Source organism: Rhamphochromis longiceps, linkage group LG14, assembly GCF_057381845.1.
Source record: "Rhamphochromis longiceps isolate RC_006_pf linkage group LG14, R_longiceps_female_GT1.1, whole genome shotgun sequence".
Lineage (NCBI taxonomy): Eukaryota > Metazoa > Chordata > Actinopteri > Cichliformes > Cichlidae > Rhamphochromis > Rhamphochromis longiceps.
The window spans coordinates 36,426,744-36,483,029 of record NC_140570.1 but is presented as its reverse complement, the minus strand read 5'-3'; the positions used below and the strand labels follow the sequence as shown (position 1 = coordinate 36,483,029).

Below are 56,286 nucleotides of genomic sequence, written 5' to 3'. Positions count from 1 at the left end.
ACTTTATCATCTTAAATCTAAAAATGAGAACTTGTTAAAGCTTGCAGAATACATGATGCCAATTATTTATAATTATGATGCCAAGGAGATAAGCAGACTTAACTCTTAGCTTCTATAGAGAGACCCCTTTACTTGTTTTAAAGAGGAATGTAAATAATGCCTATAACAATACTGAGTTAATGATATATCATTTCTGAAACACAGACAACAGGCTATAAAACAAAAGCTCAAAGGTCACTCTTTTTACTTTGAAAACGCTCCTCCTACTCATCTGCTATCCAACTGCACATTGCTGAGCTTGCAAAATATGCCAGAGTCATTGATCTTCCAATAAGTTATAATGACTTAATATGCAAGAAAAATGGGACTGTTTCCAAAGAAAAGTGTATTGAGTCTGTGTAAGCGCCTGCTGTGTGACATCTGAAAGGTGGATTTTCTTTCCAGCAAGACGCCAACTGTTGGTTGCTTCGGTGTTTCAGCTGAGCCAATATAAACAAGAAAACAGCTCTAATAAAAACTCAGCTCGTCTTTGCTTCCAGTAAGTATCAGGATGAATTTATCAGTGAGTGATGTTTCTCCCTAGAAGCTATTTTTATCCCAAGTGGCTGAAAATAGGAACAGCAGGCCTTGGATCTTGTTTTAGAGAAAGTGTGATGTATTTCAAGGAAGCAGCTGCTGTTGTGAGCTGGATGTTGTGTGTGTATTTATATATGCTTGTCTCTGTGTATTCCTGCCTGAATTTGAGCATTGCCGTGTGTGTATGTCTGTGTATTTGTGTATGTCTCTGTATGCTTCCTTGAATTCACTGATGATTTGCAGTAATCCAGCTGGTTGCAGAATTTATACATGCCAGCTGGCGAGCCAAAGTCCTCTCAACTGTCATCTAGAAACCAAAAGATTACCTGCTGCTAAACTCTCTTTTCCTTTACACCCACTGAGCTGTTTGGGATTCAAGGATCTTCAACACTGTGGATGTTGTCCAAATATTAATGCAGTGGCACTGGGAATGTTTTTCTCCTCTCCTTTCAGAAGCATTAAAACATCTACATCTACACTGACATTTTCTAAATAAATCATTAACAGTATTATATAAAAAAGTTCATATTCACTCCATATTTCCTTCCCTTGACATCCCCACTCATCTGAGAACTTGCATGTTAGTGTATACAAACTCATACTTGGCAGCTGCCACTTACAGAAGAGATCCAAGGTGGCACTCGTGCAAACCAAAACACAACCAACAACTTCACACTCACTGAGGTGAAACGAAGTGGAGAGGCGCTCACTCCAGTGGAAGTAACTCAGCTGCATAAAAGGAATTTGATCCTGGAAAGTAAACAACTTCATCAACCATAGCTGCAGGTTCCACTCCTAAATGCTTAGCGGTATGTAGGATAATTATGCAGATCATCACAGCTAAACTCTCCAGAGAAGGTGCTCCTACCCAAAGCATTCATAGTGAATATATTAAATGGACTGGTTCTGATATGCGCTTTTGCACTCAAAGTGCTTTATGCAGCATGTTCATTAACCTATTCACACACATTCATTTGTAAGCAACTCCGATGAATGCATTGGGAGCAACTCAAGGTTCAACATCCAGTCCCATGAAGACTGGAGCAGCCAGGGATCGAACTGACAACCTTCCAATTAGAATATGACCCGCTTCCTGTGCCAAAGCCACCATATAATATTGTTTAGTCCAAAGACATGGGCTACTGAAAGAATGTGAAAAGGGATCACGTAGTGAATAGATGAAAAGTAAAAAAGTAAAAAGACATGCTCATGGTTTACTCACATGAAAAAGGAATTCATTTTCAGTAACTGCATGGCTAAATAACCCGAGGAGCAGAGAAAGAGGGATACTGTTTTTGGCCGCAGTGAGTCCATACCAAATAATCAGCAATAACAAAGTATGTGAAGAAAACTTTGGATTTAATTTACAACATGTAGAAACAGGCATCTTGCTGTACCACCTCCAAAAACATTTCTTGCCAAGCCTTCTTTTGTCCCAGAAGGTGAATTAGTTTCACTTGTAAACAAAAGGGTCTCACCCTCTAGTGAACTTTGTATAGTAGAATTATTAATTGGAAATGCTAAAGGTGTCTTCAACCAAAGTTTATGTTTTCTCTGCCTATGCTCCTCCTCTTCACCAAGTTTCAAGAAATTTAGTTTAGTGATTTGTACAATTCTCTGCTTACACACAAAGACAAGCAAAAACACTGAGAGCATAATGCTCAGCCTTGGCTCAGGTGGAGCAATTTAAAAACGAAAATGTTTTGGTGAACCGATGAAGTTCATGGATACTTGAATAATATAGTCCCTGCACACCTGCAGGGCAGCTACACACCTCTGCTCTGGACTGTGGATATGACCACACAGCATTGGGCTGACATCTTTTTAATTAGCCAAAAAAACAAAATACAACTGAAAACACCTGCAGACCATTTAAACCTCCACTCAAAGCCCAGAGCTTTATAACCCATCACCTGCACACCACTGCACACCAACCACGTAACCCCCATAGAGCCGACCCAACCAACCAGCCCATAGCCCTGCAGATGAGCAATAGCTATCTGCATTTCCAGTAAGCCAAGCAGAGGTGGGGTTGAGGGGGGGCTTGCTGTCAGCGCAGATCAGACAGCCAACACTGTGTCAGCTAACATGGTCATTGTTGCATTTCAGCTCCAACACAAAGCCAGGATTTAGATACAGAGAAGGCCGGGGATCCTGAATCAAGGGCAGGGCCAGACAATAGCGGGATGAAGGCTGAGAGAGAAAGAAAGTGGAAGGTATCTGTAGGTATTTTACTTTGTAGTAACCCGGTCTGAAGGATTACATAGTCCTATGTCAGAAGTATCACTGAGTAAAACACATATTTCTCCTAATTTCAGCAGAAGCTTTTCATAAAACAGCAACGATCTGCTGATATGATTTTATGTTATTTGGACTGAGGGATCAGATAGAGGAGAGCAAACACGGGAGTGAGGAGCGGTGCTTCTAGAGTGGGATGGGGGTGGAGGAGGCGAGACGGGGCGAGGTGTGGCACTGGGCACGAGGTCCCACCAGACCCACAGTTATGCCCTCGTCAGCGCTTAAATGGGCCAGGAAACTGGAGCAGGCAGTGTGTAGGTATGTGTGTGTGTCAGTGTGTGTCACGGTAAAAACATCGTCTAACAGCCTGTCTGCGTGCATGGGGGTGGGGTGCTGGGTGATATCATAGCTACCACTTCTCAGAGGTTATTACTTTTTAATTTATGCCTGCTGCGGCTGCTGAAAATACCAGTTTCTGATTGGCTGGAAGTCATCCATGCACATTATACATCTTATTGCCTTAAATACAGTTCTGTTTAGCAGTTCAGCTGCCATTAGAGCATAAAAACATGATATGGCTTGAAATTTAAGTAACAGTTTAAAAATACATTAACATATCAATACAAGTGAAAACTATTCTCAACAGACATTTCTGCTTGAGGTTAGATGTTCTTCCAGGTGGACACGATAAACATAACCCAACCTGACCTTCAGAGTGAAGATGCAGTCTGACAACAAGAACATTTATTTTAGATACATTTTGCAGGACTTTCAGACAGATGTAGCTGTATGTGTTAGAAGATTGTTATTGCCTATTTCTATTTATATCTGCCACCGTGTCTCTTTCTTGGTATGTCCCATGGACAGTAGCAGAAAGTCCCCCACACAGAACAAAACAGGCATCAGTGACAACAGATATGACATCGATTAAGTCAGTTACAGCATGAAAAGAGGTGGCTTGCATATACAGAGCAAACGTGTGCTCAATGCGATACCCAACTGGATGAGAAGAAGGGTATCGTCTCAGTCTGCCTGGACTTACGTCATGCTGGATTATATGTCTTGGAAACACACAGAGGAAGCAGATTGTTGCTGTTCTCTCTCTCCTACATGTACACACTTCATCAGCATGAGCAGATAAACTAAACAGCAACTGGAAAATGTTATCAGTGACAAAATGCTCACTTCCTTCCCTCAGCTTCACCTTAACTTGTGACCTGATGACCTTTCACCGCACTGACCTGACCTGAGGGTATTAATAGAGATGGGTGTGAAGGATTCAGCAGCCTTTGAATTGCATTTTGACAAAGATTGATTGTTGGATGTTTTTATGACATTTTATGAATAGGTGGATCTGCAAAAAAAAAAAGAAGAAAGAAAAAGAAAAAAATAGAAATGTGTTTTTGTTGGAATGTTCATCTTCTGTGTTTACAGGTAAAACAAAAACTTGGTTGGGGCTGTTCAATGCACAAAGTATAAGCGGTAGTGGGTACTTCATAGCCCAAAATTAATGTAATCATTTACAACTTTTATCATATGAAAATTGATAAAAGCAAGTAGTGTACAAACAAAATGGCAACTACATTACAAAAGAAAACTTGTCAAGTGACACAAAGATCTCAAACAACTGTTAGACTTCATTCATCAAATGCTTACATTACTGTGATCTTGGCACATATGAATGTATCAGGTTAAAGATATTGTTATTCTATTACTAGTTTCTTCTGCTTATCTTCCCTCTAATTTGTTATTATGTAAAAGAAAAAATACATCTGACTAAAATTTTTATTCTAATTAGGATAATTTTGCAAGTAAAGCAAAATCTGCTGATTGTGAAGATCCAAAAATGTAAAACAGTCTTGCGAGTCTAACTAGAAAGTACGTACGTAATTGTTTGTAACAAGGCTGATTCTAATAATGTGCAGAATACAGTGTGAATGAAACAGAGTTACATGTAACAGGATACATTTTGACTTGCTGCCTGGCAGATCTACTAACAGCCAATGAGTCACTATCAGCTTGTCAAGCTGACATCATTTTTGTTATTTTTACAGCGATTTACAATGGGCAACAACAATTTTGTGACCAAGCTTTGGCCAAAGTATCACCAAATACTGAACAAGAACAAAGACCAAATCACCATGCAGCCCACATCTTATGACTAAAAATCCAGAAAGAGCGATTCCTGTTTCAAACAGCATGCAGCAGAGGCTTATAACTTGAAATCAACCCTCAATATTTTTAAAATTTAAGCCAAAGTACAATATTTTCATTAATCACAAACCAGTTCTGATGAACTTCAAGGTAGGTCCAAGATAAGATGAACTAAATTCATCCCAAAAGTGGTAAAAAATCTTATAAACAAAGACAATAAAAAAGCAGAAAAGTAAAACCACGGAAGAGGATGTTAATCCATGGTAATGAGCCTCAATTTCATTATCATAATTTACTCCAGATATTTCTTTAAACTAAAGTGAATGAAGTGGACAATTCTTTTTCCAAATGTAACTTTTTTATTTTAACCTACTCACAGCCGGAGATGGTCCTAAAGCTTAACAGAAACAGTAGAGAATCATTCCTTTGATGATGAGCAAATGTAATTTAGTATAAAATACATTTTTTGCATCAAATACAAAGTTTGCAAAATATTTCCAGGGAGCTTGTGTTTCTCTGGGCAGTAAAGCAACACATAACTGATTCATCCTGACCTGCATCGGAGGAAGGTGTCCAGGTGACTCTGAATATTCCACGCAGACACTCACACATGGTCCACAGTGGGAATCCGAAGGAGGAAACACACCGGTGGAGCAGCCCAAGCGCAGGCTGCGGGATTGGAAGAGCTGGGAGGCAGAGCTGGGGGAGGCAGGTGAATGTTGGAGTTTATCCAGGGGTCCTTTTGACTGTTTGGGCCCGAGGGAGACTGAGCTACACGCTCGGCATCGACCACAAACAGAAAGAGAGCAATTGAGAGAGGGTGGAGAGGTCTGAGGGCTGGGAGATGGATGGATGGGTGGAGAGATGGATGGATGAATCTATGGATGGATGGTAAATGGATAGATAGTGAATGGTGAATGGAGCTACAGGAGTATAGAGGGGCCATCTTAGTGTATGGACTTATAAATGTAACGATGGCTAAAATCCCTTTTTCTTCTGCAAACCACTGCAAAGATGGGAAATAGATGTTGAATATGCACATATGTGTAAGTGTGTGTGCATGTGTTTGTGAAGGAAGAGTGACACCACTGAGATAAGACAGAATAGGGGCGTATTAGCACTAGTGGACAGTCAGCAGTTTGCTTCGACCCATCATAAAGCCCTGCTCCATTGTTTGTGGTGCTGGAGGCTTTAGTTGTGGCCCAGCAGGGCCTTGTTACTGGGCTTAGAGGGGCTGGACACTGGATACCAGTCAGACACAACGACACACAGTCAGTTGGACAACATGACCTCTGCTTATAGCAGTTCATTACGGAGTGGTCAGGAAACTCACTTAAAAGCTAAAGGTAGTTATTGCATACTGCAGATATATACAAGATATATGGTAAGCGGGTGATGGGTTTATTTCTTAACTTATCATTAATAGCACTCTTTTGTATATTTATATACCAATACTAGCTTTATTTTTCTTAAGAGGACAGATACATAGAAGCTAATTGGGAAGATGTCCTCAGAGCGTCTTGTAATGACAAATGATACACAGGACACAGGAGACAATAATAAAATCCAAATCTTAAATAAAAAAGTTCATGGTGGTCGGGTGGCAAACTAACCAGCTGATGGACAGAGAAAAAAGACAGGCAGAAGGTTATTTGTGCAGAGAACATAATGAAGCAAAATAAACAAAAAAAGTATGGCCCAAAAAACATTGAAACTCAAGAAACTGCTGAAATACCTCAACATCTGGTTGTAACAACCCAATCTGGTCAGTGACAGGGAAACACCGAGGGGAGAATGTTTACTGGGGAGAGGGATTAACTGATTGGGAGCAGGTGGTGCAGAAGGTGGGAAAACTACCATAGCAAGGAAGGGAAATTGAAAGCAGTATGAAATAAAACAGGAACACTATTACCTTCAAAACAATTACATATATGTGTAACTACTCATAATGGTGCTTAAGGTGACACAAAGAGAATTACAGAGCAGTGAATGTGTTTGGATCAGAGGTAAAAACTCTCAAAGAAAATGAGTAAGATTGACTTATAGATAATTATAAACTACTTTTGATCCTAACATAATATGTTCAAGCTCGTTCTTTAGTAAACTGTTATTATCAGAAATCAATATTTCCGAGTACTACCAGCTACAGACAAGAGTTAGTGGGATTTGGGAGGTGGGAAAAGCTACATAGGCGGAGTTTACATGTGCCATTAAAGCTGAAAAGTGGATGATAAACTTATATTCAAAATGATAAAGTCTCTTTACATGTCAGCTATATCGAAACACATCCAATGGCTTATAGTTACAGTTATTTTGAAGCATTATCTTTCACTTCAAAGTTCAACTACACATAAAAATGCCATGCACAGGATATTCAGTCAAATCTGATACAGATTGCTAAAAAGTTTGCTGACTTTGCAAGGTTTTAAAAGCTTCCCCTCTGATAGTTCCCCCACTTACTTTCTATCCAAAATTTTCTCATAAATGTTAATTCAGAACTGAGTGCCCAGTCTCTCTCTCTTATAATGTCCCTGGTGCTTCCCAGGGCCAAAGATACCAAAGCGGGCCCTGCACCTGTCCAACATAGTCTCACACTGTAATCTGGAACACAACACTGCAAACTATCCAGTTTAACCTGCACTTAGTGTCTAGTCTGAATAACATGGAATTATCATTATTTAATTTCCTTAAAAAATAGATTAAGAAACATCCAGATGACTTCAGCAACACATCATGTACAGCTCTAACACCTTATTAGTGAATCTAAAATGAACTATAACATTAACTTACAGTGCCAGAATGCCATTCCGCCCACTTTAACCTCTGGCTATGGATTGCAAGTTATTAGGAAACCACTAATGAACAACGATTAAGCTGTTAAGCTGCTCCTGATTCCTTCCTCACTCACTCTTTATTAATATTAATCAATTTTGTGTTCCTACTAAGAAAGTGCAAGCATTCTTTTTTCTTTTCTGACTGAAAATGAGAGCGTCTCCTTCCACAGAGACCATCTCTCACTGAAGCAGTTGTTGATTCAACCTGTGAGACTCGTGATGAAATTCTTGCAAAGAACAAGAAGCTATGTTTTTGTCTGTAGTGGCTCCTCATCTGTGGAGCCTGTTAGTCCAAACATTGTTTCTAGGCCGAGTCATTACCTCTCTCCACTGTCTCTCCTGTCTCCTGCTTATTGTACAGTCCTGCCCGCCCTCTGACTAATCAGGGGAAGATCATTACTCAGTCTGAGCCTTCTCCAGCTCCCTGGCTGCAGCACTGCAAGCTCCTGCTGCTTGAGGGTATTTCATATTGATGATGTATCGTGAGCTCAAGAAGAGAAGTTTCTTCGTCATCTCAGCTTCAGACTTTATGTTAAAGTGATCTACAATCTATCCATATGTGTGATTTTAAAGTTTGGTCAAAGTCAGGTTTTCTTGCATATACTGTGCTGGCTGAACAACACACTTTAATGCTTTTTATGCTGTACCACTGGCACAAGTGTGTGCTGCACAACTGTCAAGTACAACGAAAAATACTGTTTGAACTTATCTAGTACGAGCTCCCCCCAACCCAATTTGAAAATCACTCCTTCAACAAGAAACCAGCCCCTAGTCTCCTGCTGTGGATTGATTGAGCACTTGAGAACATTTCTTGAATCTAAACCAGAACTCTTTTGTAGAATCTTCTGAAATGATTGAAGCTCTGTTTTTTTTCTCAGGTTTTTTTTTACCAGTATTGATCCCATAATTATTATGCATACTTTTGGCGGAGGTCATCACAGCTTTCGACCATCTGAGTGTTCTGTGTCTCATCCCAGCTTCACTTACATGCAAGGTGAATGTGTCAACCACTACACCAAGGAGATACTCGAAATACTAAGGACAACGGTGGCAGATATAAAAGGACAAATATACCAAATTTGATCCCCATCCCAGTTTGGACAAAGAGAAAGACACCTGAGCTACTCTATGTATTTTATAATAAATTTTTCAAATGCACCCCCCTCAGTCACTTTTTCGTACAAAGTCTGATTTTATTCACTACTTCAAACAATTTTTTGGTTGAGTGCTTCTTTTTGAAAGGTGGTCGACTGCAATTTAAGAAAATTGTGATTTCTGCCTCACAGAGAGTATGCAATGCTTGTCAGCTTTCAGGGTGATAAATGCAGTTTCCGTACTCATTAGAAACAACATGTTTAAGCCGTGAGACCAGTTTTCCCGTGATTCACTCGCGTACGTCAGTTTGAAGAGGAAAAAGAACTCCACGGGACTCCGATGTGAAAAGATGTAACAAAAAATTTATTCCACAGTTTTTGCATCTTACAGGAGTGGTCAGGTTTAACTTGTCCTCAACAAAATAACCTACTACGGTAGGAAAACCGTGTGGCTCTGTTCTACCCTGCTGCCCCGTATAGCTTATGCCGTGTTAACTCCTTTTCTCTCTCTCTCCCCCCTCCCGCACCGCATGCACTAATTTGCATACATCCGTGATGCCCGGATTTTACTATAAACACGAGTCTTTAAGGCACATGTATTCATGGTACTACGTAACCTAGTTCCACCATAAACATGCATCTATTTCCTAAAATTATTAATTACACAAACAAGCTTAACAACAGCGAAATATAAATACTAAAACATATGAACTATCTTAACTTGGCTCCCACATACCGGCCCCTAATTGTGACCCTATTACACAATTACCAAATTACACTTGTGGAGCCAAGGTACACAAACTTCAGTCTCTGCAGTTGATTACTTCAGTCCGATTCCTGCAGAAGGCAAATCTTCGTAATGGGCCTGTCCAGTACACTCGTCTTGGTTTTGATCCTAACCTGCCGCACCATTCCTGCCTTGTCTGAGATAGCATGGATTACTTTCCCTGTAATCCAAGAGTTGCGTGGGGCTGTATCGTCAACAATAAGCACAATGTCTCCAACCAAAAAGTTGCGAGATGGACTGGTCCACCTTTGCCTCTCTTGAAGTTGTGGTAAATATTCCCTTGCCCATCGTTTCCAGAATATTTCCGACATGTATTGCACTTGCCTCCATCTTCTTCTTGCGTAGAGATCTTGCCTGTCGAACAGTCCGGGAGGAAGAGATGGTTTGTTCCTGAGCAGCAACAGGTGATTGGGAGTGAGTACTTCCAGATCATTTGGATCACTGGACGCTTTGGTTATTGGCCGACTGTTAATAATGGCCTCCGCCTCACACAGAAGTGTATGCAGGCTCTCTTCATCCAGTGTCTGCAGCCTCAAGGTAACGTTTAGGATTTTCTTCACTGACTTGATCAATCTCTCCCAGACCCCTCCATGATGGGGTCCTGAGGGAGGGTTGAACATCCACTGAATGCCTTGTTGTTTTAGGTGGTCTTCAATTTTGGACACATTCCATTCAGCAATGGCTCTTTTAAGTTCACGCTCTGCACCAATGAAGTTAGTTCCATTGTCAGAACGAAGGGTCTTTATCTGGCCTCGTCTGGCTATGAAGCGACGGAGAGCATGGATGAAGGAATCTGTGTCCAGCGAGGCTGCCATCTCCAAGTGTATTGCATGAGTGGTTAGGCAGGTGAAAATGACTCCATACCTCTTCACCGTACTTCGACCACGTTTGATCTCGAACGGACCAAAGTAGTCCACTCCGCAGTTAGTAAATGGAGGGTCATCTGGCAGAACTCTGTCTCGGGGTAGGTCGGCCATTTGCTGCTGTCCTGCAACTCCATGCTCACGCCGACAGGCAATACACCTAGCGAGTATTTTTCGTACTGCAGAGTTGGCACCGGGTACCCAAAACTTTGTTCTCAACTTGGAGATAACATGATTGCGACCACTATGAGCCAAGTTCTCATGTATTTCTCTGAGGATAAGCTTCGTGACGTGAAGATCCTTGCTCAGGATTGCTGGCCGCTTAGCCTCCTCGGGTAGTGCTGCTCTGCTGAGTCGCCCTCCGACCCTAAGGATGCCTTGTTCAAGTACTGGACTCAGTTTGAAAAGACTACTAGTCCTCTTCACCCCCTGACCTTTAGAAAGTGCGCTGATCTCCTTAGGAAATGTCTTTCTTTGACAGTAGCGAATGATTGCTTCTTCAGCCTTCGCAAGGTTCTCTACCGTTAGCTTGTTGGTGTCCCCTTGAAACAGGCTGTCCTTGAAACCTTCCATATCCCTCTCGACTTCAGGTTGTGTTTTAACAGCACACAACTCCTTCCTTTTGCGACACAATTGCAGCAGAATGCTCTTGACTTTAAGCATCCATGCCACTGCCCTTTTAAGTTTAAACCAGGATGAGAAGTAGTGCAGGAACTCCAGCACTACATCTTCACATTCCTTGATTGTACTAGCACACACCAGGTTACCCTTTACCTCTGGGTCATCTGTAGTCAGGCCTTCAACTGGGTGCACCTCTTCTGGCCACTCTTCCATGGGTTTGGTGAGAAAATCCGGCCCCTGTAACCATGTGTGGGATTGCATGAAGCTCTCTGCTCGGAGCCCCCTTGATGCAAAGTCGGCAGGATTCAGTGAGGTGTTGATATACCTCCATTGCTCTGGACTGGAGCATTTCAAGATTGCATCCACACGGTTAGCAACAAAGGTACGGAATCTACTTGTTTGATTGCTGATATACTTGAGTACCGTGGTACTATCTGACCAAAATACAGATGGTTGGAGCGGAAGCTGCAATTCAGATGTCAGAACCCTGTCTATGCGTGCTGCCATGGTTGCTGCGGTAAGTTCCATACGGGGAACTGTAATGGGCTTAAGTGGGGCCACTCTTGCCTTTCCCAACATGAATGCGCAGTGGACTTCGCTACGGCTGTTCCTCTGTAGCAAGTAGCTTACTGTACCGTAGCCCTCTTCACTGGCATCAGCAAAGTGTTGCAGCTGATTGTATACTGACTCTCCAAAGCCCACAGGTTTAAAACATCTTGGAACGCTTATGTTCCCTAGCTGGCGGAGCTGGGTCTTCCACACACATGCTTCTCCAACACCTCCAAAAGACTGGCCACAAAGCATCAGCAAAGAAAATGCAGTACTGTCAGACTTCTGTTCAATATTTGGGATTCACACTGTCTCACGGAAAACGTTCCATGACTGCAGACAGGGTCAAAGCTGTGACCTCCGTCCCTCGGCCCACTACACAGAAGGAAATGTTGTCCTTCCTGGGCATGGTGAACTATTGCAGACAGTGGATACCAGACTGTTCTTTTCATGACCACATTCTGCGTGACTGTTGTAAAAAAGAGAAGCCTCCTCGAATACTGTGATCCACAGAAATGACTGCCTCTTTCAATGCATTAAAGGGAGTGCTGACCTCCGCCACTCAAAGGTGCTGCCTGAATTGTTCAGGAATGCCGGCCTGCCTGAGGGCAGTAGCAGCTTGCTCTATCATGATAAGGGACTGCGAGAAGCTTACACTCTCACATGACACTATTCTACACACCAATCACCAGGTCACGACCATTCTAGCAAACATAACTACACAACACATGACCGCACAACGTCGCTCAGGTTATGAAGCTACACTGACCTCCACAGCAAACCTCACCATAAAAGCGAGCAGCACACCCAATTCGCCAGCACATTTATTGATCCTATGCTGTGTTCTTCTGACCGACAGGATGGCTTTGACGATCATGACTGCATGACACGTATACAGGAATCCACAGCACCACGTCCAGATTTAGAGCAAACACCTATCCCAGACTCAGCCACGGTTTATGTGGACGGGTCCTGTTCAAGGCCGAGTGACAACTCATTTCTTTCACAATCCAGTCCAAAGAAGGAAAAACAAACAAGGAGCTGTTTCCTTTAAAATGATGACGTCATCTTGCTGGTGATGGAGCCTCGAATAGGCTGCGCGTGAGACTCCATTATCAGCAACTTCTGGTACGAATGTGTGTGAATGTATGCATGTGACTGGACTGTGACGGACTGACGACTAAAAGTTTTAACTGACTTGATATTGAGACAAAAACGGTGCCGACTTTAGGATTATTGAATGTCCACAGACAATTCACCCAGCCTGTAAAAGAAGGGTGGATGTTTTGTTTTTGCAAGAACAGAAGAATGACAGAGACTAAAGAGCTGTAGCTTCACAGGAGTGTGAACTGCAGGCTTAACCCTTAGGTTGCTAATTTTGAGTTACTGATGTTTGCATTAAGAAAATTGTGTTTTAGTAGCTGTGTTTTAATTAATGTATCACATTATATTGTTGGGAATGTTAAATGCTAAAGTGAAGAAAAGGTTTGATGACTGAGCATGTTATTATTAATCATAGTGGGTCAATGTAGAGAGTGTAGAGAGTGAATTAATTTTAGAGAAATAAAGAAAAAACAAACAAAAAACCCTCCACCGAGGTCTATGAATAACAGGGGAATGATAGACAGCCACACTCAAAATGGAGATATGTAATGATAAACACTGGTCCCCGTCTTTTGGGCGCTTTCTTGAAGTAGTCAACATTTTAAAAGTAAGATAAAATAACAGGGGCATGTGCTGAGGGGTGGTGCTGCACAAGAACAAGAGTAAAATAAAGAAAATATTGTTTTTAGTTTTGAGAAGTGCAAATTAAAATGTACCATTACACTCAGAGGATCAATATGAAGCTTGATATTTGTTAATTTTGAATGAAGTACATGACTGGTGACTGCTCTGTCCTGAGCTTTTGTTTTTACAGCACCCGCTTGATCACACCAATGGTTTCTCGCCACCGAGGAGGGGTACTTGCAAAAAATAGAGAATGGGGAGGAATATCATCAAAACTGGAAAAAGGTAATCCCCAAAGGGGGTGATAACGCCATAACTTTCACTTAGGGTCAAATTCTCGAAATTTGACCCTCAAAAATTCTTCAAACATTTAGACACAAAGTGGAGATTTAGATAAATATAATGTCGTAAACCACATAAGCATGAAGTATTTGATTCAATAAGATGGTGAAATAACAAGCAGCAAAAGGTTGATCATGTTAATGATGTTTATTCAAGGGTGCAGAGGAGATTATTATTATTAAAGACAACAAATGAAATAACGAAAACTAGAAGTGGAAAAATTTTTTTTGCGTTAACGGTAATAAAATCAAAACAAAAAGAAATACTAACTAAAACTGTACTGAATGTTCACAAAACTAACTAAAATTAACTAGATTTATAGCAAAATGTGTTTGGTTGCATTGAGGTGTGCGTGCCCTGCTATAGTGAAATTAAGGTAGTACGTTAGTCGAGTCGTCTGTGTTGCTGCTCTGTCCACGCGCAGAATCAGGTCAGGAAAAGTCGGGAGACAGCGCCAGAATAGAATTGAGGATGATTTTAATATGACTGTTTTGTAGACATAACAAGAGTCTTGTAGTGGAGAGGGACGTAATGTCCTCCTGAGACCCAGAGAATAAGAAAAAACAGGGAGAAAATATTTTCGTTTTTTCGTTTTTTCTTTTTTTCCTTTTTTCTTTTAAATAAATCGTTATTAAAATAACAATCTCATAAGATGAAGATCAGGGGCCAACCCAGAAGTCACTGACACTTCACTAGCTGTAAACTATTGGTTCAGGAATAAGTGATGGCACTGGACTTTCTATTTCACAAAAGTCAATTTATTTAGGATATCTGAGGAAGTACTGATTTTATTTGGAGACACAAAGGAACATTTGGCACTTCCCTCATCTCACATCTGTTTCATTGTTGCACCCAATCATTCTACAACTGAAATGCCTTGGACTGCTAACCATTTCAGGCAAGTGGAGTGAACCATATTTTGCTAGACTCTCATCGGATGGGGGCTTCCTTTTATTGATCTTTGGAGAGAAGTCTTCATTACTGGTATTATTCAGGTCTTGTTCACATGTTTGTCCCAGGTTTCTCAGCTAAGAGGAGCTTAAACTCCAGATACTGTGAGTTCTTTTCACACATTGAGATCACTGATAACTTTTAGCAACGACGTGATCTCGTAGAAACAATTAGGTGTTATGGATTTAACTATAATTGCGACACTTATTTTTTTTTACTTTACTGGAAAAGATTTCTGCATTTTACCCATATTTTATTTTTAACTCAAAATCAAAATTCCAGATTCTACTACATGTTGGTTTTGCACCAGATAGGACGACAGATTTCAGGTGGCCCTGTGTCTTTCTCTATTACATCTGCCACTGCATCTCGATAATCTTTGTGTGGCTTTTAGTGGGTCCTGACCCTCTCATATTTTGAAAAATCTATGTTTGAATCTCCCTTAATAATTGTGTTAAGAATTCTCTCCGCCTTTGTCAAAAGTTGTGTATTAGGAAAAAGTGAAATAAATATAAATATAAAGTCCCAATGTGTAGAGCACACATTAATAAATTAGTCATGTTCCCTGTGAAACCAAATGAGCCTAATTCTTAAAGACCCCTGAAATTATTTACTAGATGTTTATTTTTTGAATAAAATAAAAATCTGAGTTTAACAAAACATTTTAAATGTAAATATCAAGCTTACCTTTCTTTCTTCCATAAAATGTGCTTGTGGGCACGCCAGCCATTTTGAAAAGGTGGGAAAAACAGTTGGCAAGGCCACACCCCCACACATGTGATATAATTTTAAAGGTACTGTTGCCCTCTCTAAGAAACATCAGGACTTAGAGGAGTGGCAAGTAGAGTATGCGAACTACAAGCAAAAACTAAATGTGTACTACAGTGTGTAAAAATGAAATACTGGGCCATCAGGGGGTTATGAGGGACATTTATGACACGAAAAATCCCACAAACCTTAAAGTGCACTTGAAAAGCTCACACAAGAAGGTTAACCTAGCTTACCTAGAAGACCTCATCAGGGGGAGCACACTCCCCCTCTTTGAAGAGCTCACCCACTTAACTCGCATCCCAAGAAAATAGCTAACCCCAGATAAGGCAGCGTGATGCATCCCGAGATAACAGGACTGGGACATCTAAATAAAGGTGTGAAACAATCGCATGGAAAAGGTTATCAATTGACTTCAACCAAAATTAGGACCACACGGTGCGGCAAGAGTTAATAGTTATTAGTCTCAACACCCAAGGATAAGCAGAAGAGCATGATTGATATGATGGAACTGAGATTTTGTTACACTTAACTTTTGCAAAACACAAATAAAACTAAATTGAAACTAAGGATTTTCAGAAAATAAAAACTAGACTAAACTAGCAAAGAATTGGTAAAAACTGATTCCAACTGGCAAAAAATTGAAAATCTGGAGTCGAAACTAAATAAAAAATAAAACCTAATGAAAATGGCGAAACGTTTAAAACCCTGGTGCAGAAATTGGCAAATCTGACCAGGAACGTTATAAAATGGATTGTCAGAACAGTCAGCGTTAAAGCCACATTTGACAGTCCATACTAGGATGGCATTGGACATCTTCGGGGAGGAGGAGGGTTGGTGTGACCAAGGTGTGGTTTGGCTTGTTGTATGTATATTTGAGATCATATGGCTCTGGATGGACCAGTTACCAGGGCATGGAAGGAGGACAGACTCATTAAAGGAGGAGAAGGCATTTCCTGGGATTGGAGATCCTCTGGGTGAGTGGTTGATTAAAAGCATGTATAAAATAGAAGTTATCTGTTGTTATTGATTGGTAATAGATTGATAATTGGCCACATTTACAGCTGTATTGACTTGTTGTGGACGTAGTCGACTTCAGGTTTAAACACTCTAATTAACAGGTTGAAAATAGTGACATTAAAGGAAGAGTATGCAGCACCACCCTGTCAGACGCCAGTGATGGTGGAGCTCACTGATGAATCAGGTGAGCTGGATTCATGGCTGATTCAAAACTAAGATCCCCCTGCTGTGGTCAGTAAGGGGAGAAAAGGGGAAATAAAATTAAAAATAAAAGAGGCATTTATAAACGTTTAGGTGTCAAGTGAAACGGGACAAAAGGGGGTGTTTTACTGTTATTTTCAATGTCAGCATTATTATTGTATGAGAATCATGCAACAAACATTGCATCGATGATCATTTATTGAAGCTTTTGACCTTATACTAACATCTGTGTTCCTGTGATGGTTATAACCTCTGATGAATCTTCTATTTACAGGTGTTAGGATAATGATATAATTTTTCATTGCAGGTGTAACCATGATCATTTTCATACATATTGCAACTTGTTGCTCATTGTAGAGTTGTGCTCAAGTTAATAAGGGTTAAAAGCTACAGTCAGCGCGAATGTCTGACTGATCTATTGAGGGGAAAGGCTTCGAGCATAGAAGGCCACACGCGCTTACATAACATTGATATCATGTTATTCTTTGTGATCTTTGCTTCAATTATGTCTTTAAGGTTAGTTTAAATAGTGGCAGTTAATTAAACGACATTTATTAAAATATTAAATACCTGAGTCAGAACGTTACACACGGATCACCTTAAGAGTCTGGGAAACTTTGTAGCTGCCTAACCTTTTCTTTTAATGTTCTAGCTCCGTTGATTTGACACATTGGAATGTGTCAAAAAAAAAGGGGGGGAAGGTTGAGCTTTAACATCAAACAAGGATTATTTGAACATTTTATAACTTCATTTGTGTCTTTAATACCTTAGGAATGGTAAAACTTAAGCTAATAGCGGCCCGAGAAGTTTCCGGTCTTTTGTAGAGAATCAGTAAGAAGCATAGATCATTATTTCCATGTGTCAGCATCAATCATTGAAATGAACTGAATAGCGTTTAGAAGATTTGTTAATTTCTTTGTCTTTTGTTAAAAAGAGGGGTTTCAATAATTTTCAGACACACCTTGCAAATGTGCTTATAACGAGTTGGCACTTGGTCTTTTGAAGGTCATAAGCTTCGTTCGGCGTGACTGTCCGGACTGATAAAGTGTAGGAAACGCCTTGAGTGCAGAGGGCTAAATGCAAACACGCTTACACACACATAAGATATGATTAGAATAAGTCCCTGGGACATTCTGAATGTTTTAGACCAATTTTGAATCACTAGAAGGTCAGTAGATAACAACATTAGATTATTAGGGTTAGGAAGAGAGGTGTTTTGGTTTTCTGTCTCTTACAGAGAAAGGAACAGACACCAGACGAGGTCACAGATATACGAGGATCCTCCGCAGCAGAGACAGACACAGTGACTGCCGAGACATCAACTGGGTCCAAGGGTCATGGCGTTTGGGCTCCAGCTAGTCACCACAAAAGGATGGATCCCATAAACACAGCAATAACCATGAAGGGGTTGGCGGAAATCCGGGAACACCAGACCAACGAAGTTCGAGAGGCTTTTGGGCAAAAAGGGGACACCTTCCTGTTCCTTTTCTGGAGAATACACAGATCGTTGTTTGAAATCGGGGCAGAATAATCCCCTGATCTGTGTCACGACTGAAGGGTTGTCTAACCCCTGAGGTTGAAGAATGAAGAGCAGAGGATCACCCAACTGGAAGACACTGGTAGCTGCAGCAATAGAATAAAGGCTGAAAGCAGTGGGAGACAAGGAGAGAGTGTCATCTGGACCTGCTACTGTTGGAATCATAGTTTTTCTTGCATCTGAATTGCGCAAACACAGAGGTCATCCCACATATGGTTCGCCCCTCAGGGGGACAAATGACCTCAGGAGTGAGAAGAGATGAACCCGGCCACACTGAATTGAAGGGTGTTTGTGAGGTCATTATTCTAATGACCTCATCAGGGGGAATTGTTAGATTCTAATATTATTTTATGCCATGTTATACCCCGAATTAAAGATGGTGAATTATTATGTAGTTTTAGTTGGCATTATTCTCCTGAATTAGAAGAAGCTGATAACTATTGCATTAGTTAAACTGATTTGCATTACATTAAACTGCTGACTTGTTGTGAATGAATGATATTGTTTTATGATGCATTATACTGCTGAGTTATAAGAAATCTAATTTGTCTGAGTAGAAGAGAACAGAGTGTGCTGGAGTTTTCTGCCCCATTTCAGCAGGAGCAGATAAACAGGGAGCCAAGGTCGTAGCTTAGGCGCTGTGTGAGAGAAAGCATGTGAATGTTTAGGCTTTGTATGATAAGGTGGAGGCACCAGAGGCTATAAAAGTTTGAGCAATGCTCCACCATTTTGAGATTTTGAGGCTGTCTGCATCAGTGTCCATCTCCCACGCGTGTGTTCATTAAAATCATCGTTTGACTCAACCCGGCCGGACCAGTGTTGTTATTGTGGTTTTTCTCTTGTTTCCATCCCCAATATTTTGAACCGTAACACTCTGTTCTACCCTGCTGCCCCGTATAGCTTATGCCGTGTTAACTCCTTTTCTCTCTCTCTCCCCCCTCCCGCACCGCATGCACTAATTTGCATACATCCGTGATGCCCGGATTTTACTATAAACACGAGTCTTTAAGGCACATGTATTCATGGTACTACGTAACCTAGTTCCACCATAAACATGCATCTATTTCCTAAAATTATTAATTACACAAACAAGCTTAACAACAGCGAAATATAAATACTAAAACATATGAACTATCTTAACTTGGCTCCCACACAACATTTGTCTGCCACATGCCTCGGTTAATCCCTACAAAGTGCAGAGCAGTTGAGAGCTGAGTCATCGAGGGTGGAGTGGTGCACGCACACACTTTGACTTCACACAAAGCTGAGAATCCTGTGGGTTTAACCGAAAGCAACTCAGAAGGATCACACAGGTTTTCTCTTCCCCATTCCTACTCACAGCTCAGCTCTTTAATCTTAAGAATTCCACTGACAGCACTCCTTTGCTTTCCCACCATTCAGACAGAGGAATCATTTGTTTTGAGCCATGAATCCTTATTGTCTGCTGCTGTCAGAAGAGGAATAACAACACAAAGAAACCAGAGCACTGTTATTTAGTTCAGTCCAATTCCGTTGTATGTGCATAGTGTCTATTCACAACGAAATTGCTTCAAGGTTGTTGATATTGTAAGGACACAAAGAGAAAAGTCCAACAATTTATGAACCAAATTGGGTGTTTGTGGTTGTTTTTCTGACAGATCTTATAGAATGTGCTCCAATAATAATGCTACCATACTATTTAGCATGCCAGAATGCATAAAAATGCAGATTATGTATTCTGTCACATGCCAGAAATACAATTACTGCATCCAGTTGCATTTTGCAGGTATATAACTCTGCATGATTCTCTGGCATTTATGAGTCCAAATGCTCCTGTATCAGCCACAAACACAGCCAGAAGGTCAAAGTGCAGTATTTCCTGTTATTGCCCTCTGCAGCGCCTGCAGTGGTGCTGCAAGAGTCTTTAAGTGTTTACTTAACTGATTGCTGTTAACACTTGATAAGGTATGGAAAAAAGCAAGCTTGTGTTAGCCTGGGAAGGCTGACACTTTTTGCCACTCATAATGCTCTCCCGGCTCTTTTTTTTCCTTATACAAGTCCTCTTGGTTTTAACTTAAGATAGCTAGAAATTGAAATTAAGTTTCTTCTCTTGAATCCACCTGATAGCTGGGTTGCATGTCCTACCTGAACCTGTATGGTTCTCTCCATGTACTCCAGCTTCCATCCACATACCAAAGGCTAATTTGGGATTCTAAATTGGGTATGTGAATGTGTATTATTGTCCCCTCTGTGTTGGCTCTTGAATAGACTTGAAACCTGTCCAGGATGTACCTGCCTGGCATAGGCTCCAGCATCCCGTGACACTAAATTATATAAAGTAGAAGAAAATGATGAAAGGATGGAATGTTGGCTGAATGAATGGCTAAGAAAATGCAGAGGAGCACTGAAAGGAATGTGTATATGAATGTGTAAAAAAATCAAAGACTGTATCTCACCGTAACCGGTCACAGCAGATGGCCCCGCCCCTCCCTGAGCCTGGTTCTGCCAGAGGTTTCTTCCTGTTTAAAGGGAGTTTTTCCTTCCCCCTGTCGCCAAAGTGCTTGCTCATAGGGGGTCATATAATTGTTGGGTTTTCTCTGTATGTATTATTGTAGGGTCTACCTTACAATATAAAGTGCCTTGAGGTGACTGTTGTTGTGATTTGGTGCTATATAAATAAAATTGAATTGAAAATTCAATTGAACATAGAATAGATGGAGGAGTAAAACATGGACAGGATGCCAGTCTCTCACAGGGCTAACACAGTGACAGAACATCCCCTCCCACACTCATGACCAACTTATAATTATCAGTTATTCTCACATGTAAGTCTTTAGACTGTGTAAGAAAGATGGGGAACTGGAGGAAACACACAGGTGCATAAAGAAGATATAAGTTCAAGCTGTGAGGTGACCACAAGAAACTTACTTGCTGGAAAAACTGACACAGGCTGAACCAGAACTACATGTACATGCAGGTTAATGCTAAAAATGACCAAAAGGTGCCTTCCTATCATTTCAATGTCTTTAAACAGGTTTGTTTTTGATCTAAACAACATTATCCTAACACTTACGATGTAAGACGACAGCATTATTCTCAAAGCAAAATCCTGTACATACAGTTTCATAGAACTGCTAGTAGACGACCGCTATTCCCCTTCATCTGTCCTTTCCCCCCCTCATCCTCGCTTTTTTCCTCATTGCTGTCCATCTATCCTTTACATTTGTTCTGTTACAGTGGAAAAAGATTTAAAATTCAAAGTTGCTGGGTAATTTTGGAGGTAATTGATTCTAAATTATTTAAAATTTGGCATTGAAATCCATCTGGTTGTCATCTTTAATTTTTATTTCAGTAAAAAAAGATTTTATTTTACATTGAGCTATTGCCAGCATCACCATGTGGGAACTGTGACAGATTTTCTGAAGAGGCGTTCTTCATGAAGCCCATCTTGCAAAACATGTTTTGGCAATCCATTTCAGCGCTTCAGGAAAGTATCCTGTACGAGTTAAAGACCTTTAATGAATCACACAAGAGACGCACTGAAACGGCTTGGCGTCAGCTTTCCAGACCCATTAATGACCAACTGAATTAGTCCAATCACACTGAAGAGATTTGAGAAATGATCTAAATCGCTTGATTACATTCAAAGGCACACAGGGATGAGGAGAAGGGACTATATAGATACTCAGAAGGATAGTTTTCCTCGTCTATGCTCCCAGTCCTGCTGTGAAACCTGACCGGCTGAAAATGAAACACCGAGATAGTAAAAGTACTTAGAACTGGATTCATTTCTGCAATGATTCAGTAATGTTAGAAATGTGCAGCTGATACGCTACTGGATGAAAATTCGTTGGTCGTTGCTCCACTTCCACTGTATAGTCAGTGGTTATCGTTTAAGGTTATGCGTTTTCGGGGGGCCAACATGTTGACTGTTATTAGTGCATCACTTGTTGGTTTGAACATACTGAAACCTCAAAATAGCACGTTTAAGTACAAGTGTACAAGATTTTAGATATGGTATGAGACTTAATGGTGTTCACCTGCCAGTGTGAGTCTGGGCTTAGCCTTTAATCATAATGATAGCTCCAGAGTTGTGTCTGCACTCCTGGCACGCAGCGTTCAGACAAAAGAAGATCCACTCAGGCAGAGTGCAATTTCCACATCCCATGGGAGGATTTCTATACATTTACTTGTGTTAGCAAATACTAGTGGTGATTTTTCCAGTCTGTTTTATCAATAAACATGAGGATTAATAAAGACACAAAGTTTATGTCATATAACTGAACATAAATTGGGCTGCTATGTTGTGATTTTGAAACTAATGCGATATAAGAGACTATATGAGATATAGGAGAAAATATTATTTTGAACCACAGACTTTGGCTGATGTTATCTTTCTGTTGCTCATACTCAATTCTTTTTGTTATCTTGGAGCCTGAAAAAATACGACTTTCCCAGTTGGACGTTGACATGACTGCTAATTGGAAGTAGAAAACAAGTAATTAGTCACTCTGACATGACATGCATGCAGCATATCCTCCAAGACGGGCGAATGAAGGCTAGAACAAAGAAAGGAGTCAGACTCTTTCAAACGTCTGACTCCTCTTCTTCTAAGTGAGTGACATGTGAGCCTCTGACCCTTCAGCCTACTCTTTCAGACCATTTCCAGGTGGTGGCAGAAATTTCTCCCTGCACTTTCTTGCTCTAGTTAAGGTATCGACAACACCAGAGAACACAGCCACGCCTGTTGCTGACACTTCCACATGCTGGTATTGCTGTTTCCTCTACCCATTTGTGTGTTGCCTTATTTGAAGGCGATTCAATCAGAGGCGCACATCCTATAAAATAAACCTGTACTGTCACTGATCATCTTCTATAATCCCTTCTCCAGTTTAGACACGCCTGCTTACACTTTTCACTGCAGCAGTACCCCACTGCCATCATTTTCCCTCTATAACCCAAGGTAGGGGGACCTGCAGACCTCTGCAGTTAATTCAGAAAGCTGCTACGTGCCTGGTATCCAGCCATCTCAAGAGTTCCCACACTACTCCTCCTCTCCGATGCTCAGTATAGGCAGAAGGCATTTACTCACAAATGCACGCCATTTATTCTTCTCTCACACTGTATTTGCTTCTGTGGTTAGTTCACAATGCCTATAAATTACACACATTTAGTTTTAATGATTTAATCACACCTATCTCCACAGGAATTAGCAATGACTTCAGCACTCAAACATCACAATAAAGCTTTTTGAGGAAGTAATTAAAAATCTCTACCCCTATCTCACCCTGCCCTGCACCCTCCTCAGTGACAACAGCCATCTGCATGTCTTCTTCACTACATCAGTGAGTCTCTTCTGTAATCTTCCTCTTTTCCTCTCACCTCAAAGCTCCACCTTCACCATCCTTTGCCCAGTATAGCCACTATTCTTCATGTTCTTTAACTTTGTCTCCCGGTACTCAGTCCGAGTTGTCCCTCTAATGCACAGGTGTCAAACTCCAGGCCTCAAGGACCAGCGTCCTGTAGGTTTTAGATGTGTCCTTGTTCCAACACGGCTGATTTAAATGGCTAAAAGACCGCCTCAACATGTCTTAAAGTTCTCCAGAGGCCTGTTAATGAACTAATCATTTGACTCAGGTGTGTTGACCCAGGGTGAAATCTAAAACCTGCAGGACGCCGGCCCTCGAGGCCTGGAGTTCCGCCACCCCTGCTCTAATGTATTCATTTCTAATCTTGTCCATTCTGGTAACTCCAAATGATAATCTGAGCATCTCCAACTCTACTTTGCCCCGAGACTCATCTCCACCCACTCTACCCCGTCCACCCACTCTTCTTCACCTCTCTTGTACTACATCTGTCTCTTTGGATGGTTCACCCCAGGTATTTAAAACAATCCATCCTCACTACTCTTTCTTGCACCTTCACCTTCCCTCTTGCCTCCCCTGCAATAACAGTTATTCTGTCTTGCTTCTGCTTTTATGCCTCTTCTCTCCAGTGCATACCTCCACCTCTCCAGGCTGTCTTCCCCTTCTCCCCACCCTCCCTACAGATCACAACATCATCTGCAAACATCATAGCCCACAGAGACTGACCTCATCTATCAACCTCCAAACAAGAGCTGATCTCTGATGATCCCAATCCCTCTTTGAACTCATCTGTCAGTCCTACCGCACAGCTCACCACTATCTTGCTGTCCTCATACATATCCTGCACCAGCCTCACATACTTCTCTGGCCGTATAGTTGTTCCCTTTATAAAAACCGTGGTTACAGTTTCTCTCTCCATCTCCTTTTATCTTCCATTTATTCATTTTTTAAAATAAAATACTGAAGTACAAACCTGGATCACCAAACCTCTAACACCAAACCTTTTCCTCAGTTTTTAATTTCCCAAAGCAGCTTAGTATCTTCACAGAAAACACTTAGAGCAAGATCAACGTCACCTCAAACAATCTGGGGCATAAATATTTCACATACAGATGCCGTCTTCCCACTCAGGAGCAAATACTGTTGTTTAATTGTCATTCTCAAGATAAAAGCAAAATGTCACACACACACAATACTTATTATGTTAGTGTTCCCTGCGCGTCTAAGCACCTTGGCACTGAAACATCTGCACAAAGAGTAGCAAAAAGAGAAAAATATATCAATCTGTCACAGTGCAGCTAGTAAAAGAGTAATTTGGGTGGTCCTGAGGTTGGCACAAACAAACTGAAGTGGCCCCCTGGCAGCAGAGACTTTTTCCGTAACAGCATTTAGTGGGCGGTGCAGCTTGATGCTGCAGTGATAAGTGCTCCACAGATAAAGATATAAATTTTGTAAGCCTTTGTACCTTGAAAAAGTTTCAAGGTACAAATCTAATTTTACAACCTCACAAAGCGAAGATTACGGACCCAAACATTAAATTAGAGCACATCTTTTTAAATCCCATCCCATCACAGGTGCACCTGAACTCAATATTTTTGAGCAGCTCCATCAAGTGTCCACAGAAGACCTAAACCCAAGCTGCCTCTCCCACCACAGACACACTTCATGGGTCACTGAATGGGTGGAGACTGTGCGTTTTTGGATAGTTAGCCGAGGGACGGAAATAACCTCCTGGGTTGGGCTCTGCTGCGTTCCATGACCACGGACGACTGCATAGTTTACACACCGGGAAGCAACATGTTGCAGATACCTAAGAGGATATGTTTCGGGTTAAGATATATTTATAAGGAACACTACTTTGCAACCCACTATTCTTGTGGGTTTGAGCAGAGACAGGTATCAGCGTGAGGTATCAGGGATACAGTTTATTGTTGGGTATTCAGACCACGGCAAGAGGAGGGGGAACATGCTGTTTCAGGTGCTGGTGACACCATCAAATGATTCCTGAAGAAGAGCAAATGTACTGATCAGAGTTTTGAAGGCTCATCAGATACTTATCTGCTGTGTAGTTTTATAAGGCATTTGTATTTTAATGCACAGAGAGCAGCAGGACTCCTTTTGTATTGGATATCCGGTAGAACAAGGACAGTTAAATCAATTCAGGATGGTTTAAGCAGAGCTCATTGGATCCTGTGACTTACAGGCGTGTTGTTCAAGTGCAAAATAACATTGAAATCAGTCAGCAGATGTTGAGCTCAGCTGTGGGAGAAAACTGTGTGAGTTTAGTGTTTTGGTGCTATGAATAATCTTCAGAAAAAGAAATTTGGCATAGCTGTTTTGAAACAATTTTTGAAAGGACTGCAAATTGAGGGGCTAATATTATATAATAATATAATAATGTAAATTTTACTTCATTACAATTTCAGTTTTTCCAGTATATTGAAAACCCTCCAATTTAAAAATGACTGTTTTGTGGAGTTCATAAAAGGTTGTTCTTCAAGGACATGTAGTATTCACATGCCTGTATATTGTATATGTATATTAAGTTAAAAACATTGTAATTAATTTGAAAGTACAGGGATCATCTTACTGCACACAGCACTTTCACTGCTGGTGTTTGTAGTGTATTTGAGTTAACAACCACAAACCTACTCAGTAGGTATGTATTTATCAAACAGCACGTATCAGCCTGGTCTGCAGTCAGCAGAGACTGGGTGTGTTCGAGTCTCACATTTGAACCCACCCATAATCAGATCTGGACTCTGATTCACTTCAAAACATGAAAACAAAAACAACTACAACAACATAGCATTAAATACACAGGCTGTAAAAAGCACCGATACTAGGATTTCCTTTTATTTCATAGTAAAGTTCAGTATTTCCATCATATAGGAGCAGCACTAGGTTATCCCCCTTTGGTAAACTTTGATTTCATTGGTCATGAGACTTTTTAGTTTAGACGTTTTATCAGAAACAAATTTTAAAACAGAATCCTGAAATTGAATCTCACAGATCGGACAAGGCTCAAAACTGCACCAACACTGCCCCCCAGTGTTAGACATCTGATACTGCAGCATCACAAATGTGAACCTTCAGGTAGAGCAGCTCAAGCTTAACTCCCAGCATGGTTTTTATGCTTTTAAATAGCAGGTAGTGAGGCTTTGCTATGTGCTTTAGCATTTCATTTGTACGTAGACATGTCTAGCAAGTTCCTCTTACTAAGTTTAGATTACTTAGGAACACTTGGGCTGTTTGAGCAAGCAATAAAATGTTGTGCTTCTCTTTTTTATTGCTTGCCTAAGCTAATTCATTTGGCCCCGAATCTATATGTGTTTTTACAAACTAGGGGTTTTCCAACATATTTGATGAGTTTACAATCCACGCAATTAATTCAGTTTGATATTTCTAGCACTGTAAACAATGTCTCCAATCATAATTAACACATTATAGGGGGATTAAATTTATTTCAAATGGTCAAATTGTGATCAGTGTGTGAAAAAAATATTTTGCACTGGAGTGGTATGAAAGAAGTTTTTATTTCCCTTAGATGCACTGCAGACTTTAGCTTTTATTTGCTTATTTCAACGCAGTCCAGAGAGGATTTTTAAATGATTTTAAATTCCAGAAAATTACAAAAGCACTCAAACTCCCTGAGATGAACTGGGATGAAAACTCCCACCGAGGCTGAAGCTGTGATTCACTGAATTGATCCCTTTACACGAGTCACTGCAGGAGACAGCAGAAAACATGACGTTCGCCACTGACCTGACGCCAATGCTGAAACAGCGCCCCCTACAGCTATTGGGAGTACATGATAGAAACCACATGATGAAAGTTAAACATTCATGTCTGACTCCTTTGCTCCGACACTGCGGTAAAACCTTTAACAGTAGATATGGTGTGCATTTGTGTGCATGTTTTTATCCCATCATAACGTTTCCTGGTATATACAATATATGACAGTACAAAAAGCTGCTGATCATACAAACCTTTGCAGCTATGGATGTGAGGGATTCGCTGACTAAACAAACTTTACTCCTCTCACTTCAAGAAATACTAATATGCTGAATGAATTATTTATGTTATCAATCTATAACACAGACTCACTGCAGCTACCCCTCATTACTCAAGGCTGCAGTCTTTGAGGCACTGAAGAAAAGAAAAACACTTCTGTATGCAGGCTGTGTCAGAACAAAAAGACACAACCACTGGACCGATCACTGCATGACCAGTGTCTGCACAGACACGTGGACTGTAACCTAGAAGGAAACAAGACTGCAAACCTTCACCACACCCTGAGTGTTTACTGATCTAAATATATATTTACATTTAATCTATCAGGAAATCAGCAGCTGAGAAGATCAGGGACACCACTACCTTCACCCACAGATTGTTGCAGGAGGTCCTGCTCACACTGACAAATATAATGCGAGACGTGTTAACGTCTTCATCTGCAAATATCTACAAACTAATCCTGCATACACCTTTGCCCATGCTGTGCATGTAAATGAACTCTAAAAATTCCTAAATACTTCCTGCAGTTGGCATATTTCACAGCTCACTGAGCTCAGCTGAATATTCCCAACTTCTGCTGGCATATTTCTGTAGTGCACAAAAAAATGGCCTCAAATTGGCATCTCTGTACCAGTTTAAGAATAAAGAAAAGCAACTGTTTTTGGTGCTATTTTTGGCAATCAAACTTTTGGGGTTTGTAAGTACATCAGTATATTATAACACTGTGATACCAGCCAAATGTAGTTGAAAGTTGAGCTTAACATATCCAGCCAGTATTAGCCCGTTTCATGTTTTTTGTATCCATGTGAATGCTGGTGTGAAAACTTACAGACCATAAGGCAGACAAAAATGCTTGGATAAAATCGAACTAACAGATCAGCTTCAACGTTACTTAAAACCGGCCTAAAATACAGAGCATATGTTGGACTCTCTTTAAAAAACTGTCTGTATTCTCTCTTTTTTCTGATGAAATAAGAGTGTGGCATTAAACCTCAGCAGTCTAGCAAACACTCTGCTAATAGGTTGCCTGTTGCTGATTTTAAGCTCAGGGGTTTCCACATTACAGCTGATCAATTTTCATACGTTTCGCACTTCACTACTAAAATCAAAGTGCGCTGTGTCGAAGTCAGAAACAATGACTTTGTGTGTCTGTAATGCTGTTAAAAGTAACAGAAGTCTTTGAGGTTTGAGTGCTGGGTGAGAGGAGTGCTGTAGCCCGAGTTCCAGTCCCTCTCAAAGACAGCCTTCAACTGTGATTGGACAGTTGACTCAACAGACTGTGACGCCGTCTGGTTGACAACTAATGCTGAGCCAGCCGTGTTCACAAAGTAGTCTCCTGACCAGTTGGATGTACCTGAAAACAGAAAGCCACAGATTATATTTAAGCACATTATCTTTTTTTTCCTGAAAGACTGATTGGACAGATGATAATAAAGTATGTGTGACTAATGACATGCTTAGAAAAGCAGCCATCAGCTTGGCTTTTAACACCACCAACAAGTATTCAATTTCAGTATCATGATGTATTTTCTCATCTTGATGAAAATCACATTTTTCTGTTTTTTGGGGGATTAATTGAAACTGTAAGATAGGTCATTGAAACTGATTGAAAAAGTTCTCTATGTGTACTCTTTAAGTCATCTTAATGATTTCAAGAAACAAATTTATTAGTAAACAAAGAAAGTGTGCCTCACCTATGTATGCTATCTTGTCCGTCACCATGTACTTATTGTGGTTAACTCTTGCAAAGGGAATCTCCTTCTGCTTGGGGGTGGCAGGCACCACGAAGAGCCTCTAAATAAAGAAAACACAAAGTCACAACATAATGTTTTTACTTTAGGATAAGTGCCATAAGACGTACAACCTCCTTTCCCAGCGGGAGATGATGCTTGACCATAAGAGCCACTCACCACCTGGATGTCGAGGTTATTCTTGGGGTTATAAACCGAGGCCAGAGACTTCAGGAAAGAAAACATGACTGGCTGTGTGCTGTTCCAGCAGCTGATCAGCAGCCGCACTTTAATCCGCTTCTCATATGCAACTCGTCTCAGCTGCGTGTCGATGTCCGCCCAGTACCTGCAGAGGGCGCCACACGCACAGTACAAGCACAATGTTAAAACTTAATGTTTCTCACTTCCTTTCGGGATGATTTGATCAGGATATCCTGGTGTTTTATTGTGCAAACACGTTCATATTAATTTTATTACTGTTGATTTGACTAGAGTTGATGTAGGACCATAAAAGAAAAACAAAAACAAAACAACGATCAACTGTTTTCCTGTAGTTACATTTCACAACTATTAACAAAACTGCACCTTTTAGGATGTGAAAACTCCATGGTGGGCAGGTAGTTCATGACAGCGATGTAGACAAAGCTCTCAGCATCCTCCATCACACTGAGGATGGACTGAAGGTCTGGAGTCCTGCCGGCCGCACATAAGGACGGAGGGGAACTCTGATCGAGCAGAAAAAAGGATTCAGTTAATTTTAGCAGCATTTTTTAAAATGCAGAAAACTACAATACGCTAAACTACAAATGCACAGTAATGACTGGACGAATGCGCGGCTATGTGGGACTGTGGGTTGATTTAGTAGCCTCAGTGGGACTGTATTAAAAAAAACATTACATTTTAAAAAGGTTTTGAATGTTGAATCCTGGAAACGTGAGCGCTGTAACAGAAACCAAAACTCTGTGCTGCAGATTGTTTTCGAACAGCTTTGGAATCCCCCGGCCCTGCATCGCCCTGAAAGAGGTGTCGATATCTGCCCACTTCTGTGACTGTAACAGAAACCAAGCATTCACATCTTCTTTCAGTACTGATGGCCAACTGTAGAGGAGTCAGAAAGTCACAAATTGTGACAAGTGACAAATTGTGGTTGCACGTTGCATGTATACAAGCGCAACGCTGAAAATGTCCCTCTCTCTGCATGATGTGACCATCTAGAAACACCAGTTATTTCCCATTTGGTCAGAAAGCAAACCTTAAAACTGCTTAGAGGTGATTAACTGGCTCTTATGACTCAACATCAAAAGAAAATCCCGCTCACCGACAGATAGACGTTGGATGGCGTGTTGTTAAGAGGCAGCTGGAGGGGTGTATCCTTGTTGTACATGGTGGAGAACCTCTCTGGCCAAGGTGATGGGATTGACTTGCTCTCCCCCAGAAACCAGTAGGCTTCAAAGATCTTACTGAGGTCTGCTGCCAGGCAGCTGCAGTTGTAGACCACCACACCCAGCTCCTTCACCTGGAGACCAACACTAGAACATTACTTACGTTTGTTTTTTGCTGGTTTTGCATTTTTGAAACTGCAGAAAACAAAGAGGAAATAAGAAAAGTTGTTCCTTCTCTTCTGTCCCAGTTTAGATTTCTTTGTCCTACTGTTAAGCCGGTATCTTTTCTGATTAATTTATCAGAAATATGTTTCTGGGACTTTAGCGCAAGCTTGTAAAAAAAGGATGCGAATGACAGCTCAACAAAAAGTCTGATTGAGAAATGTAAAAGGGAGATGTGGTTTACCACACTGATGGTCCCACATTAAACAAGTGTAGACTAAACAGTTCAGCATGTGACTGAAACTTTATACCAACATAAAAACTTCCTCTTGAAAGCAGAAGAAATGGGACAGAGTCAGTGTCAGTATTCGGGCGGGACTACCGACACTGACGCTGTTTATAGATTTACAGGCCTGTTAGAGAAGCTTCAGATGATTCTTACTGGTGGAGCCCCGTTATTCCTGTGTGAAATAAACTGCTTTCTACTTTAAGACCCCCTCCCCACTGTTCCAGTTAAGCCGTTAGTTCACAAATTGTTGTGCACAGACCCAGTGCCGGTGAAGAAAGTGAAGCTAATGTAAATATGTAATAAAATAATAGATTTTTGAGCATATATAGACCATGCTGATTTAAATAAATATATATATATATATATATATATATATATATATATATTTTTTTTTTTTTTTTAGGGAAAATTATTAAACGTGCTGAACTTTTGATTCTTTCTTATTGTTAACGGTTGCTGGGAGTGGGTGTGTGGACTTTTTTTTAGCTTTTGAAGAGAGAATCCCACATAAGGTCTGGGCCACCTTTCTTCTGATTGGATGCCCCCGCCCTGATGGGCAGGTGGGCAGTGCTGCTGTTCTCATATTCAGAGGTAGGTGCTTAAGCAGAGGGACATCCACTCCCTTTAACGCCACACCAAGTCAAGAGTAGAAAGAACTGTTTAATAATAAATATACTGATAAGTTTGCTCTGTTTACCTTTAAACACACCGACTGTACTGAGCATCCACCTCTAACAGCATTTACATGACAGTGAGAGAGAGTCTGAGTGTTTGTGTACCTGTGTGAGGGACCTCCAGTCCATGTTGGCACTGCCAATGTAAATATGCTGCTTGTCCACAACCCAGAACTTGGTGTGAAGAACGCCTGTGGTGAGCTCCTTCATGTTTACAGTCCTAATATGGGCTCCTAAAAGTCACACAAAACAAACACTTATTTCCTAAAAACTAACAATTCTGAGGGCTGGAAGCATTTTGGAAGCAATACTGGACAATGATAAATGAACATAACATATTCATTTTAGATGATTTTAGACAGAAGGAAGTGATACTCAGTATCTCAGAATAATCCATTTTGTAAATCAGAATGTTTATCAGTCTTATGCACCAAAAAACAAAAACAAAGAAATAAAAACAAAAAATGGTGCTTATGCATAGTTGTATGTTGCAATACCAGAGTTACTGTTAATGTCGCAGCTAAATAACTCCCATCACAACCAACCAACTTAACACAAGTGTCGATAAGAGGCTCACAGACGTCATATGATGTCCCACACACAGTGAGACATCACAATATGTGTATTAAACTAATTTCATAATAACTCAGACAGCTCAGATCAGTCTGACCCCTGCAGGTGTGACGTTCAAAAGAAGCCAAGAGTCACCTGAGTCGTTGAGCAGCCTGAGGTCGTGCCGTGGCTGTTTCTCCTGCGGTGTGTTAACAGCAATACGAACTGATAAATTCCCCGATAGTTCAGCGAGCCTGTTCAGAACAGCCTCACCCTGTGAGCACGGCGAGAAAATCAGGGATCAGTTATCTGGTTGTTTCACAATAACTGCTTTAGATCAAGGTCAGTCGGCACAATTAAAAGCACTTTGCATCAATTAATAATCAATCATTCTTCAGCATAATTTAATATTAGAGGAAAAGAGAAAAAGAAAACCGCAGACAACTCCAGCTGACCTGATTGGCTGTCGGCTCACGAGTGTGTGTGTCTTTGTTGGTGAGGGTCCAATAGAAGGAGGCGATGTCGACACTGCTGCGAGCCTCGTTCATCAGATTCATCCACGCCTGGAAGATGGATGGATGAGTGGTGCTGGAGTTAAACTCCAGGCCTTCGGGAATGCTCTCCACCAACACGATCCTGGAGACAGAGAAGAGTGGGAGAGTTTTTTCCTCAACGTCCAACGTCAAGAAAAATGAAATTACATGAATTCATGTCAAGCAGATAGTTTAACTAAGCTTTAAACTTTAGCTATGTTATAGAAGAGGCTGGGTAGAGTATGGATAGTAATGAAGATGCTGTTTCATGTATAGTCAAGAATCTGCACTTTAAGTAATTTTCTATTACTGGTATGAAGCTGGATAGAATCATCAGTCAAATTTGATAAAAAGTAAGAAAGTTTGCTGGCTTTGTCATCAAATAAGGTTTTAAAAAGCTTTTTGTTTTCCTGGATATTGAACTCTTCTGCATATGCAGATTAAGCTGGAAGCAGGTGTTGGTTTCTAAAGTAAACTTACCTGCAGGGATCTGTGCAGGACTCCATGTTAGGCAGAGGGAGGCTGATGTCGGGAACAGGGTGGGAAGAGGAAGAGGAGGCCCTCGGTATCAGGAGGTTACAGAGCGCCATGATGACCAGCAGCACACTAGCCACAGTGGCCAGAGCTATCAAACACCTGTAATACTGAGGAGGGAGGAGGAGACGTCCTTAGAATCTGCAGCTCTTGATCAGTGTTTATTTCTTTGTCTTTATTTTTGACATAAACTGAAAAAATCATTGCGATTTATTTATATTGACGAGTAAAAATTCAGGTGTATTTGTGTGTTAGTGCTCTAACTCACCACCTGTGTTCTCCTGTTGGATTCTTGTCCCCGGGACTCATCCTCCAGCTAACACACAAACACAACCACCACACAAGGACACTGTGAGAACATTCGATCCAGACTGAACCATAAACCTCTATCATACCAGACATCCACGGTCTCAAAATCGCCACCTCAAAAACTGCTAGCACCTGCTAAAGTCATGGAAAAACCATCATTCTCTGAACACACAAAGGAAAAGAGTTCTACGTCTGCCAGCTTCCTAAACTGGCACTCATTCACCAAATGCTGTCATTAAAAAAACAAGTAACATCATTTAATTTAAGCAGTTACAGTCAATATAAACCTAAAGCAAGAGCACTTCCTGAAACACAATCCTTCACTTCCTCACATGATTTAAAAATTCCCTTGACTTCCAGCATTCGGCACGTCTGCAACATTACAGGAAAAACAACGACGTGGCCAAACCCCAGCAACATGCTTGGGATATTTTTCACAACAAAACAGAACATTGACTATACTGTGGCGCCTCGTTTATCGCAGGAGTTACGTTCTAAAAATAACCCGCGACAGGTGAAATCCGCAAAGTAGCGAATGTTATTTTTTTACAGTTATTATAGACGCTTCAAGGCTGTAAAACCCGTCACTACACACTTTATACACTTTTCTCAGACAGGCATGAACATTTTCACACTTTTCTCTCTTGTTTAAATTCTCTCAAAGTTCAAACCTTCGTAGAAAAATAAGTCCAGTATTAGAGAATGAAACCAAAGGCACCTGCGGTTGCCTTCGACAGTGATTGTTGAGTTTATTGGGGTGAAATCTTACAAACATGCAGTAATGCACTTCAGAGTCACACTGCTAGCGACCAAAGATTTATGTAAATTTGACAAGCTGAATGCATTCTGTACTGTACAGGAGACACGGCACCAGATTGATTGACAACGGTCTACAGCCAATCAGGACGCAGAACACAATGCGCTGTTAAAAAAAACAGCGAGGACGCGAAAGGTGAACCGCGTCATAGCGAGAGACCACTGTACACAGCTTTATAACTGACCACTTAATTTTCTATGCACAGTGACCAGTGATTGCAAAATCATTAATCACTTTGTCTCACATCAAAGGGGCGACATTTGATTTAAAAAATATAAAGGAAAAGAATACAGTGAAGGTAAGTAATAAATAATTAAGCAATAAGTAACTTAAATAAATATTAAAACCGCATCAGGAAATGATTAAAAACTAGGATGTTTGTACACTGATGAAGCCCACATATTAAAGGAACTTTACCTGGTGGTACGGGATGCCGGTCTTCATGTTCACGGAAGAAATGAGCTCCGTCCTGTCAGCTCACATTCACTGTGTTGCTCTGCAGCTCTGAGACCAAACAAGAGGAACAAAACACAAACGTTACTTCAAGTCATCATGTTTCAGGGGTAAATACAAGATGACTCAACCAATCCCGAAGCTGCACCCAAGGAAACTTTGCTACACGGCTTAAAAACATTTCATTCCAAGTTTTGGCTGTAATGATATCTGTAAACAGAACCAGCAGCAGTGGATATTCATTTAATGCTATTTAATGATACATGGCTTTGAGAAAGGACGGACCTGCACAGTTTCTATCGTTCTTAAGAGGTTGTCATTAACTTAAAGTAGCAGTGTAGTTTTCAACAACACAGCAGCCTCAAACACAACCAAACGTGGGACACACACCTCAGCTTGTCCTTTACACACTCAACAAAGAGAAGGTTCTAGGTGTTTTCACCACCACATACACAGAATGAACTGCACCATCTCCAGCACAAAGACAGCTCCAGCTGCTGAAAAGCTGCCTGCAGGGTGACAGGGCCTCTGAGCTTACAGCTAGCAGTTAGAAAAAAGGACCCCCACAAACTTACAAGTACAGAGATTAAGGATTAGTGTATTTTGTACTGAAATCAAATCTGATTAAACACAAAAATGTGATAAAGACAGAATGTGATGCTTCTTTAGATCTGACTACATCAAAGACAGGAAGTGCTGTGACTTGGTAAAATTGCGATATCGCTGAGCTGGAAGTCACAAGAGTCAAAGAAGCATGTGATACTGCATTGTGAAGCAAAAGCATTTTAGCTCTGAGTCATGCACAAATATTTGGAAATCTTTCAAGTCACACTTATGAAAGTTTTTATGAAAGCAGAGCCTATTGTGGTCTATCACAGACATACTGCTATACAGGCTGTCCGACCTGCACCAAGATATTTCTCTACTACTCCCACTATAAGTGCTATTACATTACAGCACAGTGCGATGGCTGATAGCTAGTTTGTAATACACATTGCTCCAAAGTCAATTAAAACGACCGCATCATTTTGAACTTTTAATATAACACACTGAACACATTTATACACTTCAGGCCACTGGAAGTTTTCGCTCCTTATAAAGCTCAGTCACAAACAAGCTCTTTAACATACAGGACATATTTCAGGTAACCGACTCTTCCTGAAAAATGATTTCAAAGACGGGAAACACATTTCCTGCTAGAGACATATTTCTGGTCAGAGAGGAACACGTGACTAATATTTTAGTTTCACACGCTGTTGTTGTTGTTGTTTTAAGCATATGAAGAAATTTCTTAAATTAAGAAAAAGCAGATGAATGAATGTAAATGCTGAATTATTGCTAACACGCTAAAAGCAAAATGGCCCTGACTTCAGAGTCTTTGAGTGTTTTGTTTGTATCAAATTGTAAATTTTACTAGCTTTGACATGTTAAAATCTAATAACAGAACATGTTTAAGGGCCAAATGCATCTAAGAAACACGAGAAGAACACTACGAGTTTTGCTGGTGACCTGGTGGATGTTCAGAAGTTTTTAAAATTTTACTTAAACAAACCACAGAAAGAGAAACTGCTTTGCACGTTCAAGTAAATTTCATACATCTGCTGTCTGATAAATCAAATACACCTAAACAGTGTATTTGATTTATCAGACAGCAGATGTATGAAATTTACTTTTCAAGTTGCTGGTTTAGAAGAAGCATAATAGTATTGAACTGGCCAAAATACCTAAAACGTACAAAAAAACCTGTAGTTTACAAACAAAATTTTGTTAGTTCCATACAATGAAACTCACTAAGACCATGATAGAAAAAACAACAAAAAAACAACAACTTTTCAACCTCTTTTTTTTTTGCTTTATAAAATTACCAAAAATAAGATGAAAATGCATCGACTTCTTTTAAGGTCACACAGATGCTTTGTTTTGATAATGACCAATTGCTGTTATTTGTATATAGTCTCCTACAAAGTCCTCTTCTGAAGCAGGGAAACCTCTGACCTACTACAGTTTCCCAGTTTGAAGTAAGCAGAGTACAAAGTGGACACAAAGTGGAACAAAATATTGTGTTTTCATGTTCCTGCTATGTACACTGGCATGGTGGCAGGACAAAGACAGTGCTCTTCTGTTTCTGAGGTGAAATTTTGGAGCTGAATCACAGAGAGAATAAACTTGAGTTGCTTTGAGCAGACTCACTCTGTGATCTCAGTGGACTTATGTCAAACTCCTGTGCCTTCTGTGGGACATGACACACTGAACAATGCTGGAACATCATTATAAGAAACTCGAGTCTGGAACATGTTGAAACTACAGGTCAGCTCTAAGTGTCATACTGTTATAGCACCATATTTAATTTTGTTATTTTAACTGTACTTAATAAAGCAAACCCAAAAGCCCCTCGGCTCGAACTGCATCTGTTAGCAGTGGACAAAGAAGAGTTTGTGCATCTGCGCAGAGGAACAAATGAATTAGAATTAGAGAAAATAACTCGGTGAGGAAGAAGTGACTCGAGATTTTTAGCTCAAGTTGTAGCGAGTGTGTCAGTGAGTGCAAGGATTGCTAAATCACTAAATTACCTCACATGAATAAGACGACTGTAACCATTTTCTGACGTTTGACTTAGACAACACAAATGTGGTTAGCCAGCAGGAGGCTAAAACATGAATGTAGGTAAATGTGGGTCACTCTGGAGTTCGGCAAAGATCAAATAAATTAAAAACTACACATTAAGTAAAGCACGAATTAATTTACGATGAGGGAAAAGTCTTTGTTTAAACTCCATAACTGCTAACAAACACTGTAGCCTGGATCTGTGTTAGTGAGCCGACGGAGAGTCGCTGACGATGCAAAACAAAAACAGTTCGCTATAAGCTCTAAAGAACATTTAACCCACCTGCTACTATGCGTCCAGGTTACTTACAGTCCCTCACACAGCAACGACGACGTGTGCAGTTTACGTACAGTGGCATTTACGGTTAATATTCATTGTTAGATGCACGGAAATACATAAAGAGAAACACTTTTACAGCACTTGTTTTGTTTCACTGCCGTTTTGGCTACATGAGTGAGCAGGTCATGTGATCCGTGCAATTCAACCAATTAGAGTGGCGTTTTCACGTGACGTACTATATCGGCCTTACTGTAATGTAATTCTCCCCTTTCACCACGAGATGGCGCAAATAACACAGAGAAAGCGCTTACCCGAGTGACGGATTGACGTTTGAAGAAAATGAATTTATAAGGACATTAAAGGCTTGTCCACTGGGTGAAGTGTTACAGGGTTTGCAGCTCCACCAGGTGGTAAGAAGAATAAACACAAACGCTAACCCCCTTAAAAACGTACTGAAATACTGGGATGGATTCAGAGCATGTTACCTTAAAGCTTTTGACCTTCTACAGCAGAAGCCGAAGAAAGAAGCAGGAACGATTTTGTGAGCTGAGGTCTAACAACTTATCTCCTCATGTCCATCCGCCAGTTGCACTGCGGTTCTTTTTGTCTTCTGACACAGGTGATTTTTGCAGACTTTAGTTTTAACTGAAGGATCAGGTCACATGCTGTATTGCATACTTCTAGCTGAGATAAGCTATCAGTGTTTGACTTAAGCTTGTGACCCCTCAGTTTTATGCAGGAGAGAACAGATAATTGCACTTTCCACATTTTCATTTAGTTTGAGCCCTATATCTTCTGGGGGTTCTTGATCCTTTTTTACTGTCTTATGCATAGTTTCCGTGTTTCACAATGACTGGTGCGGCACTAGTCACATGTTGTGTTACAGTTTGTGTGGGGCTATATTTAGGGCTGGCATCTCAGGGCAGAGTGTTCTGGGCCTGGATCTTCTGTTCTGTTCTCCATGTGCTTGTATGAGCCTCCTGCAGGTGCTCAGGCTCTGAAGACATGCATGTTAGATTATTTGGCGATTCTAATCTGGCCTTAAGGATATGGAATAAAGTGCACTGCAGTGCATATGTGTTTAAAAGTAAGCATGAAAACCTCTTTATTCATCACCAAAAGAGGTAAATAGCAACATAAATGAAATTAACAAAAATATACCCACATCAGCTGACGTAAATCCAACTAGCCAAATCTCTTGTTACTTTACATGTATGGTTTCAGTTGTAATAGTAATACTAATACATTTCTTCTTGTTTACTAGCTTTGTCAGCATATCTAATAGTGTAAAACGTGTGCATGCCTGTCTTTGTTTCTTCTTAGCTCCTATGCAGCTGTGCACAGTTTTAAGCAGGACTGACGATAAACTCCAGACAAAGCCCTGAAGGTGTTTGCACAGCCACAAAATAAAGAGGCTGGTTAACAGTTTTACATGGCAGTGTTCCCATGTCTCTCTCTGCTGTGGGCCTGATGGATCACCTGACAGAATAAAACAATGATGTGAACCCAAATACATATTTTGTATCTTTTAATTTGAAGTGCATTGATTTCACATGCCAAATGTTTTACACCACTTGGTGGCCATCTTGAAATGCCTCTGGGTACCTATTTTGGCAGGTATTTTGATGTATTATTTAATACTCAGGTTTAGCATATGAATGGTAAATTTCTTTGAGTGCCATGTTTCCAGTATATTTCTCTGCCGTGTTCCCACAATAACAAATAAATGAACACATTTGTTTGACTGTGGCTTCTGCTGCGGTTTGAGTTTTAGTGTTAACTCGTCTTCCGTCACTCACTCAAACTGCACGTGAACCCTTCGTTCCAGGGTTCTCAAACTGTGAACCACTGGCCAGTTGTTGCCCGTGGTAACATTTCCTGCAACCCACAGGCATCACAAAGACGGATATTTGAATTCATTCACCATCATTGTGGGCATTGCTCTTAGATTCCAGCTCTTTTGGCCTGAAAGCAAAGTAAACCTCTTCCGCATGACATCTGGTGTTGAGACAGAAGGCCTCATTCATAGTCATAAAAATGAGATAAACCCACACAAAAATGAAAATTAACAGCATAAACCATCTGAGGAGAACGTGGTGTGTTTATTTTTCCTGTGTGTTTCCTGTCCTCAGTCATGCTGGCTTCCTAACTTGGCACTTGGCAAAGTTCTTCTAGAAGCAAGCCTCAGCCATCTTGAAACACCTCCGTGCTCTTAATCGAGCAGCTATTTTGCAATATTATTAAAATTACTTTAATAACTTTGTAAAAATTGCATGCATAGAATCACAGAATCATCATTGCCTTGTCTCTCTCTTTTATAATCCTACAGGGGGCATTGTAGTGTAGGTACAGACTTTGGCCTTTCCTTTTGCTCCTCACACATGAGCGCTGGTTGCAGGTGGAGGCAACAGGTTGGATAACAGTAGAGAGAAGAGGGACAGAGTGCAATTTATTTACACCAGCAGCTCACAATACAGTGACTATTAGGATCCATTAAAAACAGGGGATTGTGTTCATAAAAAAGGGGAGTGGTGAATGGTCATATTTCCTTTTGTTAGCGGTGAAACCTGCTGTTTGATAAGAAAGAGGCCAGAGCTAAAAAATTCCATGATTATCACTCACACCTTTCCTCTCCTCGCTGCAGCGTTCCTACATAATTGTAGCAACGGGAATGTTTGCACTACAGAACAGCTTTACTATTGATTAGCATTTAAGTGTTCTTATTGCTGCCTTGAGGTGTGTTATGTATAAATGTGCTTTAGTGTAACCATGGAGATGGGCTCAGAAAAATCCCAGACAGTTTTATTTTTTTACAACAACAAAGGGAGAGTTATGGCGAGGTTATAAAAAACTGGCCGGCTTCACTTCCGCTGTGAAGGGCTTTCCTCTTCTGGAGAACAACTTCATCTCTTTAGATCCTTGTCTTGTTACATTTATTTGTCCCACTAGTTTCTCATTTTATCTGTTTAATCCAACCGAAGCTGGTTTATCGGATTAATCTAAATTACATTTCTTGTTATTTTAATATTCATTAACAAAGAGAATGAATTGTGCTGCTATTGCTTTGTTTTGGTGATAGTAGTCATGCTCAGTCATCACTCAGTTGTATATAGCATTCGTATTCTATTTTTATCTTATTGTATATTTTTATTCTATTTTATTCTACTGTATATAGTATATTATTTTATTCTATTCTGTACAGCTGTGTACTGTATTTATTCTTATTGTATTCTAATTTTTGCGTCATAACTTTTGCACTGTCCACTTCCTGCTGTGACAAAACAAATTTCCCACGTGTGGGACTAATAAAGGTTATCTTATCTTATCTTATCTCAACATAGAATCATTCATAGAATTCTTGGTTAGTGCTTCATATATTCTCTTCAGGTGATGGCTACACAGCACCACATTTTCTTTTCTAACTTCCTGATTCTCTAGAAGCGAGGCTGGCAGGACGTTGACATCACTGCTGAGGTTTTTTCCTCTTGGAGTATCAGTGGTGGTGTAATACTACGCCAGGACTGATTGCAGTGAGTCACTAAGCAGCTCTCCATAAGAGTTGTGGCTCTGAGCTTTATTACTGACAACACATCAGATATTTTATCATTGTAGCTCTGCTGCTTTTTCCTTAAATCACTTTCATTTCCTCTAAAAAAGCTAATATTCTCTTGGGGGATCCAAAAGTAGGTCGTTGGTTTAATGCACTGCATATTCTCCCAGACAATGCAAATCTTTTTTATGTTGTATATGTCTGTATCTTGTCCGGGCCCATTCACGCTTCTGCATGTGAGGCATGACGATGCAAAACAGGTGATGCAAAAATAAATAAATCAAAATAAGAATTTCGGTGTCTTCTCGCTAACTTCACTTAGTTACACAAATAAAACTTGTGATTCTGTTTCTAATGTTTTCACACCTTTGTGGGACTCGTGTGAGATTATTCAAATAACCCTCCTGTTTTCCCGAGCAGTCTGCCCCAGGTCTGCTATTACTGGCTGTGGGGGCCATAAAACCACTGACATCACCACAGCAGGTTGATAACGGCTGGTGTTAATCAGAATCAGAATCAGAATCAGAATCAGAATGGGTTTATTGCCAGATGTTGAGGTTTACAACATTAGGAAATTGCTGCGGTGCTTCAGTGCAGACAATAAGAATTAAAGTGCTATGTAGAAAGAAAGATATGTGCATGAGATATACATGAGATATATACATGAGAATAAGAATTATGAGTGCTACGTAGAAAGATATATACATGAGTGCAGGTGGTGATCAGTGCCAAACATGAAATGATGCAGTGACACAGCGTAGGGTCATGTGTTAGTGGCGGGGACAATCATGTGGTTATTGTTCATGTGTCCAACAGCAGAGGGGAAGAAACTGTTCTTATGGCGAGAGGTTCTGGTGCGAATGGACCGGAGCCTCCTGCCTGAGGGGAGCAGGTCAAACAGACTGTGTCCAGGGTGAGAAGGGTCAGCTGTGATCCGGGCTGCACGCCGCAATGTCCTGGAGGTGTACAGGTCCTGCAGAGATGGGAGTCTGCAGCCAATCACCTTCTCAGCAGAGCGCACAACACGCTGCAGTCTCTGTTTGTCCCTGATAGTGGCTCCAGCGTACCACACGGTGATGGAGGAGGTGAGGATGGACTCGATGATTGCAGTGTAGAATTGCATCATCGTCCGTGTTGGCAGGTTGAATTTCTTCAGCTGCCTCAGGAAGTACATCCTCTGCTGGGCTTTCTTGATGACGGAGGTGATGGTGGGCTCCCACTTCAGGTCCTGGGTGATGGTGGTACCCAGGAAGCGGAATGAATCCACAGAGGTGATGGGGGTGTCAGTCAGGATGATGGGGGGGAGTGGAGCTGTGTGCTTCCTGAAGTCCACAATAATCTCCACTGTCTTCTGGGCATTCAGCACCAGGTTGTTGTGGCTGCACCAAGACACCAGACGTTAGTTAATGTTAGTGGCGTCACCACTTTTTCAGATGGAAAAACTTGAACGCAGATTTTTCCATTCAGCAAATGTCAGAATTATGTTTCTTCAGTTTGTTACATTTCTTTTTCTTTTTAAACCCCCATTTTTATTACTGCTGATAATAATCAACAAATAAGATACTTGTATCTGCATTTAATCACAAAAAAATCTAAACTTTAGAGTTTAGATTTAGGTTTTTAAAGCTGTCCTACACCACACTATGAAAACAATCTGCAATCACTTATCCTTACACCAAAACTTGTTCTTTGTCTTCTAAAAACAACATTAATGACTGAATAATTTGAGTCACTTACACTATGAGCAAGCACTTTGGCAAAAGTGGGAAGGAACAATTCCCTTTCAACACGAAGAAAACTTTGGCAGAGCCAGGGAGGGTTACTCATCAGCTGCGACCGTTTGAGGGTGACGGGAGGAAGACAGGACAAAGACAGAGATTAATTATAACTTTTTAAATAGATAAACTGAGAAGTCACACTTAAAAATATTCGTCTTTATGTAAACTTTACACCTCCCCCAGTTTCTAGTTTAGGCACAAGCCCAGTTAAATTGAATTACCTGTAATTTTTCATACTGAAAACAAAATAAAGACAAACATTAGCAGGGGATTTGTGGAGTAACAAACAACAAACAAACCAGTTAATTTGGCTTCTTTTGGGGAAATACATTACTCCAGTTTGAGGTCTTGCACAACAATGGCCCTTCTTTTCCTCTGAATATGAGGTCTGAGAAGGTGTGGTTGTTTTATATTCACTGAGAATTACTGACATGTAACCATGTCAACAGATACGACAGAGAGCATTAAGCGTTGTTTGTGACCTTAATATTGCTACTGGCGAGCCATCAAAAATGATCCCTCCCATCGTTCTCACATCCTGTTCACTCTGCTGCAGTCAGGGAGAACAGGAGCGTTCAGTCCAGGACAACAAGGCTGTGAATATCTGCCAAACCAAGAAAACCAGAACCTGTGACTTCTAGATGTAAACTTGCTTTTTATGACGGCTTTTATTACGCTCAAGGTTTTTATTCTGCTTCTAATGTGAGCATTTTATTTGCCACTACTTTTTAATTATGCTTTCTTTATAACCCAACTTCATTTAGGACCCGTGCTTATTCTATTTATTACTGTTTATTATATGTTGCACCAAATATTTACTCGGCCTGGCATATGTGGAAATATTATTTTGTATTCATGCTTAAAATCACAAATAAAGTAAATGAGTGTTTTCAGGTTGTTTGTAGCCAGTCTTTCAAAGTTGCCTGCAAGTGTTTCTAAATGCTTTGCATACAGTTACAGTTAGATTGTAACACAGCTGTGTGTGTGCATGTGCTTAGGTGTGTGTGTGTGTGTGTGTGTGTGTGTGTGTGTGTGTGTGTGTGTGTGTGTGTGTGTGTGTGTGTGTGTGTGTGTGTGTGTTGGAGACTGTATCAGAGCAAAAGATGAGATCAGTGATAAGAAGCAGGATAAAGACGGTAATCGGGAACAATGCCAAAATTTAACAGGTTCATTCTCTGCCCATATTCCACCTGTCCAAAACGTTTCATGAAAGCTGGCCTGGTAGTTTCTGATGAAGGAAACACTTGCATAATATCACTGTGTCACTTAACTTCTTACTTTGTTATTGTCACCTGCTGCTCTCGGTGTTCAGGTGTGTTCAACTGTCAGTTTAGAGTTTACAGGTTACGTTAGCGGTCTAGAGAACTATTTCTTAATGCTAGCACTGGTGTTGTTTGGAAGACGTGTGTCACTTTAAACATTTTTCAGCTTCTGCCAAAAGCAGAAAATTTGAAGCTACACTCAATGAACCATGCACATAAAGTGAAATTGATTAAAAATCTAAAACTCTGTTATTAATTGAAGTATTTAAACTTGATCTTCTTCTGCAGGTTCATAAAGATCATGTTTTTGTCCCACATAGATCATTGTGGGGGCAGGTTTATATGATAAAGGTCTTATTAAGGTAACGCTAGCGCACACCCACAGGTTAGTACCTCATGTACACTGACTCATGACTTCCCGCTATGCACTCTGCTTCATTAGTCATCTACCATTGATCTGTTGTTCTCTTGCGTGCTTTCTCTCTCTCTCTCTTGCACACGCACACACACACGGACATTCAGCTTCCAGGATACGAGGAAAGCCAGTCATCTGTGCAGTTAAAGGATGTGCAGAAGGAAGCGGAATGACAGCTCATGCCGCTATAAACCAGTCGCCACCCAACCGTCTTTTAGAAAAGCTTCTCAGGTATCTGACCCCTACACATCTCCTGTACCCACTCTACCCAGATCACTTGAATTCAGTTAGCAATATAAAGCTTTTAAGCCTCCTTTAGAACAACAATACATATCCTTACTTCTCATGCTGGTGTTCTAAAAGTTAAAACTAGTCCTAAGAAACATAGAGTTACAACAGCGTGCACTCTACCTGGACCACACCTAGCTCTCCCAGTGCAATGTGACACATTAAAAAAAAACACTCCTTGGAGTTGCTCAATTCCTGAAACATGATAACATTTTATGAACAGACTAAAAACTATACATACTTGTGCATTATTCTCAGAAACGGCTGTTGCAATGTCAGCAAATCCTACTTCATCTGCAGATAAAGTCACGCACAGACGCAGGTTCAGCCATGAAAAAAAAAGAAATATTTCTTGATTTTTTTAAAAACCCTCTAATCTTTTTATTCTACATTATTTTACCTTGTATGAGCACGTTTTTCTGCCTAAGACTCAACACTTTGGTGGCTGAATTAAAAAGTACACGAGGTAACAAGAAAATTGATTTTGACAGAAAGCCAGTTCATTCTGTTCATCCTCCACCCACGTCTGTCTGAGCTGGACCTGATGACCAGGGGTGGGGGAATGTGGGGGAGATATAGGTGACAATGGTCAGAGAGTGGTGGTGGTGGTGGGGGTGAGTGGGGCAAGAGAACAGCCTGTTCAGTCACAGGTGAAGGCTGATAGATAACCCACATAGTGAGCTAAGGGGGGTGGCAGTAATACTCTCAGAAATGATAAAAACATTGTCAGTACCTAGTTTGGGGCTTTTCATTCGTTAATGTTCTAGATTTCAACATGACTAAAGGTGGAGATATGTGGAGGTGTTAAGGAGCTTTAGGACACACCAATCAGCCTTAAAAGTCATACATCTTCCCACATTTGTGTGGGCCTCTGCTGCATGCCTGAACAACTCTGACCCACTGAGACAAGGACTTGACGAGATCTCTGAAGGCGCACTGTGGAATCAGGTTGAAAGATGTGATCCTCTAGTGATTGGGTTTTTCCAGGGCATTCCATAGGTGCTCAATCAGATTGGGATTTGGGGGAATTTTTAGCATAAATTACTTTTAACTCTTTCAGGTGTTTTTCATTCCTGAGTTTGGCAGGATGAATTATCCTGATAAAAAGGGCAGTCCTATCAATAAATACTGCTACTGTACTATTAAGAGGTGTATATGAGACACAGCTGGTTGTAACTTAGCCCTTTGGGCTGAAATATCTTCCAGTGAAGCCATTCCCATCACAATCCCACTGCTCCTGGTTTCTTCTTCCTCCACATTCTCCTCCATACACAGTAACAGCCACTGCTTTATTGAAATAGCAGTTTCTCTCAGCTGCTTCTGCAGCACACCGCCTTATAAAATGAAACCGTAAACACTGAGCGGCCACCACGTTTACTTCCCTGAGCTCCTAGGCTTGCAGTGTGAATGCAGCCTTTCATTTCAGAGATCAGCTACAATATGTTTAGTTTTGCTTCTGATATTTGGAGGTGAGCCATTCCTTTGTTTGTTCATAAATGCAGAGAGCAGTTTGCAGCAGTGGAAGCAGCGTTTGTACCATTTTTATTTTAAATAAAAAGATGTTGAGATATGATCTTATCTTTGTTGCTAAAGATATCAGGCCTCTCAATCGCTAAATCATGCAAGTTGTCGATTTGAATCGCGCACACTTAGTGGAAACATTCGTATTAGCTGCAATAATTCATGATTTGTTGTTATAAATGACGAAAGCTGCACGCAGTGGGTATGAGCCTTTTGTCTGCAAATGAGAAGTGGTAAAATCTTAGAAAGGACTGAGATAATATGAAGGAGTAGCCGGAGTAATTTGCTGTGGATTTCAAAGGTTTGATGCTTCAAAGACAGATTTTGTTATGGAATATTTTTAACACAATAAATGACCTTTATACACATTACTGTGAATGCCAACTGAACTTTTTAAGTGGACTTGTGGGGCTGTTGCATGTGTTTGTGCATGCTCATACTAGAAACAGCCCCGTTGGTTGTAACTGATTACCCAGTCCAATCGAATGAGGTCTGTGTGTGGGAAGAGGAAAGGAGAAGAAGAAGAGGGAGGTGGTACATCCAGAAGTATATCTTTATGTCCTCATTAGCTTAACTCCTAAAGCTTCCGACCCTAAACTTTACACCCTTACCGTGAATGTGAAGGATTTCCTCTGCATTGTTGTGTTTAACGTGCTTTTGTTCAGTTAAGACACAAGAAAAACACACTCTGCGAGTCGAACCCTTTAAGCAGGTGAAGGTTCTGCAGTTTGGACAAACAGGATTTGACCGCTGAGGGTTTCAAATGACAACATTCAGCAAAGGTTTGAAATGAGGGGACGATTTGCTTTAAAGAAAATCTATTCAAAAGTGAAAAGTAACAAGAAAACTTAAATCAGACGGTTAAAAGAAGGCGAAACTTTAACCTAAGAAGCTCTTTCTTTATGGGTGCACCATTACATGCAGGCGTAATAATCCAGGGTCACTGTGAACAATGCTGGTCTGTCCTTTTTTTGTAACCAGTGCATCTCTGTTAATAATTTGCCTCACATATATCATATTTTCAGCTGCAGAGTTGATCTTTTGGCGCTAAACTGCTTGAATAAATTCCTGATGTTAATCTCACTTCGGTCTCCCTCCTGTCTCGCTGTCCAGAACAAGGAAGTAAAACTGAAGTGCTGAGGTTAAAGGTGATATGTGGTTGTCATGGCAGCCTCTTTTAGGCCAGTATCAGGGGTCTTATCTAAACGTCTCTGTCTGACAGCAATCAATGTTAATCAACTTCACATTCCAGCTCACTCAATTAAAAGCATTCTGATAATCAATGAGCACATCATGCCTTAATTAAACTGAAGACAGAGCATTGTTGTTGTTTGTATATGACCACCACGACCAGGGCTGGACTGGGACAAAAAAATCAGGCCTGGCATTTTTGTTACAGGTGTATATTGTGCATGCACATATGTTTTTGGGTTCATTCTTAGTTGGACTGCAGCACGTGACAATAAATAAAAGCTACACTTTATTAGCAGTGGCTCATGGTCAAAGTAAATGGGCTGCTGTCAGTACTTTTAGTGCTGATGCGCAGTGACCCTTCAAACCGGCCCATTGGCGCTAAAGCGCGTCGGCCCACCGGGAAAATGCTCGCGATACCACATTACTAAGACTGTGTAGATTCAACTGGCATCCACTTCCACTGCAGCAGAGGGTCAGCGCGCTCATGTGTCTCTGTTACGTCACTTACGGTATTTTAGAAGCAACAGGAATTTCCCAACTGTTAGATCAATAACCTACAGTCATAGTACAACTGCCTCTGCTACTGATACTTCTAAGGTAATCTAATGGTACTATGACTGGTACTAACATTACTACTACTCAGTGGTAAAGCTGCTGTATGCTCTGAGTAAAAGGTAGTCGTCACTTCTGTGTCTCAAGAGGGAATCGAGTGCAGAAGTAGCCAGCATGAGGACTCTAGGAGACTTCTAGAAGTTTGATTGTACAGAAGTCTGAGAATATAAACCTGCTTCTCACTCGATTTGGTGATTTGAGTTTATGGTCTCGCTCTCTTTCATCATGAACTCTGCTTTAGGGTTGAGCACCCATGTGACTGAAAAGTTGCCACTCTATCAGTGGTGACATTGATTTTCACTCCTCACATGTCACAACTGCTCTAAAAACCAAGACAGTGGCCTCAGAATCTTTAAATGGAGAACTTCAAAGAAAGACATCATTTATATATATGTGTATATACCTATGTGTGTGTGTGTGTGTGTGTGTGTGTGTGTGTGTGTGTGTGTGTGTGTGTGTGTGTGTGTGTGTGTGTGTGTGTGTGTGTGTGGCTAAAACAGGTATAAGAAAACTACACTGTGAAGTATTTACATGGTTTAAAGTGTAGTTATACTTCCATACTTCACACTTTAATACTTAAAGGTTTTCAGTATTAAAAAATTCTTATTGTAGATTTGGATGGTTCTCTTTGGTTATAAAATGAAAAGCATCATCATACAACCAAGATGTAAAACATACATATATTATAGAAGTATCCAAAAATAGTTTTTAATGACATCCCGTGACATTATTTTTATGCAGCAGGAGCACCACCAACAAAGGTTGTATACCTGCTGCTTCCGTGACTCATCGAGTAACGCCACTGGCTAGCCAATCGGTGGCATGCAGTCTGCAGTTTTTGGACAGCCTTGGATCACTTGGAACCTCGGTCCAGTAGGTACTAAAAAGTACCTGGTTCCAGGTACTATGACCTAATGGAAAACCTGTCAGGGTCTGCGGAGGCAGACCGTGCGGAAACGTGTGTGGTGGACCCAGGTGCGAACACAGGCGAGGATGCAGGAGTGGATTTAAACAAAAGCGAGCCGTTTATTATGGCTGATGAAAAGGAACAAAACAGAGTGAAGGCAGCATAAGAGTAACCGTTCAAACGAAAACCTAAACTGGAAATAAACTAAGGAAAAGCTATGGCTTGGAATACGGAACACAGAGGTGGTAACACAGACGACGCGACACAGACTGTATGAAACACAGAGACTAAATACACATGAGGGATGATCAGGGGAAGTGGATGCACACGGGGAACACAGGTGACACTGATAATCATAACAAGACACGGCAGGAGTGAACATAACACTGATGGGAGATGGGCAAAGTAAAACAGGAAGTACACAGAGGTTCAAACAGGAGGGGAGAGAGCACGGGGAGAACGCAGACATAACGGGCTGGGGAAAACATAGAATAAAACACAAAGAGAGACGAGGGCTCATAAATACACAGAGGGGCACACAGGGGGTGAGAGTCACGAAGGGAAAACACATAAGGAACAACGTAACAGATCAACCCAGGAAGCATGGCCTAAATAAAGAACAAAATACAAAAATACATGAAAACTAAGAATACTGGGCCCACATGGCCCAGGACCATGACAAAACCCTAAAAACTGGCCGAGCCGACCTGAGTAGGCACCAGTGAAAAAGAGGTGAACCTTTTGTATTTTTGTGATGTTTTAAATGATTAACCAACATCTTGCAGTAAGACTATAATTAAGAATGAAGGCTGTACTATTCTAACATTTTAAAATAGTGTATTTTATTGGGGGGAGTATTGGTCGTGTATTCTTACTGTACAAATGATGTGTTATTTCAGGCATGTGCGCTTCTCACCTGATAGTTACGACTATTAGAGTTACAACCTCGGTTTCTTTTCCCTCATGACGTGAACATCCTTACCTGAATTAACTGACACAAACATCAGAAAGAACAATAGTTGTGCCATTAACGTAAAGACAACAAAGCTCCAGTCTCTCTCTCCTGCTCTAATTCACTGCCCCCACCCACTAAAACTCACCCTGCCTTATCAGTGTGCGTCCTAGCCAACCCCCACCCACCCCACCTGTAGCGCCAGGCCACATCGCCACCATTGTTACTCATTAACCAGGACTTCCTTTTATCCAGGCCAGACAACCCCTAGGTCACTGCCCGACCTACGGCACTCAGGTTTCAGGTGCTGCTCGACCACAAAAATGTAAAATCAGCAGCAAAATGTTAGCAAATTGTAACTTTTAAGTTGTCACTTTGATTTCCTGTCCTTCTTCTTTTTAAATACTGATTTTCAGTTTTAATTCTTGCTTTTACTGCACCGTCATAGCCAGCAGCACAGATCTGACAGAGCAGTGATGACTCATTCATCTCAATCTGGTGTTTGATATCAATGATATCAAAGAAGAGCAAGGGGTATTAGTTAAGGGCATGACAGTGTGGGAGGTGTGCATGATAAGGGCCAGAGAGAGAGAGAAGGTAGACAAATTAACCAAAACACAACACTGTTATATCACAGTGTCTGATAAATGTCTCTATAGGTTCTTCTGTTTTATCCTCACTGTAGGTAATGTTTACACACAGTTTAGGCACAAAATGAGGACACCAAACGTCCCAAAGTCAGGAACAGTTGCTGTTGTTAGATAATTTTTCGTTTTGTGGCTCATTATGAAGGTCACAATCAATCACCTGGTTGACTCACAGTAGGTTTGAATCTTAACAGAAGAAGAATAATACACCTTGGCCATGAGCCCACAGGTATCTGCTGGCACATGCTTCATCAGCACAGATTCATCTACCATCTATATGCACTCCAAAACATACTGGCTGAAAACACATCAAATATAAGTTTGGAAAATAACATGTTTTGGACAGAGGTTGCGCATCTTCCAAGCCTGTAATATTTGTCATTAATGAGGTGTAACTGAAATAATTGGTTGTGGAATCTCGGCAAATCCTGTGCTTTTCATTCCACTGCTTTTGAGAAGGGAAAGCAATCAATGTCAGTGGCGGGCTATTCCACTGAGGCAACATCATGGTGCTACAGCCTAGTCTGTAAGTTGCTGCTGCAGGTTTTTTAAAAAGCACAAACTTTTTGTTATGTACATTTAAAAAAAAAGTTTTTCTGCACTCAACGTGAGAAGAAAATCCCATTTCTACATTGCCTGGTTTCATCCCGGGGTGTCAAATGCAGCTGTTTTCTCAGAAGATGCTCCAATCCCCATTGTTTTTTTATGCTGTGATACACAGGATATTATAGACAATGTCCTATCACATATAGTACACTGTATGGAGTATGAGTCTAAAATCCACAGCATTGCACGCTGGCAGGAAGATGCTCAAGTCTGACCATGCTGTGATCATGCTGTATCCTGCACCAAAACACAGCCTGCAGTCCTAAACCCCCGCTGTCTAAGAACTGAGGACCAAGCTGACACAGCATGCACTGTGAAAGCCCACGACCACACACACTCTTGCAGGTAGTTAGCTGTGCAATGATGTGCAACGTGCTGTGAACAGCTGCCATTATGTATGAAGACATTGCCTCCATTACAGCCTGTCAGTGTGACTGTCGACTGAACTCTGTTTGATGTCAATGAGGATTCGCTTGATTCAACTTGGTAGCCTACTACTGTATATTCAAAGCTCCCTGCGTGGACAATTCTCCCTCAAATTGCTTCCCTTTATTTGGAGAAGTTGCACACTGATGTACGTGCAGGTTGACACTTTACATTTCCTTATAAAGAGAGGACAAGATATGTTTGATGTGCTCCTTTGGCATATTTTATTGCAATAGCAAGAGTGGAAACTGCTGGCAAGCACAGATTTCGGCCTCTTACTTGATAAGATTTAGTTTCAGCTCAATGCCCGAATGATAAAGAATTATGTTAAAATAAAGGAGCTGGGTGAGGGCAGAAGGCAGGGCTAACCAATCATTAATGCAGCAGGTATGCCCCTTGTTGTTATCAGCTGGCAAAAAGCCAAGCCCCAAGCTGAAAAACAACAAAATGGCTTATCAGTCGAGGTCGGCCCAGCTCTCCACTGCACAGGCCTTGAGACCTGAGAGTGAACTCTGACATGGGTCTGAACAGCTGAAATTAAAGGACACATTGTGAAATAGGCCTTTATGCAATGGCCTGATCAGCTTTTAAGATACAGTCCAGGTTTGAAATATTTGGACAGTTACTGCAGGCTCTAAGCTTTAGCACACAGATTTCAAAATAAAGTTGTGGACTCACCATTTACATGTAAATCCTCTGATTTAATTTGACTAGATCAACAATAGAGAAAAACTGAACAGGATACATAAATATGGCGTTATTTTTGTGCCACTATTCTGAGCGCACGTAAAAAAAATTGCAGGTGCAAGTGTTGCGTTTTGAGGAGAAATTTATTTTGAGCGAAGAAAAACTAAATTTGAGTGAACAAAATTCATTGCTGCGTGCAAAAAATGTATTTCAGTGTTTGCTATTATCCACACACACACACACACACACACAATAGCAGCCCCTCTCGCACCCGCGCTCTCAACATTTCTGCCCGTGCGCGCTCTACTCTTTCTCTACGCCGTTATATTTGTGCTACAAAACCAGAAAAAAGCCACAAAAATCTGATTGGCTGTTTTGGTCTCCAATCAGCTCGAAATGACGAAATGCAATATCCCAGAATCCATTTCGTCCAAAACTCAAACGAGGCATTGGCGGAGGAACACGGAGTGGCGGAGTTTGAAATATTACTCTTTCTGGGTCACAAAATAAACTTTTAAGATATTTTCATGCGAGAATGGTGCTGTGTAAACTTCAAATATCACCTGTTACCCACCAGCTGACCGCATAGCTGGACTGGCCGTTGGGCATACCGGATATTTGCCCGGTGGGCCGATGGTGATTTTTCATTTTTATGCTTGTTTGTCTTTGTAACGGTATAAACAATGTGGATTAGCCAGTTGGTCATGATCAACTCTGGGCTGAACCAATTACAATACATCCATATTGAAGGGAAAAGGAAAGCGATTCGTCCCGGACTTCAGCTAGAATGAAAAAAAGACACAGGCTGGAGTTATTCAGTCTTTACGTTGCACAGCTGCCTCTTCTCCCCTCATTCTCTCTCCCCCCTCTCCTGTTGCTACTTCAATCATGAAACTGATCAATGATCAGCTGATCGTCTCTCTTGTTTGTTTATCTCCCACTTTGCACCAGAAACAGGAAACCAGCGGATGTTGCGCTAAACAACAACAGCAGCACGTTCAAGCTTGATCAGCTGTTGTTATAATTTATTTAAAATGAATTTCTAGTATCAGCTGATGTTTGCTGGAGCCACAGCTGTAAAAGCTGCTGGTCATGATATCGGTTTGGAAACATGAAGGTGATACAAATCATACATATATACCAACAAGACAGTGTACATCACTGTCACAACAGCGTTTGTTTTAGTTCAAAGGAAAATATCTTAAAAGTTTATTTTGTGACCCAGACAGAGTAATATTTCAAACTCCGCCACTCTGTGTTCCTCCACCACTGCCTCGTTTTGGACGAAATGGATTCTGGGATATTGCATTTCGTCATTTCGAGCTGATTGGAGACCAAAACAGCCAATCAGATTTTTTTTGGATCCAAGTCTGCAAAATGCAACACTTGCACTTTTATTTATGTGCGCTCAATTTTTTTTTACGTGCGCTCAGAATAGTGGCACAAAAATAATGCCATACATAAACAGTATAGTTTCACTGCACTTATACTATTTTTATCGTATTAAATAAGTCAGCTGATCACTCAGTAGGATAGCGGCAAGGTTGTGGCCAAGTTAAAATCACTTGTAAACCTGTTTTTACTGTGAGAGGAAGCTGGGCTACCTGGAGAACCCCACACAGCCACAGGGAGAACATGCAAACTCCACACAGAAAGGCCTCAGCCAGGACCCAAATCAGGAACCTTCTTGATGGAAGTCAACAGTGCTAAACCCTGCACCTCCTTACTGCAACTGTTTCTGTGTCAGGCGTGTTAGTGAATGCCACAGAGGGGATTGGGAAATCAGACAGTGCTCACAGAGATATATAGTGTGTTTTTGTCTGTTTAAGGGATTTGTTAAGCCTTGATTATACTCTGTTGCGGACACGGACACGGACAGCTGGAGACACCACAGCCGAGTACTCATTCCTGTTATACTTCTTTGAAGTCCGTTGCCTGGAGCATGTGGTGGCATAGTTGGTGCATTGTAATGTAAATTCTCAAAGGAGGAGTCTGCACAGTCACAAAAAAGAGGCCAGGATGTCCGCACGGACCCTAACACTCACCGTCTAATTCACGGATGTGGAAAGTAGACCAATCAAGGCCTAAAAATGATGCATTATTTAAAAAGTTTCAGCTTTACCTTTTGTGTGTGTCTTTATCAGGCCATGTGGAAATGTCTTTGGTTGTTTTTAGTAACAGCCATCATGAATTTTTCCTACATCACAACCCCACAATTCAGACATACACATGCAGACACACAAAAACCCTCGTCTCTCACCCTTGTCGATCAAACAAGGGTGGGGTGTGGGCAGGGTCACTCTGAGGCTTCTAACTGATCCCATCAAAACCCATCAACTCTGCTTGCAGTGTGTTTGCACAGTAGTAAAAACCTGAAAGAACCCCACCCCGTTGTCCCTCCCCTCTTTCTCCTTCACAAACCCTCCCTTCTTACCCAGACCCTCTCAGGACACCCAGGTGTGACTACATACAAAAAACACACAACATATATGCCTCACACATCACTGTGTCATCATTCATTACTTGTGTTCATGTGTGTTAATTTCATGCCGATAAAAGTGAACGTGTATCCCACCAATTCGGTTCTCAATTCTTTTTTGTTTTGTGTGTGTGTGTGTGTGTGTGTGTGTGTGTGTGTGTGTGTGTGTGTGTGTGTGTGTGTGTGTGTGTGTGTGTGTGTGTGTGTGTGGGCTGAGACCCTCGTCCACAGCACTGACAGATAGAGCCGGTGCTATTAGCTCAGTGCCAGGTGAGTCTGTGAGTAAACAGAGCAGACAATAGATCCAGCCCATCTCCTCCTGTCAGCCTACCTCTCTCAAAGCCAGCCATTGTTCTGCACACACTGCGTAAGTGTGTGTGCGCGTGTGAGCCATTTAACAGAGAATATATCCCACTGTATACAGGTAGACACACACCTATATGCACAATGCATGAAATTATTCACATGCAGACATACATGTTCAGGTGCAGCTGTTAGGTGCATTAGTCTCAATTCAGCAGAAGAGGGTGTATGATTTATGATAAATGGAAACACTTTAGTATTTAATTTCTGTACACAAAAGATAAAAAACAAACTTTCTTTGAAGGATAATTAAGTAGCAGTCAGTAAAGAATAACACTTCTAAGGAGCACATTTATTTATAATGTTTAAAGAGTGTTCTGTAGTCCATGTGTATCTTGTTTGGATAGCATATTTGGATGCAGATTATCAGGGAACGTTTTCAAAGCTCTTGGACAACCTGGTAAAGTTATTGTTTATGGAACTATCAACTATCTTTGAAACCCATTGTGTGGTCTTTTATTTAGCTCCTTAACCTTAGGTATTCACAACAGGAAACCTTCAGTGGAAACCGTCCTATTAAAAAATGGATAAACAAAAAAAAAATATGTGAACATTACATCAGGATGTTGACAGTACATTCATACATGACACGCGGCTTTAAAATTTTAAATATGGAGAATTGCTAAAATATTAGCGAGCATTTCCTCTAAGCTATCTG

At 40.9% G+C, this 56,286-nt stretch overlaps 1 protein-coding gene across 1 annotated transcript; it reads right to left on the bottom strand.

Annotated features, from left to right (window-relative positions):
- Positions 1-26,505: 26,505 nt before the first annotated feature.
- pld3 (phospholipase D family member 3) lies at positions 26,506-38,129 on the bottom strand. The gene is made up of 12 exons (XM_085380407.1): positions 37,945-38,129; positions 35,022-35,108; positions 33,747-33,794; positions 33,425-33,588; positions 32,867-33,047; positions 32,568-32,685; positions 31,965-32,092; positions 30,671-30,868; positions 29,938-30,077; positions 29,533-29,698; positions 29,317-29,416; positions 26,506-28,976 (listed from the first exon to the last, which is right to left on the bottom strand). The coding sequence occupies exons 2-12, from the start codon at positions 35,046-35,048 to the stop codon at positions 28,783-28,785; spliced, it is 1,464 nt and encodes a 487-aa protein (XP_085236533.1). The 5' UTR covers positions 35,049-35,108; positions 37,945-38,129; the 3' UTR covers positions 26,506-28,782.
- Between the last annotated feature and the right edge of the window lie 18,157 nt (positions 38,130-56,286).

What these genes read in the sequence shown, in the direction of transcription:
- pld3 (XM_085380407.1), bottom strand. Translation starts at nt 35,048, where the DNA reads ATGAAGACCGGCATCCCGTACCACCAG. An exon ending in CCGGCATCCCGTACCACCAG is followed by an intron (nt 33,795 to 35,021) that starts GTAAAGTTCCTT and finishes TTTGTGTGTTAG; the next exon opens with CTGGAGGATGAGTCCCGGGG. An exon ending in GTGAGCCGACAGCCAATCAG is followed by an intron (nt 32,686 to 32,866) that starts GTCAGCTGGAGT and finishes CCGTGCTCACAG; the next exon opens with GGTGAGGCTGTTCTGAACAG.